The sequence below is a fragment of the Lygodium microphyllum genome, chromosome 27 (assembly GCF_053477565.2).
Source record: "Lygodium microphyllum isolate KBCC chromosome 27, Lygodium_microphyllum_v1.1.10, whole genome shotgun sequence".
Taxonomy (NCBI): Eukaryota; Viridiplantae; Streptophyta; class Polypodiopsida; order Schizaeales; family Lygodiaceae; genus Lygodium; species Lygodium microphyllum.
Genome location: NC_141161.1, coordinates 1,553,935 through 1,626,023, shown reverse-complemented (window position 1 = coordinate 1,626,023; position 72,089 = coordinate 1,553,935). Strand labels below are relative to the sequence as shown.

Sequence of the window (72,089 nt, the reverse complement as noted above, 5' to 3'; positions counted from 1 at the left end):
CCACTGTAGAAAGATGCCTCAGAGGGCCTTGCACAAAGGAAGGGGAATAGAGCATAGATAGCCCTCACTTCAACCAACCTATCACAAAAGTGGCTTTTGTAGAAGAATCCCCAACAAAGATGGCCAGTTCTGTGAAGACAACACAAGGGCCAAGTCTAGGAAGGCCATAAACTAAGAGGAGAGGGAAGCCCAAGTTAGAAACATGGAGGGCCTAAAGAACAAAGATTGATGGATGGTCAAACAATAGAGGCACCAAAGAAATGTCAACAGCAACAATGATTATGTCCTCTCTAAGTGATGGAGAACCTATAGCAAGTCACTTGTCGAAATCATAGGACTCAATGCACCACTATCAAAAATTCAAGGCTACTCAAAAGATGAGGTAAGCAAAAAGGCTCCTCCACCTAGCAAATGTGTAGAAACACTGACTCAATCGTAATAATAGGTGACAAAGTAGAGATAGATGAAGGCTCCAATATAGATCCACCCTTCACTCTTGGATAAAGGTGAGGGTATATAATCCATCACTTCTCCTTGGAGGGATATGTGGGGTATCCTCTAGCTTCCCCACAAAATCTATATCAGAGTTAGAAGAAGACTCCAACTTCTTCCTCTTCCCTTTCTTCTACTTGGCTTGTCTTGTACCTATAGATAAAGCTACATCAACATAGCCATGTGCATGGGCTTTGCAAGAAACGATCTCACTATGATGCATATCCTAGTCAAGCACCAATGGAACTTGCTTGTCCCAAGTAAGAGTCTACGGGGTATGAGAAGTGAGAAGATTGGTGTAGAACACATCATATGTCTGTGTGACAGAAGATGTGAGAGAAGTGTCACAACTAGGTCCTTCGAAGAAATGTCTATACGAAGGAATGAAATCTCATCCCGAATCTCCTCCATCCTATGGATGTGATCCCTTATCATAGGAAAATCTATGATAGAAAGTTGTCACAGCCTCAACACAAGAGACATGCGATGCCCAAATGTCTAGATCTGGAAGAGAGATGCCAATGTCCTCCAAATCTCTACAATGGTGCAGATATGTCTAACATGCACGAGCACAGAATCTATACAGCTCAATAGGAGAGAAGAGCAAGCTCACCTCATAAAGTTGCCAATTTCGTGGTCACACCATCATGAGGATCCACTATAGGTCGGGGTGGTATAGGGACAATAACAGAATCCCAAAGGTTAGAGTTGTCGAGGAGACACTCCATGTGGTACAACATAGGGTAGTTCATCCCACCCAACTTGTTAGATGCTAAGAGAAAGGGTAGAATTGACACCTACTCAAGAGATGTCATCAACGCCAATTAGGGACTAGAAGCACCAAAAGAATATAATAAGAAAGAGTAATAAGATGATGGTCAATTTGAATGATCCCAAACCATATGATCCTCCATAGCATACATGTTAGTCATACATGTTGTTTATAATTCCCGATTGGGAAATTTTCTCGAAAAATTGAAGCTTAGATATGTTGGACCATTTATTATTCATAAAGATATTGGGCAAGGTACATTTCTGCTAAAAAATTTGCAAGGCAATATCTTGAAGCCTGCGGTCAATGGTTTTTGGCTTAAAAGACTACTGCAACCTTATTATTCACCTGTTAATTTAATTTTTCCTGTTAATGTAAGGGAATCAAATTGTGAAGGTTACATGTGTGAAGGGTCACTTGTGCATGATGCTGACATGACATTTGGCACACAACAAAGTTCACTTACAGAAGACTTGGACTTCACTTTTCAAATGGAGAAGGAAGCAGGCATTCTTCGTGATTCTCCTCTTTCTCCATCATCGTGTGATGTGCGCCCTGTTCGTGCCATCATGACACATACACGTCGAAGTTCTGCCCGGAAGCTGGTTGGAAGATGATCGGCCTGGTCAACACAAGGAGGATACGTCAACGCCGATGTCGATTTCTCAACTGTCAAGCCCGAGTGCTGTGAGTACACCGTTTGTTGATTCTTCCCTGGTCCTTGACGTGGATGATACAGTTCATAGCACTTGGCCGCAGCACATTGGATTATATGTGTTTGCATGTTTGCCATGGTCTCGGTGGGTTGCCAATGTTAATGCATCCGCCCAATTGGACATGATGAAGCAAAGTCAGGGCATGATTGCAGGCCGTTTGGAATTGACTGCTGCAGTGGTTGCACGGGTATTTGCATTACCCATGAATAATCCAACTTTGTGGAAATGCAGTGATGAGCAGATGTATCAGGCCTTTGGGGAGCCTGCTGGTCCTTGGCATGTTTACATTTTGAAGAGAGTTGATGCTGTCCGAAAATTGCAGCTCCGATGGTTTATTGAGTGTTTCATGTTATTCATCAAAACTGACAGCATAGCAAGGGAGACTTACGGTGTTATTTATTATGCTGAGAATGTGGGTATGCCAAATTGGGCAGGTTTGATGTTTGACAGGCTTATGGCTGAGATTAATATCTCTAAGCCCAAGAAGGTTTTTCAGAAGTCGCATATGGGATGCTATTTGGCTGCTCTTTATGAGTATGCACAGTCCAAATTTCCTGATGTTGTTTTGGGGAATGTGTCTGACTCGAAGCCATTCTCTTCAGTGGATAATGCAATGCATGTTGATGATCAACATGTAGAGTCTGATTCTCATCAAAAGGATGCTAACAGTGATAAGGTTTTTGCCGGCCAAGAGAAGGCTATATATAGGGACTTGATGCAAGTCGGTTATGATGAAGCCTATGCTCGGAAAGTTGCCTTGGATTTTGTTCCAAAGGATTTTGTCTCTTTGGATGATGCAGCAATTCATGAAAACTAGGATAATGAAGATTTTCTTAAGTTTGTAGGTCATGGGCATGCTAAAAAGAAACCTAGAATCGGTAAGATTTGGTTGAGAAGCATGTAGGAGCCTCAGGTTCAACAGCAGACTTTTTTTGAAGACCCTTTGGTATCTGCAGCGTCTATGGATGTTAAGGAGCAGATGGATGTTGTTCAGCCCAGTTTTCCCTTTGTTCCAGATTGCTCTCGGGTGGATGAAATTGCTCTCAGTAGTGTGTCAGATGCTTGGACTGTCATGAAAAAGGTTATGTCATTTTTTGAGCAGGCTGACAAAAATAGTGCTCAAACTGCAGTTGAATGTAAACAGGTCAAGTTCCAGTTAGATTTTCAGTAGAAGCAGTATGATGCCTTGGTTAAACAGTTGAAGATTAAGCAAGATGAGTATGATGCTTTGCTAACCGAGTCTCTTGGAAAAATTGCAGCTTTACAGCAGTTAGTGGATAATAGAAAAATGTCAACTGCTTTGTTTGAGAAATGGACTCAAGAGTTGCAAGATAAGTATATGCATGAGTTGCAAAGTTTGTTGATATGCATGCTAAATTGCAGGTTGAGCATCAATTGTTTTTGGAGAGGTTTCAGCCTCTTAAACATGTTGAAGAGCAGATTTGATGTCACCCCAGTGTAGTAATGGTGCCGCCTATCCTAGTAGAGGCAGCTGAGGAGTGCAAACCTACCCTAGTAAATGTATTTTAAAAAAAGGGATAGATATTGGTTGCCTTTCCCTATTTGACTCCAAGCACAAGGTTTGCACCACATGGGGATGATTCCTGGCAAGTTTTATCATGGATAACACGCTCCTCTTTGAGATCTTTGGCTCCCACATGTGGCTCTCATACCATGTGAGAGTACACAATGGTGGAAAGACAAGAGCGAACATAAAGAGAAGGAGACAAAGAGAATGCAAGAGAGAGAAGGAACAATGTGACTGCAATGGGTGAAGGTACAAGGCTGTAACAATCAACCCCAACACGTAACTCTACGCATCAATGTGGGTGCCAAACGGTAGAAGAGGGATTAGAGAATGAGGAGGGCTAGCTTATCACAAAGGATCAATGATGGATAATTGATAATAAAAGTGGGAGATAGGCTACCTATATATAGGTGAAAAAGAGAGAAAACCCTAAATGTGGTCAAATCCCTAAAATAGCCAAAATACCCAAAAATAAATGCACTAATGTGTCCTCTACCTAAAGTGTCTAAAACACATGAAATGATATACAAAGATAATGTCAAAGCTCCTAATTTTCTCATCTGACTCAAATTGAGGCTCACTAGCAAGAGATGACCACACAAGACACACATGATTGCTAACAAGTGGAGGAAAATGAACTGCATGTGTAGGATGAAGTGCCATTATTTGTTTTATATACCCTATATTTGACCAATGAATCCAGGAAAAAGATGATATGGAGAAATCATTTGGAATGAAAATGATGCTCTTCAATTTCTCAAAGGTAATTATGCTTGCAAGATTTCCTCTAGACTTGGGGGAAATTCAAGGCCCTAATGTCAAGCTAGCTCTCATGACAACGAACTAGTTACAAGACTTACTAAGGGGACAAGTGTTGGCGTGTTGAGGAGGATAAGGTTACAAGCTTTGAGGAGGGGGTGGTTTGAGGATCCAAGCACAAATGGCTTGACCATAAAGATGTTGGTGGAGGTTGGAAAATTCAATGCAACATTGGCCTTGCACATGCACTTGATGGACAAAGGGGAGGCATTTTTCTACACACTAATATAGATACTCTTAAGAAACACCATGGATTATCATGTTTCTTAGGTCCACCTTGTCATTGTTTCTTGCTTTGCCTCCACCTTCTAATTCTCTCTCTCTCTCTTTATCAGATGCTAACATGATACAACTTATGTAAGACACCAAATATTGATTTGTTATGTTTGATTTATGATTTATAATCATGTAAATGGGTATGTATATTATAGAGTGAATGGTTAGGTTTAGACTAGATCACAACATTGAATAGTGGGGCTTTAGACAATGCAGTAAAATGTTGTCTCCTTAAATAAATAAGGTTAATATTATTATAGTGGAGAAAGAAACAATGTTAATCTTATTGTAGTGGAGAAAGAAACAATATTAATCTTGTTGTAGTGGAGAAAGAAATAAGGTTAATGTTGTCAAAACATTGGGTGGCTATTTGTTACAGTTGCTGCCATTCCATCTTTTGGAGGTGCAAAGGTCTTGAGCATAATTTTGATAAGTGTGAAGAAACAACCATGGTTATGTTTAGCTCTCTAAGAAGTAACATGGATAATAGCAAGCCAAGGTGGTTGCCATAGCGATCCCTTGAGATACATGCCACATGGACAACTAGAACTTATGCAATATGGAAGGTTTCCATTATTATCAATAGGGCAAATAGCAAGACATAGTGCCTTTGCCTATGAGTAGTAATGAGAGGAGGAGGCCAAAGAGGCGAAAGAGTGGTTGTGGGGCTAAAGGCAACAAGTCTAAGGCTAGCAATGGACATTGGATAGTGGTAGCATGTAGTGGAGCAAGACCGTGGTTTTCTAGATGGTGTAAGGGATAATAGACAATGGGATCCATAAGGAGAGATATCAACATTTGTGAGGACATGGATGGAAGTAGACCACTATAGTTAGAAATCTCCCTCAATGTGTTAAAGAACAATTACACCCTTACATGAATACTATCTTTCAACATATCCATGGATTCACAAGATATCATCGTGTGGCCCTTGCCTTGGTAGTAAATACCATAAAGAACTACTAGATACTATCTGAAGAAAGACGATGGCCTTAGATATTCTTTAAGTTAAGTTGGGGGAAAGATTAAGTGCATTACTTAGGATGCCTTTTATTACATTCTTCAGATAATTAATTGAGTTTTATTTTTATTAAAAATAAGTGGATTTAATTATTAGATTTAGTTGTGGATTTTTATTCCATTTATTTGTTGCATAATAGTCAGTAGTGCTATAAGTGTAAAATTTTTTATAATGTCCAAACTGTGTTCTAAATCCAATCTTAACTATGTTAGAAAAATCCATTTTGATTTGATGATAACCAAACTTAAGGTCAATCTTTCAAAAAAATTTGGCTCCTTAATGTTTATCTAGTAAATCATCTACTCGTGGAATTGGATATCCATTTTTAAAAGTCACTTTATTCAATGCTTTATAATCAATGCATGTATAATATATTTTGTTTTTCTTTTCCATTAAGAGCACAAGTGACCCAAAATGCGACGAACTAGGTTGGATTACATAGTTATTAGGAAGTTCATTGACTTGTCTCATTGAATTTCATTTTGGTGTAATAAACTATTTGTAGAGAGCTTTGTGAGGAGAAAAAATACCTAGAAATAGTTATATTTTATGGTCAAGTCTCCTCATGATGATGGTAATTGTAGAGGATAGTTTTTTGCAAAGAAATGTTTGTATAAATCTAGAAAGCATTTTTGTGCATAAGTAACAGTGCATGAACGAGGTGATTGGACTTCAGACGCATAAATCATGCATGTCTTTTTTTGTTTTCGAAGTGCCATTTTGGCTCAAGTGTGACTATTTCAAATTTAGTATTAGTTTTTAAATTTGTGGTCTATCCTTCATGAACAAAGGCAATGTTTGTGTGTGATAATCAATGTAACAAAGTAAAAATGTATATAAAGTACAATAGGACGAGGAATAGATGTTATCTCATCGTCTTCCCAAGGAAGGAAAAACATTTCATTGAGAGACTTTTAATGAGTAGATCAATAGGATTCTCATAAACCTAATAGACTTGTCCTCTACTACCTCCTTGATGAAGTGATAGTGCACCTCAATATGCTTTCTCTTTGCATAGAAGACCAGATTCTTGGCAATTTGAATAGCACTCATATAATCCAAATGCAATGTAGAAATAACAGTAATACCGAGGTTTGCCACAAGATGTCCTAGCCATAGGGCCTCCTTGCAAGCATCAATGGCTACAATATGCTTTGCCTTAGAAAAGGCCGTATATTTCTACATCCTAGACATCCAAGAAACAACACCTCCACAAAAAGTGAAGACATACCCAAAGCTGGACTTCCTATTATCTGCATGTCATGCATAGTAAGTCAATATAACCCACAACTATAGTATCTTGGCCATCACAGCAAATGCACATATCTATAGTGCCTTTCAAGTACCTCATAATACCCTTCATGGCATCCCAATGTCTTTGGCTAAGTGTAGCTATATAGCATGTAACAACCCCCACCGCAAATGCTATATTAGGGCAAGTGGCTATCATGGCATACATCAAAGTGTCCATACGAATGCATAAAGGATCTTGGCCATCTTGACCTTTGCTCATTTTACTGGGGACAATTGACCTGACTAACCTTCACACAAGAAGGTAGGACAACCAATAGGCTTAACATCCTGCATATGGAATTGCTCAAGCACCTTTTGTATGTATCCCTATTATGATAGGTAAAGGAGCCCCTAAGAGCAATCACATGTGATATGCATAGCAAGAATATGTGAGGCTTGCTCCATGTCCTTCATCTCAAAGCTCTTCTTGAGTTGAATTTTCAAAGCATCCAAGTCATCATGAGCTCTCCTAGCAATCAACATCCCATCAACTTAAAGTACTAAGATAATAAGGCTACCATCACGGGCCTTCTTTGTGTGTAAACATGGATCCATATCATTGCTAATATATCCTTGTAAATGTATGAAAACATCAAACTTCTGGTACCATTCCCTAGGTGCCTACTTAAGGCCATAAAGTCTCTTTCTTAACGTGCACACTTTCCAATAGAGCCTTGAAGCTATTGCATATAGATATCCTCATGCAAGTCCCCATGCAGAAAAGTTATTTTCACACCCATATGATAAAGGTCAAGATCTAACTGCAAAACCCAAGCTAAAACCAAGCACATGGTAGTCATCTTGTCTATAGAAGAAAAGACTTAATCAAAGTCAACACCATGCTCCTAGCTAAAACCCTTAGCAACTAATTTGGCCTCATATGTTGGCTTGGGGCATCTAGGGGTACTCTTAAACTTGTACATCCACTTTGCATAGCAATGCATGTTACCCACTAGGCAAAGAAATCAAATCCCATGTATGGTTTTTCTATATTGAATCAAACTTAGACTACATGGCCTTCTCCTAAGAGTGACTATTATGTCTACGCATGGTAAGGGGCCCACTAGAATCAGTCACCATAACATAGTCCATGGAGGGCTCAAACTGATCATGATGACATCTATCTCTAAAATAGACCATCTCAAAACAGGTTGTGGGGCCTATACATCCTATCCAACATCATGATCATGGGCCACTAGAATATCATCTGCAAGAAATCTAGCTAGTTGTGTTATAATAGGGGGCTCCGCTTGAAAGATCACCATGTATGCCTCAACTACTTACTCATATTGCTTATTCATATTCTCCTCATGGAAGACAACATCATTCTTCAAATGACCTTTTGAGCCTATGGATCCCGTAGGTGATAACCCATGCCACCTGTATTCATGTGTCTCACTAACTTAAGATCTAGCTTATTGTGTTTGCCCTTTGATACATTGCAAAAAGACTCACATGTAAAGACTCTAAGATGTGCATATGAGGGAGGTCTTCCAAAACATACATCCTTTGTAATCTAATAACCAATAGCATTGTATGAGAATCCATTTATAAAATGTACAATAGTAGTAATTGCTTCAATCTAAAAATGATGCGGTGAGCATGCCCGATTAAGCATAGACTCTTTCCTAAATGGTCCTATTCATGTACTCGACGATACCATTCAGGGGTGGGGTATATGGGGTGGTTATCTGATGCATAATATTCCTCTCATCATCACAAAGCCACTCAAATGCTCTATAGACATACTCATCCTTATTGTCAAACCTTAGGCATTTCAGCCAATACCCAAACTAGTTTTCAACAGGAGCAAGCCAATGCTGAAAGGTAGATAAGATATATGATTTTTACTTGATAAGATATGCCTAGATCTTATGTGAATAATCATCAATTAATGTAACAAATTACTTCATGCTAGCCAATCAATGACTAACAAGGCATGGGACCACATACATCAAAATGCGTGACTTAGAGGTCATCCATGCACCTAATGCCAAACTTCTTACGAGAACTACATGTTTTCCTACCATAAAGACAATGGTCACAAGAATCAAAGCATTTGTAATCAAGAGGTGGAAGATACTACAAACAAGTAAGCATATTCATTCCTATTAAGGACATGTACCCGAGGCGAGGATGCCATAAAGATACATGTGGTATGTCTACCACAACCAAAACATGTTCAAGAGACCCAAATACAAATAAAGGATAGAGGCTACCAGGCTTGGCACCTCGAGCAAAGACAAGACTCCCACAAGCAATCTTCCATGTGGAATCAACAAAAGATACATAATAGACTGTATCATCCAATTGTCCAGCAAGGCATTTGGTCAAAGTCGATCCATGATGTACATTATGTGGAGTAAAAGAGCTGCATGGGGAAAACTATTGCCTTACATCCCCAATTCCAATACTATCTAATGCCAAGTCATTTTCCAGTCACACAAAACCTGTCATGCTATAATAGGATTGAAACCAATCCTTATACACAGTAACATGAAAGGAAGCCCTAAATAAAGCAACCAATAGTAAGAATATGTAGACAACCAACTAAGAAGCATCGAGAGAGAAAGCTGCTAAGATGTACTCATTATCAAACTCTCAATGCACGGCATTTATCTCTTCAATCTTTACACTAGACTTACTAGGGACAATGTTGTGATCATCAAACTTTTCCTATACTTTACCCTTGCCTTTCTCTTTGTGCTTATCATTTCATATCTTATGGCAATGTGGCCAAATATGACCCTACTCCCCATAGTAATGACATCTCAGAGAGGACTTACGATCACAGGACTTACTATGAGACTGAGACCTTTGTGAGTCTCTACCATGGTAATCATTAGTGCTTTAACAATCAATGCATGAGAAGTGCATGAGGCATCCACATTCTTTTTTTTATCTCCTCTATGTTGAGTAAAGCACCCTCAACATCCTAGAGTTTCAATCCATCTTTAGGAGTGTTGACACACATGGCCAGACGAAAAGTATCCCATGACTCATGAAGTGAAACAAGTGACTTTGTTTGTCATAAAGATTCCATATCCTTTCCTATAATTGCGAAGCATTATCTTCAGGTACCACAACAGTAAAATAAACCTATTTAGGCTATGACAATATAAGAGTTAATTTATGTAGCTTATCCAACTCATCCCAATCATCTAGATCTCTGTCTTTGGGCTTGACACTCTTGGTTCTCAATGGCTCAATCTGATGCTTCTACACAAACACCTACCATATTTGCATATTCTAAAAAGAAAAATTTGTGCCATCAAAATGTCAATATTGAGATATAGCATTATCATTCAAAGAACCAACCATAACTATAGTATACCATTGCAAAATCCAAGAGAATGGGATGCTATAAGTGACAGCAAATCAACCCCAAAACTTAACCAACACAAGGGCAAAATAGGAGGGAATACCAAAGTAAAGAGCTATCCACCAATTGCAAGCAATAGATGGCCAAAGTTAAATGTTTGCTCTCCAAGACAATGCTGAAAAACAATAATTAAAACATTGTTGTAATAAATATAGTAGTATGACTAAGACCACTGTGGGAAAATAATAAGGAAATACCAAGCTCCCATTGCCAAGGATGTCTAGGTAACAACTAGGATATGTAAAAGCGACTAGCATTGACGATATATACAACTGGTACTAAAGTCTATCATAAACTCATAGGGAATTAGTAAACAATACATCCCATAGGGATAGACATCATGTATGTGAGAGATCTCATGGTCAAGTGCAAAGATTTTCCAAATACACAACTTATTGAGCAGAGAGTAATGAAGCTCAATACATAACCAAGAAGCAAGTATACATCACTGACATCTTGCTAATAGAGGTAAGTGTCGGTGTCCAAAGCATACAAATCAAATCATCCCACTAGCAAGTGTAAACTACATCCAAGGATATCCAAGAGTACATGTAGGATCATCACTATCTTAGTAAATGAAGCTCAATTGCATAGAAGATCCAAAGCTCTAGTGCAATGTATCCAAGTAAATGCAAGTATTTCAATGTGCATCCATTGAAGCGTATCCAATGAGTAAAAGAGCAATGCAAGGCTCAGTGCATCAAGTACATAGCATCTAGGTGCCCAAAGACATCAACCAATATATATGAGAGCATAAAACCCAATAAGTCTTCAAAACTCATAAAATGACAATCATTGAAGCAACTAAGCATATAAGCAAGGCTCCAAGTCATCAAATGTATCTCAAAATTGAGTCCCAAAGCATTCAGTAATCATAAGAGCATCCACGCATCAATGCTCAACATCAATACATTCAAGTGGTATACTTGAATGGCATCAAACCTCAATAGGAAATAACCTTTCCAATTAAATGCTTACTACCCAAAAAGTGGAAAATAGTAAATACCCTATCAAAATTGGGCACTCTATTGGTTGTGTTGGTCACTTCAAAGCCTCAAGAAATGATGAATCATGTCCTGTGAAACCTTGAAGCAAGCCTTAACACATGGGGTCAAGTTAGGAAGCAGTGGGAGCACAATGCATACCTTGGGAAGAAGAGGGTTGAACTGCCATGAAACCTTCAAGTTTAAGCTTTGTCACAGGTTGAAGTACATGATGAAGAAGTTGCTTGAATGGTAGGCTCTGATACCAGTTGAAAGGTATCAAGCCTAGGTGGAAGCACAAGCAAGTAGAAGTAAGAGAGATACAAGCTATGGTGGATGGAACAAGAGAGCATAAGAGAGAGACACACAAGATGTGGAAACTCCAACAATCACAATGTGTGATTGGCCTTCCCTTATTCAAGTAACTGCAAGGATAAATAATAAAGTCATAGTGATGGGCACCCATCACATGCAATGTACAAGTATGCAGTCACACTGTGTCTAGTAAATATAGGGCAATGTAGGCACATGCACCTTTATCCCCAACAACAAGGTAGATATAGTTCTCTCAACTCCTAAGCACATTCATAGAGTGGAGATGGATCTCCCCATGGAGAAAATGTGCAGAATATATTATAATTGTTATGCTATTGGGCTTTTTTAAAAGTTTATGGGCAAAGCTCCCAATGATGACGAGTTCTCCAAATGGTTTGTTAACACCTCTTAGGGTCACTGTAGTCTACTCTATTACGGGTTTGTTGGGAAATGATTTTATCAAGACTTGGTGGGTTCTCAAGTTTAGAGGAATTGGGTTTTTTCTTTCTTTGTTGGTTTTAAAGGAAATTGGTGCATAGTCTTCCTTGGTCCACTACTTTCTCACCTACAGAGGTTCTACCATCAGAGTGCCTTGTGTGGGTCACCTTCCCAAATCCGCATACAATGTTTGAAACTAAGGTTAAAGCTAATGTTGGTGCACTTGGAAAGTATGTGGCATCTTTGTCTTCTAACCTAACCCCCAGAGGTGAGAGGAGGTCATGCATTCTATGGGATAAAAGGGCTGAACCCCCTAAAGCTCTAGAAATCATTGATCAACACGGTCTCAATGTGCTTTGTGAAGTCAAGTTTTCTAGTTTTCTTGATGTGTGCTACTTGTGCAAAAAATCAGGCCACTTTGCATGGGCCTATCCACAAATATAGTGTGTTGAAGAAGTCATGTCTATGGATAATGAGGCAAAGAAGATTGACTCTGAGAGTGAGGAATCAACATGTAAAAACTTAGAGAAGAAAGAGAGTAGCTCCCTGCCTAAGAAGATTGTTTCTACTATGTCCAAAAGCCCCAATGAATGTAGCAATGAGGGGAGAAAAAATGGTGTCAAATGAATACAAAGCTTTCTCACTCATTGAGACTAACAAGAGGCATGAAGCTAAAGGTGATGCTAAGGCTAATGGAAAAGAAAACTATCCTTCTAAAGTAGGTTGGCACAAAGGGTTGAGAGAGCAAAGTTGGGTTAAGTTTCTATTAAGAAGCTAGTGAGGGGAAAATACACTTTTACTAATGTGTATGCTCCTTTGGGAAGCCTTGCAAAAACATAATTCCTCATACTCCATGGATAAGATTTAGCAAAAAATCACTATGCCACCTTGGAACATGAGAGGCTTGTGCTCAAAGGATAGATAGTTTGAGGTTGCAACATTAATCAAGAGATGTAAACTTGATGTAATTGGGATCAAAGAGACCAAACTAGGGGAGGATGACCCATTGGTTGGTTTGGTTGATGGATATTGTTATTTTAGTGGTGATGGTTAAGGAAAGTCTTAACCCTTCAATCCTACTCAAAGACAATGAAGGCTTTGTACTAGAAATAAGGGTTGAAGTGAGTGGGGAAGATCTAGATTGTATCATTGTCTATGCTCCCAACATGTCTTGTATGCGTGAACAAAAGTGGTGGTGGCTTAATGAGCAAATAATAGGATATGTTGCCAATTTTTTTTGTGATTGGAATATGACACTTGGCATGTAAGACCAGTCACATGGATTGGGTTGTATGATCGATGAGAAGGAGGCATGGGAAGCTTTGAGCATAAAACATCAGTTAGTGGATACCACGGCTATTTCTCAGGGAGATTCCCCTAAAAGTCTCACTTGGCATAATAGGCACTCTAGTGCTACATGAAGAGGTGCTAAGCTAGATCAATTTTGCTTCAATCATGGGGCAAATCGGGCCTCACTTATCTAAGATTTTTTATCTTTGCTAATATTCTAGCCTTTGATCACATTCTTGTGATGATATCATGCATGATCATGTTGTTGATAAATATGCAATCACACTCCTATGATAGCCTCTTTATATGGAGTAGTAATACAAGGAACATGCAACAGCCTGGAGGAAGAACTACCTTGTATCCCATAGGCATAGTGAGGAAAAGTGGTACCATCCTACAACTATAAAAGAATGTACTTGACAATCATTTGTATATGAATGCTGTTGTACTTTGTACTTCCAGTCTTGTCCATGTCTACTCAAGATTGTGTTTATGAGTCCAAGCTAACCTATCTTGGAACCTAATTTACTTGAGTAATACTCTAAGTCATCATGCTTCTTATCCATGAATTCCAACCACCATAGCTAAACCTTGCTCAAGGATCCATGTTTCCCAACACATATGTAGTGGGAGCACTACAAAAGGTCCTTCACCCTTAAAGCTTAATACAAGTTTCCTTCAGCATAAGAGGTATTTGGATGGCATTAACAAGACTTGGGACAAAAAAAGCTTACTAATGCCCACCTAGTCTCCAATTGGGAGGCATGCATGAAGAGGGTGATTGCATACCGTAAGAGGTATGGAACAAACAAGGCTCAGCTTGGGAGATGCCAACTACATGTAGCTGAACAATGTAGAGCTTTTATTGCCAGTGCTCTTCTCCTTAAGGTTGATGATGTTGTTCTTCTTTGTGTGTTGCAAAACGTTGAGAATTTCATGAGGGAAAGGGAGCTCCGTGAATTGTGACTACCAAGGTATTGTTGAGGGCTAAAAATTTGGTGTTAAAGTGAGTTCTCCTATCAATTGGTTGCTGGGACAAGTGTGTAGGAGATTCATGTTGGCTTTTGAATCATTTTAGGGCAATCGACACAATGTCAATTGTAGCAAATGAGGGTGTTATCAAGCTTATCCCTACAGGGGTTTAGAGATGATGTTTAGGCCACCTCTTGTGCTTTCGAATGGCCAATACATCTGGCGCAGCTATTCACCAATGACAACTCCAGTTTGGTGATTGCTGAGGATGGCTCAATCCATAACTTGCTACAAATCTACAATGAGTTTGCAATGCTTTTGGGATTTAAAATAAGTAAGCCTAAGCTAGAACTATTGTATCTTTCATTGGGAGATAACCCTACATGGGTCTCTAGTTTAGAGTTCAACGAGGTTCCCAAGGGAAGGCCCATCAAGTATTTGGGATTCCCTATTGGTGTTGGTATCACACTAACACAATGTTATGATCAATTAATGCAAAAGATGTCTAAAAAGATCAAAATGAGAATGGGAGTAGCTATGGGGATTGCATGTTGGCTCATTTTGCTTAAGAAGATCCTTTCTCTAGTTATGATATTTGCTGCTACAGTGTTGCCCTTCAGTGCTTTTCAATGGTATAAGCTAGAGAGAATATTCAGAACTTGTATAAAGTTTTGGTGAATCCAAAGTATGGGCTGCTTTAGCGTCAGACTAAGTCACCTCACTTGTCTCACTAAAGGAGGCTTGGGACTTGAGTCCTTAAGGGAAAAAGCCATCAGGCCTGCCTTCTCTAGTTTAAAGATAATGTTTACTCGTCAACCCTAGACAAGAATGATGGCCTTTTAGATAGTCAATGCAAAGGCTTATGGTAAATCATGGAATGGAGCTAGAGGGTAGGACTTTGTGTTTGGGGGCCTATCTACTATCAAAATTTAAGAATCTTGGATGACTCAATAGTTGGTGAGAGCATGGTTGGAGGGTCACCCGTAGCTTGGTCTGGGGTGGAGCTAAAAGAGGGAGGAGTGACCCATTGCTATCCCTTAGTATTTGGTTGAATGGATATGAAAATCAAGATGCCATCATTCCTGTTGTTGAGAACACTTCTTTATCACATAGTATCTGTATGAAAGAGATAGCCTATTGGAGTGGCATCTAGGATGTTGATGTCAACAAGTACAAATCACCTAAAGTCATTGACAATCAGTTCAATCGAACTGATGAGAAGTCTAGGTGGCTACAACAAGTACTTTCTAGGAAGAAGACAGACTAGCCAACATCATGCAATATGGAAATAATGTCATTAGTTAAGTACTAGACTAACTAAGAGTGAAAGTTAGGTACTGCTATGAGGAAATGGCAGATTTTACAGTTTCTAATGCCCGGTGTGGCTCTTGATTGTTGCTAAGGCCTAGAAGAGAAGGTCCAAGGGCCTGTATGTTCACTTGGAAAAAAAGACAAAAAAAAAGCGTCGTATGCTACTCCATCCAATAGATTGAAATTATTGCTGTGGAGGTTGATTACAACAAAGCTAGCTACTAAAGATAAGCTATGCGAATTCATGAGCATTTATCCTTAGTGTCCATCACGTGGGAAGGAGCATGAAGGAATAAAACATCTGTTTTGGAATTGTACAGAAGTCAAAGCACTATGGAACAGAGTTATGGGCAAGATGAAAGAGGCAAACTTGCATCATGAAGTGAACTGGAAAGAAGGAAACGCTTTTGGGTGACAAGGGTAATATGAATGAGGTTTCTTTCAAAGCTTGGATGGTGCTCAAAGTTGTGATTGTTCACATGGTGTGGGCATTTAGGAATGATGTAGTGTGTACGGTAAGTTAAAGTGGGGGTAAAGGCAAGCTTATTGGGCATTCCAAATAAGTTTCTGGAGTCGCACATGCTATGTTAGCGAAAATGTCAATTAAAGATGAGGCCTTAAAGTTGATAAGCAAGTTTCTCTTGAAGCTAGCCGAAGTGTAGCATCATTGCATTGTAGTGCTTTATCTTGTAGGGGAGATGCACATGCATTTCTTTAATATATTTCATGCACACATTTTTTTAAAAAAAGAGGAAAATAAAAAAAATTAGTATCCATAAGGGTGCCTCACACTAGTCTAATAATGTGTCAAAAATAATATGTATTTGGAGTTTGATTTTGGACCAAAAAGGAGGAAAAAGGAAATATGTATATATTAGAGTTTTATTTTAATCGTGGAACAAAAAAGGAGTAAACGATTGTGCCAACTGTCCAGACTTGAGCTTTGGCCATGAGCCTGCTTCATCGCCTGTCGACGAGGCACCTGCGGTCGTCAGCATCGAATGCTGGGAGCCCTTGGAGGATCCTCAGAAGGGAGCTGGCAGCTGGCGCAGACGATGGCAGCAGCGATTCTTCTTCAGGCATGTTAAATTCTTGGATGAACAAGCTCAAAGGCGTCTTCCAGGGCAAGACTTCCCCAGAGGAACCTGCGAGCTTCAATCTCTTGAGTAATTTCTCAGTCTGCTGTAGCATCTCATACTTACTCGATTATTACTGCCTAGCGCAGTGTTCATGGAAAAACATGCTTGTTATTGTCAAGTGTAGTGTTCAAGAAATGACTTTTTTTTTTGTAGCAGATCTTTAACATAAGATGTTGGAGGGATTTTTGAATCAAATCACATGTATTTGCCATTTCTATAACTAACATTTCGGTGAATTTAACGGATTTTAACTTCTCTAGATTTCGAAGGTGTTTTTGGGATACTCACAATTCACCTTACATCAAACCTTGGTTTTCCATGAACATTGGCCTAGTGCTTACAGAAGATTTCTCTTGAATTCAACCTTGGGTTGCTCCAAACATCCTTATACATTCACCCTTTAAATGGATTATATAACTTGTGCTCCATTTTGGAAGTTCAAAAACGTAAATGGTGGCGTAGGGCTTATATTGTGATTCATGAAGATGTGTTAGTGTTTGTAGAGAAATCAATTGGAGTCTACAAATGCAACTAGCACATAGTAAACTCAAAGAAGAAAATGATAATAATGAATACTAAATGAATGAATGAATGAATGAAAGAAATGAAGTACAAATGAAGGAGCTCAAGGAGTGGAGACCAATACATAGTGAACTCAGTTAAGAATCAATGCAAAAGGAAAAGAAGAAGAAACTGGTCAATAAATGGATGCTAAATGAATGAATGAATGAAAGGAATGAAGTGCAAATGATGGAGATCAGGGAGCTAATATTGCTTCTCTCTTTTAGGAGTAGACTAAGGGAGAGTGTTGTTGTTTGAGAATGAATCCGAATCCAAAGTGCAACAAACTGCTAATGACGGAGTCAAAATCTTATGTAGAGAGCTCAAAATGGCATGGAGATGGGGTTGCTCTCTCAGGCTATTTGGACTCGGATGGCTACATTGATACCCATAGATCCACAACAAGCTATGCCTTCTCCCTCAGATCTAGTACCATTTCTTGGAGCAATAAGAAGTAGCCTACAGTTGCCCTTTCTTTGATGGAGGTAGTGTACCTTGCATTGTGCTCCACTTTTCAGGAGGTAGTATAGCTTTGATGCATGTTAGCATTTTTATAGGAAGCACTTGGTCTTTTGCGTTGGTAGCTTTGGCTCTTATAAAGAACCCATTGTTTCATGCTAGCATGAAATGCATCCAGGTTAAGTATCATGATGTTCAAGAGTGCATCTTGGCGGGTGGTCTACTTCCCCATGGACAATGCTGTAGACATTCTCATGGGGTCCTTCCATTGCATCGATAGCCTTGGCTCTCATAAAGAATCCATTGTTTTATGCTAGCATGAAACACATCTAGGTCAAGTATCATGATGTTTGAGAGTGCATCTTGGCAGGTGAGTTGGAGCCGGTCTACTTTCCCATGAAGGACAATGTTGTAGACATTCTCATGGGGTCCTTCCATTGCCTTCTATGCTCCAATTTGGCCTTTAGCCACTCCCACAATCTAAGAAGGGGTGTTAGCATTCTTTGTGCCTTTCTATGTTAGCTGCTGGTTGTTAGCTATTGGTTGTGAGCTCTATTGAGATGGGGGATGCTATTCACGTACATGTGTTTTCACACTTGTTTGTTGTGGCGATCAGCTCATACTGTAGGCGACTGCATTTTCTTTATTATTTTATGTAATTGTTGATATTTTTTGCACTCCACAATAATCAACTGGTTTTTGGGTTATTTGGCCATATATAGCTTGCTCCTTAGTTGGCTGGTCATTATCACTAGTAGGTTTCTAGCGCACTCCAACATTTGGGTTACTTCTCCGTCTTTTGGTGCTGCCATTTGTCATTAACTTGATTAGGTGCTCTCATTGACGCCTTGGGCTGTGTGCAGGAACTGATCTGTCCTCCTTTCTATTCACAACTTTACTCAATTATTTGAATTCAGTATACGCATGAGATATTATGTATATATAAATAAATATTCCAATGTGGCAGAGTATACAAAATTTTTTGGCCTTCCAAGATATTATGGCACTGTAGCACTCATTACAAACCTTGCATCATTAATCTAGTAAACTATGGCGGAGTCCCCTTGCCGTGTCGAAGCCGAATGATAAAGTTCATGTCTTTATCTGTGATTGTGACACACTTTGCATGGATGGCTGCAAGCTGTGTATTATCGAACAAGTCGATGAGAAACCCCTATGTTTAAAAAAATAAAACGAAAGTCCTTTAAAAAAAAGATAGCCTAGTGTGTGTCCATTTGCCTTTGTAGGACTTAGTAGGCCATTGGCTAGCCGATGAGCACCCTTTGTTTGATGCTCTGTCCTCTATGGGATGAATGCTTGGGCTCCCTTGGTAAGATATCCATCACCTTTGTAGTCTTGGTAGGTCACTCGGTGGTAGTTGACATGCACCCTTTGCCCGATTTCCTGGTTGTTTTGGGGGGAGATGGCTTGGGGAAAAGAAACGAAAAAGGGCCTGGGCTTGTTTGTCATTCCTTTTTTATTCCAGTTTTGGGCCTGAGAGGGATGTTGAGCTAAATTATCATTAACTTTAATTGAGCTGCCCCAAAACTCAAGTTAGTTAATGAATTTTAACTATTCTTTTAAAATGGGAGCGTTTGAGAGAGTTTCAATGTCCCACATGTAAACCCTAATTTGGGAGGCCCCAAACTTTTTATAAATAGACAACTTGCCCTCCCATTCGGTCAATCTCGTTTTTGCAGTTTGTAAGTGCTAGAGCTTCGCTGCCCACATCCCGTTCGTGGAGGACATCTCAGCCAATGTTGTCCCAACCTGTCGATCATCCATTGGCGCTTGTTTCTCAGTCTCTCCATGCAGATTTGGACTGTTTTAGCCATCAATTTCTGGTGTCTAGCCTTAACGACTATTGCTGCATACTCTCCCTATTGTCACTAGCTACGTGGCAGCATCTACTGCATTTGGACCTGCTCATGTGGCAATGCCCATTGCAATTGTAGCAATTGTTGCGTTTTGGTCTACCAGGTGTCGTGTAGCCTACCACGTCATCACCAGCTGTTGCATTTGCAATTTTATCTCTCGTCTTTGCTTAATTTGAGATCCGGTATCTATTGTCACGTTTGTTGCTGCCAGACATCTTGGAGGTTGCCTTGTTGTATTTCGGGATCCATTGGAGTATGACACTCTCTAGTACTTTTGCTTAGTCTTGGAGACACGAGAGTTCGGGGTACAATATTCATTCATTGCATAGCATGTGCCTTGAAGGTGCTTGGTTTGGGGGATGAATCCCCATAACTTGTGCATCTCCACTGCTCGGTTGTGCAAAAGTAGAGGGCCTAAAGGACTAAGATGTGCTGATGTTTGAGGGCCTCCTTTGTGTGTTGTATGGTGCTACTGATAGAGGTGCGAACGATGGTGTGAATGAAGGTGCAGTGGAAGGAAAGGGTGAGATGTGTGGGATTCGGAATTGTGTTGTAGATGGAGTTGAAGTGAATGTAGTGGATAGACTTTGTGTGTTTGTAGAAAATTGAAATGTAATAAAGGATTTTATGAAGATGAAGCCCCATAATCAAACTTACTAGAAGAAGGAACATTGGAAGAATATTTACTTGATTTTTTCTTATAATCACCTCTTCTTGTGTTAACATACAACCTCCTCTTCAGGACTTAGTCTAGTGTCAACAAACTAACATTTATCTTTTGTATGACTTAATCGAGAATCCTACTTGAGAGTAGGAGCAAGGAAGGAATAGAATTTTCAACTTATTTAACTTTCATTGATGAACATGGAGTAGGATGCAAGAATGGTATGCAATCGGTTTTTTTGTCTCCAATTGGGGGCCCCATCCCACTAGGTGGTTCTGATGGTCCTACAAGATCTTTAGATTGTGCACATTTTCTAAAGGGATTTGGTCATAGTTACCTTCAAAAAGTTCTTGGGCCTTGATACATGAGAATCAAGCTGTATTTGACTTGAGAGATTTGATATGGTCGGTAAGTAGTTAGTTGTCTCTACCTGTGTTAGACTCTTTGGGAGCTAGTTGTGAATACCACCCCTATTCGGTCCTTGGCATACATTGACTTGGATATTGAATTGGTGAAGTGTTTGAAGTCATCTTCCCTCCTATGTTCTTACTTCTTCCAATGTCGAGCTTTTAGATCAAGGCTTAGGCATCTTCAATGAGTACCTTGCTTTGATACCAGGTAAAGAAATAGTTGGGCAAGAAAATAAACACAGTGTGTACAATAAAACAAAATGACAAATAGTAGAACTCAAAGATGAAGGGCAAATTAGAATTAAAGAGAAAGAATTCCGAAAACACACTATGCAAAGTGAATACAATAACCTTGTGTTAGTAGACACATTTGTCATGCACTATCATCTCTTGCCTATGAGCCTTAGTCTGAGTTAGATGGGGGCATTAGGGGCTTTGACATGTTTGTCATGTGTTTTGATGGAGGAGGCAGCTCTATTTAGAGCATGTATTTTTGCTTCCTTGAGCGTCGGAGTGTTCACACTGTGTTTAGCTAGTGTTCAGCTTCTGCATTGCTCAAGCACCTTGTTCCAGTACGATCAGCCTCAATCAAACTACCTAGGATCTTTTGATTTCATTTTTGAGCCCCAGACATGCTGGTTGGCCAGTTTTGATCTGGCTGATTGCATATTTTACCATTTTTAGAGTAGTCGGACAGATCTAGGGGTGGTTGGCTATATATAGCCCCCTCCACTAGTTGGTCATATCATTATCTTCCTTTTGCAAGTTGGTGCACACTTGGAGTGTGACATTATTCTCCATCATTCATAGGGGCTGCTTTCTGCACACTCTGTCTTTGTCACCGTCATTGTCTTCAGTGCTGTCATCTTTTTCCAGCCTGATCTGGTGCCCACAATGATGCTTTGGGCTGCGTGCAGGCTGTTTGAATGGATAATTTAACCAAGTACAGATGTTATGTACCTGTACAGCCATTAGCTAACTGAAATGTCAGCAGCTTTTGCAGATAGCATCAAGAAAGCACGGCATCTTGGAAATATCAGTCAGCTGTTTAAAGTTCCACTGGGGGGTGAGGGAAAAATTCTACAAACTTTAGAGAAAAGTGAGAATATATTGCGATCTCTTGCAAAGCATGATCCAACAGGGGAAGTATGTGTGTGTAATTTTGAAGTCAAAATGTTTACAGTTGCAGGAAGCTGAAAAGCTTTAACATAATCATGCTGGCTGGTAAATTTTTCAGCACTTGAGTTTCAAACAAAAAGAAGATGTAGCATCAGAATGCGGCTGCACTCTGGTAGATGTGAACAATGTGATTGGAAAATATGAAATGACAAAAGAGGGACATGCTAAGTTTAAAGAAGCGAAGGAGAAAGGAGTAACTCTACCCAAGTCATGGGAAGAGGCATGGCCATCTGCTGCTTCTGGTTATGAAGAATGTCAATCTTGAGCTCTGTGTCTTTTCTGACTCAGGGTGTTTGGCATGCAGATGCAAGAGTTCCTGGGTATCATTCCATGTCCAGGCGGTCCACGCAGTTCAAGCAAAAGTCCGGATATTGGAAGAAATTCTCCTTGTAGATGTGGATCTGGAAAAAAGTATAAAAGGTCAGTAAAAGGATGGTAATGAGTTTGTGGTTGAAGTTTTCGAAGGAGTTTGCCACAAGTGACTTTTTGAATGGTTGTATCAAGTAAAATCCATGTGTCTTTGTTTTCTTTGGAAATACATTTCTTTTTAGACAAGCGAAATGGAGACTATATCATGAGAAAATCTGTAATAACAAGGGCAGTATCAAATCTCAGCATTCTGGACAGGTAGAAGATGGAGCCACTCAAAACATCCTGGTTGAATATGTAAGGCCTCAAGGGATAAGAATGTGATGACTCAAGCTCCCAATCACCATTAGACCATGGAATGTTGACTGTCCTTGCCAGCGTTAGTCATTAGATGATTGGTCAAATACAAGATCCACCACCTCCTAGTGTATCAAACACAAGGGCTACCATTACTGCCATGAGTTATCCACCATCAGGTCTACACTCTCCACACTCTGGTTTTCATGAGATGTCTCCATGGTCTCGGAGTTGTTGCGATGGGAGTTCTTGACTTTTGTCTAGAATCAGAAATCTCCACCATAAGGGACATTGTCCAAGTGGCACCTTGTTACACGCACATTCTCATCATGTAGCATTACTCTTTGCATCTCTTTGTGAGCGACTTCGCTCTCTAATATAAATAATGAATAAATACAATGCTTAATGCAGCAAACACACTATGCAGGGTGAATATTGAACCTCGAACTCTCATGTCGTAGGAACCGGGGTAGAGAGGATGAGTAGAAGAGTGTGTTGTACTCTGACGGATCTCGAACCGTAGCAAGCAGCCTTCACGAATATCTGGCAGCAGCAAACACAGCTCTGTGATGGTCAGATCAGTGACAGATGGGCAGGCAGTGCAGTAGACAGTAAAATGCAGTAGTTGTTGCTGATGATGTGGCAGACAGTCAATGCATCTAATCGGCAAAATGCAGCAGCTAGGATGACTTGGCAGCACAGGCAATGATGCAGACTGCAAAATGCAGCCTCCAGTTGGTCATATAACACAAAACGCAGTAGATATGACACGTGGTAGTAGGTGATAGGTTCTAACAGGTGAAGATAGCAATCATCAGCCAGACAACAGCACGAGCATGCTAAAAACCAGTCGCCAAGAGCAACAGAGAGCTGGATAGTAGGTGCTTGATGATGGGCAGTAGCTCGAATTGAGTTATCCTCTGGGAACAAGGTGTGGATAGTAGAAAAATGAGATTAAGGCTGAGAGGTGGTCAGCTTGTCTATTTAGAGATGGATGGGTCCTCCCAAATTAGGGTTTGGCTCATGGGACCCAGATACTCTCTAGGTACACATTTCTATTAATGAAAGTTTGGTAATTTAATTAATGAAGCATGTTTTGGGGTTGTTTTAAATGGCTAATCAGTATATAATGCATTTTTAGCTCAAAATTGCCCACCACTCAGGCTTAACCTCGTTTTTCGAACTCGTAGGTGCATTATCTCTGCTATCCACACCCTGCACATTTCAATTCGAGTTGTTGCCCAGTCCATCATCGAGCACCTGATGTCCAATCTCCTCTTGCTCTTGGCGAGTGGTTTTCAGCTTGTTGGTACTGCTGTCCAGTTGGTGATTGCTGTCTACACCTATCAGATTCTACCATCTTTTGCCATGTGTCATATTTGTTGCGTTTGTGAGAGTGCATCGAAAGAAGGAACTCGAACACAGAGGAAGAGAGAGAGACAATTTGCAATAGAAGAAGAAAAGAAACCTGCATTGAACAAGGAACAAATGCTGAATACTGAAGGAGGACTGATCAGTCTCTACACACAGCCCACAGCGTCAATGAGGGCATCAGCTCAAGATGATGATGATGATGGCAGCATCGGAGGTGGAGGAAGATGACGGAGGCCGGGTGTGCATGTGTTGAAGAAGAAGAAAACTGAATGAGATCATTGACTGCCAAGTGGGAAATGACTATAAATAGCCAAAATATTCCAAAAATTAGCCGACCTGAAATATGGGGCCAAGATATGGCCGACCGGCATTTAATGTTGTTAAAAATGCCAAAAATGCTCAGAAAAATCCCAGAAAGGGTAGACAATGTCTGGCAAGTGACGTAGGCTAAAAAATGCAAAAACTTCTTGGGAAATGCACATAAAATCTGGAGTGGAGGAGAAAATGCACTGAAATGCAATAATCTGAGTGCTCTAGAATGAGCTACCTCCTCCATTAAAACAAGTGATAGAAAGGTTAGAGCTCCTAAAGTCCTCATTTTGACTCAGATTGAGGCTCGCAAGCAGGAGATGATAAGACATGAGAAACATGACTGCTAACACCCCCTCTCAGGTGGCAAGAGGAATGCCAATATCGATGAAGTTCATCGATAAAAACTGTTGATGAAGAGCTCCTCACGATCCTAGAAAACCCCCTCTGAAACACTAGGGGCTAGGGAATCCACAGCTGCATCACCAAAATCGTCCCCCTCTAAAAGGAAGGGGGGATACGAGGGACCCATTGGAGGAGAGGGTGGGGGATGGGAAGAAACTTGTGGAAAAGATGGTGCACAGGTGGGAACGGGTATAGCAATAGACGATTGCCTCGGAGGACCCTACATAAGAGAAGGGAATGGAGCCTATAAAGCTTGCTCTCTTGCCAACCTGTCATGATAACAACCCCTGTAGAAGAATCCTCAGTACAAATAACCTGCTCGATCAAGACAACCCGGGTAACAAGCCTAGTGAGGCCATAAACTGAGAGGAGTAGAAAGCCCAAATCCAGAACATAAAGGGCCTGTGAAAGGGAGCTCGATGCGTGGTCAGAAATAAAAGCAAAGTGCCAACACCACAAATTGGCACTAAAATAATGTCACTAACAATGACAGAACCCTCAAAAGGGCATAGATCCTGCAACAAATCACCTCACATAGTGATATGACTAGAATAGGGTTGCCCCTGTACGTAGTATGGATTGATTTATATGGTACGGTCCATACGGTACGGTATGGTATACATTCTTATGATTTAGTATGAAAAAATAAACACTTTTTGTCCACTCTCCTTCAAGCCTACAACTTTCTTTTTATTTTTTTTCATTTCTTTTTTTTTCTTCTTTCTTTCTTATTTTTCTCTCCCCCAAACCTCTCTCTCTTTCTCTCTCAAGCTTCTTACACCCTCTTTTTCTCTCCAACCTCTCATCTCTTTCTCTTCCTCTTTCTTATTTCATGATGGAGATTCTAAGAGATGGACCACTCTAGCTAGATATCACACACACACACACACACAACCCCCCTCCCCCCCGTTACGAACCTTCATGGGACTTCATGGTAAAACCTGTCATAAGGAACAAAAAGGCACAGCGGAATGACACACAAGATATACCAATAAGGAATCTTTGTATTCATGATATCAAAAGGTACAACATTGAGGCACGTCTTAGGATTACACCCTCGTGACGCGGCACATATGAGGGTTCACCACTAAGCATAGGGAATCACACGTAAAGTGGAAACCAAGCTGAGCTTAGAGTCACAACTACTCCCTATATAGGTGTTTCTGGCTCTTAAGCCATGGTATAGCTACAAAGCCCATATCCTTACACCATAGTAGCAATGGAACGAGAAGGGGAACGGGAACGCAGGGTCCTAAGGGAACGAGAACGAAGCCCCAAGGGGAACGGGAACATAAGGGGAACGACTTGTACTATATATATGATTTATATATTTTAAACTATTCATTTATCCACCACGCCAACGTCGACCGCCTCATTGCGCTCTGGCAGTACTGCTACCCTGACAGCTAGCTTAGCGCCAACACCCTCTTTGAAAAACACATGCACAATTTGCAAAACATGATAGTCTTTTTCATAGATGAAAGGATGGTTACATTGAAACGGCACATAACTTATAAGATCCAATATAGATGATAATTTAGGATTATAGTACATGAAAGAGTCAAGAAGCATCAAGTAACAAGTATAGTTGACAAAATATGGCAACTTGGAATTTGAAAGTCTCTCAAAGTAACCATTGGATCATACATGGTTGCACTAGCAGCAAGACTATCCAAAAGACTATCATCCACATTGTCTAAGAGAGCCATATCATCATCAAAATCAGCATTTGCAAGTTCCAAAGCATCTTGATCATCGGCCATATGTGTAGGCATAGGTGTCTCCCCATCCTCATCATCAGAGGACTCTTCTTCATCAAGAGCTATAAACTTTTCTGCCTTGAGGGAAGCCACATCTGCAAGTAAGCGCAAGTTTGCACTGACAAATATCGAGTCATTCACTTGTTTTGTCCCAAACCTATTCCGCTTTTTAGATGCAACATGCCCAAATACACCCCATAGTTGCTCAATGGAGAGGAGCTTGCACCTTGAGACAAAATCCGCACTGCCAATGTCTGAAGCTCAGGTGTACGTGCCCCATAATCTTCCCACCACAAGGCAGCCCCAATCTTAAACCGATCTATTTGTGCATCAGCTGACCCAAACCTTCCTAACTTGTTTCTATAAAACCAAGTTGATCTTTCACCAATCTTCTCTTAGTATCAATGGGAACCAACCTAGAAAGCACTATGTCCCAACCCTGCATTACCTCTTCATCCTTCTCTTGACCACACCCTTGGAACTCTGGATCTAATACATATGTTGCTGCATGCGTAGGTGAGTGATAAGCATTCCATCTTGCCTAACTTAAATCTTGGACTTCTTGATACTTTGCATCATCCATACCAAGTTGTCCTAACTTCTCAATCATGCGATCTGCCCCCTCATAGACCTTTCCAATGCATGGCTCTCATCCATATGCAATTTGCATCAAGTGCATGATTGGCTTCATGACAATATTGATGCTTTTTAATTCATTCCAAAATGCATGGTCTTGTATGATGTTCTTCACTGCTATACCAGCCCTTGATCTAGGAGTAGCCCATCCCATCCACTCATTACTTACCACCAATTGCTTCAAGGGTAAGCTTACCTTCTCAAGTCTCTTTGTCATAAGAAAGTTATAGCCAAAGTGCGTCTCAGAGTACTTTAAGAGATCTTTTTTAGGTAATCTCCTGCGGAACTCACTAAGAATGAATTGGTGGCTTTGGATGAAACTGATTATATCCTTGCCCTTTTGGACGAAGGGATCAATCCATGACAAGCTACCAATGTCTTTCATCAAATTGCTCAAACAATGAGCAAAGCATGGGCTGAATGTGATGTGCGGATATCTCTCCTCAAGTCTCATACCTGCTGCCCTATTTGTTGCCTCACCATCAACAATAAACTGGATTACATTTTCAGCCCCAACTTTTTCAACACCTTCCGCCCATTCCTCCACAAGCTGATCTGCACTTTTTCCTGTACTTGAGGCATCATGTGAGGAAATGAATTGCATCTTTCCTCGGGAATAAGCAACCATCCCATCGATGGACCGTTTTCGAGTATCACTCCACCCATTTGCTATCAAAGAGACACCATTCTTCACCCAACATTCTTGCACAGTTGCCAAAGCACATTCAATTGCATCCTTTTCCTTTTGCAACAAAGTGGTACGCAGTGTCTCATATGATGGAGGCTTATAGGTTGGACCATACTTGGCAATCTCTTGGACCATCTCAAGGAAGTAGGGAGATCTTATAACATTGAATGCAACATGATCATGGTAGAAAAACCTTGCCACAGCTGCATCCATCCTATCCTTTTTACGAGGATCCCAAGATGTTCCCGAGGTTTGTTGCTTGCTGCATTTTCCATGATGGGATTGTGAGGATGCAAAAGTTCCAAGTCCCCCATACATGGCTCCATCACCCATGACTATATCATCAGCTTGTCCATGAAAAAAAGATGCATCAATTGCTTGCTTTTTCCTTGCACATGCTTTGTCTTCTTCACTTGGGTACTTTGCCAAGAGCTGCCTTCACATTTTGGGTGTTGCATAAGACCCCGACATTGGGCTCCTATAGCTCCAGCATTGTCATTCTTCTTTGCTTCTGTCCTATGGCCACCATAGCCAGCCTGGACATACCTCTGATATAGGCCTGAGATCTCCCTCTACAGTTCAAATTAGCTTATGACCTCTTCTTGGAAGATGTTCCTCAACATTAGGCGCAACTCCCTATCACATTAATTGATGACATTATTGCTCTCTGGCCCCGGCATTGGAGAAATCGACTGCACCGTCCTGATCTGCGCCCGATCTGATTTCGTCACTCTGACTGCCCTGCGCGCGACGCAATCATGACGAGTGCTATAGGGCTTTGACAGCCCATGAAGTTGTTAGCAGAGTATTTGTCAGCTCATGTGTGAGTCTGAGCTTGATCTGGGCTGGGCATTTTGATTAGGTATTTTAGGTTTTTTTCTGGTGTGGCATTTTATGCCATTGGGGCATTTTTATGCACCAGTCGGCCAGCATTAATGCTGTCCGACCAGCATTATTGCTCCCCACTTTTTCAGCCTATTTATACTCAGTGGCTCCTCCTCAGTCAGTCACTTCATTTCACCATCTGCAGACTCTGTGGAGAGAGGAGCCAGTGCCAGTGCCCACGCAGCCAGTGACTCACTGTTGTATGCGACTGTCTCGTGTTCAGATATATGGATTCCATTTCCCGTGCATACATCTGAGTTCTCATCTGTATCGTGTTTTTTTCTTTTCTCTTTTTGTCTTGTGTTTCAGCAGTTTATTTCAGCACATGTTTATGCTTCCACCGCTGCTCCACTTCTGACATGGTATCAGTTTTTAGGATGTGTGTTTCTGCTATGTTTTATTGCTGATTTCAGGACTGTTTTGTACCCCTGCTGATCAAACGACTGCTGTCGCAGCGAGGCCACTTGTTTTGGGGCTGTTTTCAGCCTGCGTTTTTTGCAGTTTTGCCATCGCCTGCTGCCTACGCACCCTCTGCTGCCTGCGTTTTTCATCTGCAGCTGCTGGCGACAGTTTTCTACTTGTTTTTCTCCAGTTTACAGCCTGCGTTTTGCTGATTCAGCATCTCTCGTGGCTGGGTGACTGTTACTTCAGGCCGTTTTTGCTGTTTTTGGCAGTTTTTGACTGATTTTTTAACTTTCTGCAGCAGATTTTGTCTTCTATTGATCAGATTTTGGGTTATATTGCATGTGAACTCTCATTTTCTATAGTCTGTGCTTGTGTTTTGGCTGTGTTTTCTCTCTACATTCCATCTCTTCTCTACTTCTCTTCTTATCCTCTCCATATGGCTCCTCCGTGTACTTCCACTGATGATAAGTTACATGGACCTGATTATCTCACATGGAGTGCTGTCATAAAAGCTTGGTTTGTGCAGAAGCGGCTATGGTACATCGTCTGTGGAGCTATTGCTCGACCTCTCCGTCCTTTTCCTCTTCCTGAAGACTTTGATGAGGACAACCCTGAGGAAGCGGTGCTCACATGGGACTCGGACGATGCCCGTGCTTACTCGGCGTTGCTTTGGTGTATTTCTAAAGCGGTCTTACGGGCGGTTACCTCCTGTAGGACATCTCCTGAAGTATGGCAGAAGTTGCAGCAGATGTATGAGGCACCTTCCACCATGCGGGCCGTCACACTTTATGGCCAGATCCAGCAGATGAAGTTTGAGCCGAAAGATACTATTCAGTCTTTTCTTCTTCGTGTTACGCAGGTACAGGACCAACTTCGGCACATGCAATCTGCTCTTTCCGAGGTGCATCTTGTCGGGACGGTCCTCTACAAGCTCCCTCCGGAGTTTGATGGAGTGGCCAATGCTTTGCGGGCGCAGACATCATCGACTCCTGTCAGTTTTACACATATGACCTCGATGCTTCTTGAGCATGAGGCATCCTTGAGATTACAGGGGCGGCTTCCGGCACATTATGGAGGTGAGGCTTATGTAGCTTCAGAGAGGGGTAGCAGGCAGAAGAAGTCGAAGGCCCAGTGTTACCACTGTGGCAAGAAGGGACATTTGCGGAAGGACTGCAAGAAGTTAGCGGCTTCCAGGAAGAAGGAGCAGAAGACGAAGCGGGATGCTGACTCTACCGATGAGTCCTCTCCTTCATCAGACTCCGACTCCGATCCTCCGACCAAGGTGAAGTCTAAGGCGCGGAAGGGATCCTCTTCTTTGGATCGTGGGAAGGGCTTGGTGGCCCCTTCCTCGGCTGCTTTCTAGTGGTGGTGATGAGGTCATCCCTCACGACTCTCTTGTGCCAGAGAGGGCGTGTGAGCGGGTGTTCAGATGGGGCACCTGCACCTCATCTATACTTTTATACAGGTGCACAGGTTCCAGAGAGGGACATCCCTGACGCATCGACTTCAGTCTGGCGGAATCAAATCCTGGCGCTGGGATTGACATCCAGGTTCATGATGAGCTGGTCATCTGACAGAGAGTGGGAGGCTTTCGTCTGGAGCTCACATGAGGGGACACTTTGGCGGTCTGGCCGAAGGCGGGGAATCCATGGTCACCTATGTTCAGAGGCATTTTTGACAGGATGGTCTTGTATGCTCCTGCGAGACATTGGTGATGGACACAGAGACATGCTATGCTCTTCTCTATTTTCAGGTGTTTGGTACGATCGACATCGACATCAGGTTCTCTCCGAGGCACCTTGGTGGTGGCTTGATCACCCACTGCTTGGGTATCCTGTTAGCCTGCTCTTCTTCAGTCTCAGTCTGTCATCTCCTGGTTGTGAGCTCCTGTCAGAGTCTGACAGGAGACAGAGGAGCTCTGTCAGGACAGTTTTGTGGCTGCTCTAGGCAGCATACAGTCCTGGGTTTGTTCCAGCCCAAACTGGGCTGTTTTTTGCCCTGACTGCCCATTTTTCTGGACAGTCGGACCAGTTCTGGTCAGTCGGACCAGTTCTGGTCAGTCGGACCAGATCTGGCCATAGTCGGCCAGATCTGGCTGGTCGGCCAGTTTGCTGGCTGGGGGCTATTTATAGCAGCCCCCCCAGTCAGTCCAGTATTCACTCTCTGCAGGTACAACACTGCTCCCTCCGTCTCCGTCTCCGGCATTGGTACTGCCTCTGCTTCCAGTCTGTCCTGGTTCCCTCACTGACGCTCCGGGCTGCGTGCAGGGACTGTTCTGTCCATTCCAGTGTATTCAGCATTCATCTCAGTCAGTGCAGACTTTCTTCCTTCATTCTCTGCTTCCTCTCTCCTCTCCTCTGTGTTCGTGTTCTTCTTTTGCTGCGCACTCTCACATGGTATCATCGCCTGATTGAGAGCACGGAGGACGAGAGAAATACCTTACTGCTGCTGCCCACAGTTCCACAACAGCCAGGCGACTGCATCAGGAGACTGTTCAGCCTGCGTTTGCTGTCCACGCTGACTGCAGAGGCTGCCACGTCATCCAGCGACGCAGCAACCCTGCGTTTGCAGCCAGGCGGCCTCTCCTGCTGCTGGGCGACCTTCCTACAGGCTGCGTTTTGCTGCTCTGCAGGTCGCTTCCACCCCAGGCTGCTCCTTTCCTGCTGGCGACCTTTGGCCGGGCTATTTCCTGGTGCTGGTGGTCTCTTTTCTGGTGTTCGACATCAGATCTATTTGCGTTTTGCAGATCCAGGTGTTTGTAGGCACTCTCTGCCTGCGTCTTGGTGGTTGGTGACCACATTGCTGGTCCTATTTCGTCAGCGGCACAACTTTCTTTGGTATTTTGCAGATTGGAAGATGTCTTACCAGTTTTCAGGCTTTGCAGACTCAGAGGATGAGCTTCTTTCTCATCATTCCTCTGAGCGGAGGCGGGACTATCGTGAAGTTCGACATCGGGAAGACCCTCCTCGCACTCGTCCTTCTTCAGTCCATGCATCTCAGAGGGTTCCATCTACCGCGAAGGTTTCTTTAGTGAAGACTGCTTCAGATGTGCGGATGCCTTCCTTGATTCCCTCTATACAGGTGCCGATTCTCCCTTCCTTTCCGAAGGAAGACAAGTTGGATGGTTCCAACTACTCCCTATGGTCATGCAAGGTGGCTTGCATCCTTGATACCTTTGATCTGTGGGAGCTTGTTTCTTCGCCCATCGACCGACCCCCCGTGGATTCGTCCGATGGCACTTCTATGGACCGTGCAGCCTTATGGGATAGGCTCAACTCTCGAGCCCGTTCCTTTCTTTTTATGAGTCTACATGATTCTGTTCTTGTACATGTTCACAGGTTAAAGACCGCGGCGGAAGTGTGGACGAAGCTTGCGTCTTTGTATCAGCACAAGACATTTGCCCACAAGATTTCCCTGGAGAAGAAGTTGCGGATGCTCAGTCTTGATGGTTCTTCTTCCATGAAGGAGCACATCACGAAGATGGAGGATATGCGAGGCGAGCTGGCCTCTCTTGGTCGTCTGATATCGTCTGAGGATATGGCGATGATTCTGTTGACTCAGCTGCCATCACCCCGTTATGATGTCTTCTACACCAGCCTCATCACTTCGAGGACCCGTGAGACTCTCCTATGGGAGGAACTTTCCCCGCTTGTCTTGGAGCATGACGAGCGACTAAAAGAGGTGGGAGCCAGTGGCTCCACCAAGGCATTTACGGCTGGCACAGGTGGTGGCAAGAAGAAGAAACAAAAGAAGGAGAAGGCCAAGAAGGAGGAGGACAAGAAGGATGCGAAGGAGAAGAAGCCCAAGTGTCCCCATTGTGGGAAGGACACTCATCCCGAGGAGAAGTGTTGGCAGAAGTATCCCCATTTGAAGCCTAAGGAGAAGGACTCGAAGGCGGCCCCAGCCACAACAGAATCTGCGTTTGTGCATCTCTTTGTTGAGGAAGACACTGCCCTAGCTTCTACCACACAGGAGAAGCCTTGGCTCGTCGACAGTGGAGCATCTTCACATATGACCTTCCGTCAGGATTGGCTTGAGGATCTTCGTTCCAGAGGGGGTACAGTCACCATTGGTGACAATTCTTCAGTTCCTGTTCATGGAGTGGAGACTTTACCTATGTTTTCTGACAGGCGGTCTTCCTCCGCCAAAGTTCTCTATGTGCCTGATTTGGGTTTTAACCTATTATCTGTGCATGGTCTTACTCAGTTAGGTACCCGAGTCATTTTTACTCAGGATGCAGTCACAGTGGAGGATGCTTCTACAGGTGATGCTCTCTGGACAGGTACACAGGAGGGTGGGCTTTATACGCTCACAGCCTTGGCTGCGCGGACTTCCCATGAGCTTGGGCTGCTCTGGCATGCTCGGTATGGTCATTTGAACCTTGATTCTCTTCGCCGGGCTTCCAGGAGGAAGATGGTGGAGGGACTTCCTGATTTCCCTCCTCTTCACACTTTGTGTCCTAGCTGCTTGAGGGGCAAGCAGCACCGGCAGCCTCACCCGCAGGTTGCTTCTAGGCGGGCTACTTCTCCGCTTAAGTTGGTTCATACCGACCTTTGCGGACCTATGGGCACGGCCTCCCTTGGGAAGGCCAAGTATTTGATGCTGATTGTGGACGACTTTAGTCGATATGTCTGGCCTTATTTCTTGGAGTACAAGAGCGAGGCGTACTCCCGTTTCTGTGAGTGGCAGGTGTTTGTGGAGACCCAAACAACTTCCAAGGTTCGTGGTGTTCGAGCTGATCACGGTGGAGAGTTCACTTCTCACCTTTTCTCTCAGTTTTGCAGGGATCATGGTATTCGGGTGGAGTATTCCCATCCGAACACACCATCAGAGAATGGTGTGGTGGAGCGTGCGAATCGGACCATGATTGAGATGGCCCGTTCTATGCTGGAGCATAGGAGTCTTCCTCATTTCCTTTGGGGTGAGGCGGTGGCTACAGCGGTGCATATACGCAACCGCTCTCCGACTTCGGCGTTACAGGACATGACTCCATATGAGGCTTTCTTTGGGAAGAAGCCTTCCGTGTCCCATTTTCGCATCTTTGGGTGCGATGCTTTTGTCCATGTGGACAAGAAGAAGAGGAAGACGAAGTTCGACTCTAAGTCGAGAAAGCTTATCTTCGTTGGTTATAGTACGACCACGAAGGGATATCGGCTCTACGACCCGACGACGCGGCAGGTTGAGGTGAGCAGGGATGTGATCTTTGATGAGGCTTCGGCCTCTGAGGATCCGATTGATGGTTCTATTTCAAATGTTTCTTCATCTTCGACGGACCCCCCCCCCCCCCCCCCCACCTTCTCTCCCTTCACTTCCTTCCAGGATTCCCCTTAGCACCCCCCCTATTCCTCCTCCTTTGGCTTCCCTTTCCCCTTTGGTGGATGTGCCTTCGTCTTCTACGAGCTCTTCTACCGCCACTTCGGGATCTTCACGGGATATACAGCCTTCTTCAGATGCGGAGGATCTACCTTCACTCGGTGAGGGGGAGTCCCTCTCCGATTTGGGTGCTTTACAGGTTCCGGAGACCCCCCGGTCTCCCTCACAGCAGCAGGAGTCTTTCAGGATTCCTTTATGGTATCGCCGGCTCATGCAGGATTCAGGTGTTACTCACTTTTCTGCTTCTTCTACAGGTCCACGTCGATCAGCCCGTTTACAGGCCCAACGGGACAGTTCACTATGTGTGAACTATGCTCTTATGTCACAGATTCTTCAGGATTCCGAGCCTTCCACTGTGGAGGAGGCTCTTGCACAGGATATTTGGAGACAGGCTATGCAGGCCGAGCTCGACTCCATCGAGCGAAACCATACGTGGGAGCTTGTACCGCGTCCCGCGAAACGGAAGGTGATTGGTGTGAAATGGGTCTTTAAGACCAAATATCTTGCAGATGGCTCCTTGGACAAGCATAAAGCTAGACTTGTTGCCAAGGGTTTTGCCCAACGTGCAGGGTTGGATTACTTTGAGACTTTTGCTCCTACAGCTAGGATGTCCACCATCCGAGTGCTTTTGGCTCTTGCTGCTCACCACCGTTGGCCTGTCTACCAGATGGACGTCAAGTCTGCTTTTCTGAATGGCGTTCTTGAGGAGGAGATTTATGTTTCACAGCCTCCTGGTTTTCTTGTGCAGGGGAAGGAGGATCATGTCTACAGGCTGCGGAAGGCTCTTTATGGCCTAAAGCAGGCTCCTCGTGCTTGGTACCAGCGGATTGACCGCTTCTTTCTACAGAGTGGCTTTGCGCGCTCCGCTTATGATCCCAACCTCTACTTACGGTTTGTGGATTCTCTTTCGGTGTTCCTCATCTTGTATGTGGATGATCTTATCATTACATGGAGCGACACTCAGCAGGTGGAGCATACACGGTCCATTCTACAGCAGGAGTTTGACATGACGGATCTAGGGATCCTTCACTTCTTTCTCGGTCTGGAGATCTATCAGATGGCACAGGGCATTTTTATCTCGCAGCACAGGTACATCTTCGAGCTTCTTTCGGAGTTTGATATGGCTGAGTGTCGGCCTATCTCATGCCCTATGGACCCTGAGTCCAAGCTTTTGACAGCTGGAGTTCCTCTTACCGATCCCACCCGTTACAGGTGCCTTGTCGGCTCTCTTATCTGGCTGCTTCACACTCGGCCGGATATCTCTTTTGTGGTGGCTTTATTGTCTTCCTTTATGCAGACTCCTACCCAGGATCACTGGCAAGCGGCCTTGCGGGTTCTTCGCTATTTGCAGGGGACTCGATCCTTTGGGATCATGTATGGAGATGGGATTACCCTTTCTGGATGGAGTGATTCTGATTGGGCAGGTGATGTGGATTCGCGACGATCCACTACAGGTTATGCTTTCACCCTTGGATCTGGTGCTGTCTCTTGGAGCAGCAAGAAGCAGCCTACTGTGGTACTTTCTTCTACAGAGGCTGAGTATCGGGCCCTATGTTCGACCGCTATGGAGGCAGTTTGGCTCCGTCGCTTACTCGCGAAGCTTGGCTTTTCCCAGACCGGACCTACGGAGCTGCGCGTGGATAACCAAAGTGCTCTTGCTCTGGCCAAGAACCCGGTGTTTCATGCTCATACGAAGCACATTGAGGTTCAGTATCACTATGTTCGCGAGCGGATCGTGGATTCGGAGCTGGTGGTGGTCTATTGTCCTACGGCGGCCAATGCAGCTGATCTCTTTACGAAGCCGTTGCCTCAGGCTTCTTTGCTTCATCACATGCGGTTCTTGGGTCTTCAGACTCTCCCAGGAGTTGAGAGGGGGTGTTAGCCTGCTCTTCTTCAGTCTCAGTCTGTCATCTCCTGGTTGTGAGCTCCTGTCAGAGTCTGACAGGAGACAGAGGAGCTCTGTCAGGACAGTTTTGTGGCTGCTCTAGGCAGCATACAGTCCTGGGTTTGTTCCAGCCCAAACTGGGCTGTTTTTTGCCCTGACTGCCCATTTTTCTGGGCAGTCGGACCAGTTCTGGTCAGTCGGACCAGATCTGGCCATAGTCGGCCAGATCTGGCTGGTCGGCCAGTTTGCTGGCTGGAGGCTATTTATAGCAGCCCCCCCAGTCAGTCCAGTATTCACTCTCTGCAGGTACAACACTGCTCCCTCCGTCTCCGTCTCTGGCATTGGTGCTGCCTCTGCTTCCAGTCTGTCCTGGTTCCCTCACTGACGCTCCGGGCTGCGTGCAGGGATTGTTCTGTCCATTCCAGTGTATTCAGCATTCATCTCAGTCAGTGCAGACTTTCTTCCTTCATTCTCTGCTTCCTCTCTCCTCTCCTCTGTGTTCGTGTTCTTCTTTCGCTGCGCACTCTCACATATCCATGGTTCTACTTGGTGGTTCTATGTTGTATAGTTTCTGATCCCTTTTCATTGTACTATTGTATTGTATCAGATCACTCATGATCTGAGAGAGGGTGTTAGCAGAGTATTTGTCAGCTCATGTGTGAGTCTGAGCTTGATCTGGGCTGGGCATTTTTATTAGGTATTTTAGGTTTTTTTCTGGTGTGGCATTTCATGCCATTGGGGCATTTTTATGCACCAGTCGGCCAGCATTAATGCTGTCCGACCAGCATTATTGCTCCCCACTTTTTCAGCCTATTTATACTCAGTGGCTCCTCCTCAGTCAGTCACTTCATTTGACCATCTGCAGACTCTGTGGAGAGAGGAGCCAGTGCTAGTGCCCACGCAGCCAGTGACTCACTGTTGTATGCGACTGTCTCGTGTTCACATATATGGATTCCATTTCCTGTGCATACATCTGAGTTCTCATCTGTATCGTGTTTTTTTCTTCTCTCTTTTTGTCTTGTGTTTCAGCAGTTTATTTCAGCACATGTTTATGCTTCCACCGCTGCTCCACTTCTGACAGAAGTAAGCTATCTTTCTATAAAAAAAGTTTTGAAAATCATCAAGTACAGCTCCTGCAATCTGCAAAAACCAGGCTCCTGTCTCAGAAACCCTAATTCCACCATAGCCAAAATCTCCCAAGCTCATTTTTCTTTCATTTTCTCACTCCTGCTACTAAACCAAGCTAAAGCCTACTAAATTTGAAGTTTCCAGCATCAAATCAAGGAGGGGAAGATTTGAATTTTGAAGATCTTGAAGAATTTTGCAGATTTGGAAGACTCAAGGAAGAAGATACAAACATAGTGTCCGTTGACACTCATCTAGTGCTCTTAGCACTTGTGTCTTGTGACAACCAACTCTTCTGCTGCTGAAATCTGAGAAATTGGTGCTGATTTGCTGCCTCAGCCATCCAACATGGGAAAAGACTCTCTAAATGCTCGGTTCAAGGGAGTCGGGTCTCACACCTGGCAAACCCGCATCAAGCTCATCTTGATGAAGAAGGGTCTCTGGGCCATCACAAATGGCAAAGAGAAGAAACCTTGAGATGCGGACGTTGCAGTTACTTGGCAGAAGAATGATGACAAGGCACAAGCCATCATTAAATTGGAATTGGATGACAGCTACATCCATCATGTGGATGCCTGTGACACGTCCCATGACACTTGGGACAAATTGGATATCTTATTTGGTGCACAGTTAATATCGTCTAAGTATGGTCTATTAATTGAATTTTTTCGACTTGATATGAAGCCTCATACATCCTCGGCATCCCATCTGAACTACATGGAAAGCCTGCTTACTCAACTTGCAGGGATAAAGCTAAAAATGGATGAAGATGTTTGTATTGGTGTCTTGTTAAAAAGTCTGCCTCTTGCCTATGATAATGTATCAACCACTCTAACCAATATGCCTGATCCACAACTTGTTGATATTAAAGCCTCTCTGCTAGAGGAAGAAAAGAAACTTAAAAGCAAAGAAGAGCCTAGCACTTCAAAGGATGAACAAATGTTATATGTAAACAACAGATACAAAGGTAAAAAGGAACCGCTCTTGTGTGACTTCTGCAAAAGGCCCGGACACACTGAGAAGTTCTGTCATGCTAGAAAGAGGTCCCAAAAGGCCTATCTTGCAGCTGTGAAAGAAGAAGAAGACCATGGACCAAAAGAAGAAGATGAAGATGAAGATGAAGACTACCAGGATCGGAAGGACAAGCCTCATCAGTCCTTCTACTCTCATTACTCTGATAGTCTGTTTTAAAAAGCCTTGTATTTCCTTGCCCTAATGCTTTCTGCCATAAGCTTTGTAAACTCCTCATGTAACTTGGCATTACAGTCCCTGTACACTTTGTGAGGCCCCTGTTACAGCCTCTGGATGACCATCATGTTTTGGTGTCCACACTTAGCCTTTTCTGCGACAGCCTCTGGTGTCTACCATGTTTGTGGTGTGCCCACACTTTGCAGGTGGTTCTCATTACAGCCTCTACACACTTTGTGCCTTTCTAGTTGTGATTGAGGAGGGGTGTTGAGATTCAGCAACTCACTAACAGCCTCTTTGTATGGAGCTTCAGGGCCAAGGACATGCAGGCTTACCTATCCCATATGCACAGTGGTGCTTACTGCAGTTTCCTACTTTCCTATAAAGCATTGTACTTGCTTCCTTTTCTTAATGCAATGATAGTACTGTTTTCTTATCAATCAAGTGTCTGTGTCATTGTCAGTCCTACACAAGATTGTGTTTATGAGTTCAAGTCTCAATCTTGAAACCTAATTCACTTGTGTAATAGTTGTCTACAATGTCATGTCAACATGAGTAGTATCTTTATCTTCCATCCTCCATAGCTTCCGCCTTTGCCATGCTCTAGATCCCGCATCTTTGACACCTTGTCCCACCAACTAGGCTAAGATTGCTTATTGCCCGAATGCTTTGATCTCGAGGAAGCCATGACTTCTACAAATTCAGGAATCAAAAGCATTAGTCGACCCTCCATGAGGCTCAGCCTGTTTTAAGAGAGAGAAAGAGACTACTGTGAAAACAAAGCTGTTTTGGAGAGAGATTTCAAAATGTTGCATACAAATGTCTGGGAGATTTCAAAAGTCCCAGTGAAGCTAACATTTATGCTATGTTGAACTAAAAATTGAGTAGGTACAAAATGATATCTGGACTAGATACAATCTAGAGGTACTCCCAGTGCGGTGTGGAACTGCTCCTGGGGTGTTCATCCTAAGATGTCCCGCATGGATCGGTCTAGCATGGAGAGGCTAAAGCGGCGGCGCAGGGCCCTCCGGTAGCGGCGTAGTATCCCTTGTATCTTCGATCGGTGTCTTCTGCGGGGACGGGGGCCGGCGGGGCGTGGGCGCCAGGCTTTACCTCTCGTTGTGGCTATTTCTAAGGCGGCCCTCGAGGGCCGGGAGGCCGGTTGGGCTGGTGGGGGCTCGGTGGTGGGGAGGGTAGCTGGTATTTAGAGAGAGAGAGAGAGAGAGAGAGAGAGAGAGAGAGAGAGAGAGAGAGAGAGAGAGAGAGAGAGAGAGTTGTAATTAGTAAAAGAAAAGGCTGGTAGCTGTAAATAGTAAAATTTGAGGCTTTAATCTTGTTGTGAGAGAGAGAGAGAGAGAAAGAAAGAAAGAAAGAAAGAAAGTTATATTAATGTCTACAACAGGCCAAAATGTTGCATACAAATGTCTGGGAGATTTCAAAAGTCTCAGTGAAGCTAACATTTATGCTATGTTGAACTAAATTGAGTAGGTACAAAATGATATCTGGACTAGATACAATCTAGAGGTACTCCCGGTGCGGTGTGGAACTGCTCCTGGGGTGTTCATCCTAAGATGTCCCGCATGGGTCGGTCTAGCATGGAGAGGCTAAAGCGGCGGGGCAGGGCCCTCCGATGGCGGCGTAGTATCCCTTGTATCTTCGACCAGTGTGTCTTCTGCGGGGACGGGGGACCGGCAGGGCGTGGTCGCCGGGCTTTGCCTCTTGCTGTGGCTATTTCTAAGGTGGTTCCCAGGGGCCGGGAGGCCGGTTGGGCTGGTGGGGCCTCGGTGGTGGGGAGGATAGCTAGTATTTGGTAGAAGTTGTTGAGTGTGCGTTGGTTGGTGGCTCCTTGTCTTTGCTCCGTGGTTCATAGGAGGTGGTCTTTGTGGCGTCGTATTTCCAGTAGAAAGAGCCCCAGGCATCTTTGGTCTTTGAATTCCATCACCTTGGAGAGTGGTCCGAATCCTTCGCTGAATAGGCAGTGGAAGCGTCCCCGGATTTCGTAGTACACTGGGCATCTACAGATATAGTGTTCCTCGGTCTCTGGCTCGAGATGGCAGAGCTGACAGATTCGGTCTTCTAGGGGGGGGGGGGTTGGTCCCGTATCTGCCCGTTTCGACAGGTAGTTGGTGTGAGGACGTGCGGATCTGTCCGATGGCACTTTTGACCCCGTGAGACAGGTGTGTGTCCATGTAGCTTGGGCAGGTAATGAAGCCATCCGGGGAGATATGCAGGAAGTGTTCTCGGTAGAAAGCCTTCTTGGTTCCTGGTTCCGATGTGGGGGTCACCCATGTCTTGGCGGTGTCTGTCTGGATGATATCCATTCTGGTGATGCGATTTACCTTCTCTCGGCTGAGCTCCAGGTATGGGCAATCTAGGCTGTATTGTAGTGGGGGGAGGTGGTCCATGTGCAGGCCATGGAGCCATAGCCAGGTCTCTATTTGGGCATACCAGCACTTAATGTCCCCTTGTGTTGCTAGCTGTTTGGATGACTTCAGGGCGAGTCTGGGGTATTGGTGCCGGGGCAGGTCCCATATTCGGCGCAAGAAGGTCACGGTCTGGAAGAGGGCCTCAGCCACGAGGGGCGGTGCCCCCAGCTCTGCGCGGATGATCTCGTGTGGTACGGAGGGCTTGCTTCGGATCATCCATGAGATCATAAGTATTAGGGGTCTCTCCATCTGGTCCGATCCCTCATAGGTGGCCTCCTCCTTAGGCAGTGGCTGATCCTGTGGGGCCCTCCGCGTGTGGTAGAGGTTGGACCCCCATATGGGAGCCCCGTACAGGAGGGTTGGTGTGACCAAGGTGTCAAAAAGCCAGAGCTTTGTCCGGGATTCTTGGAACTGTATGCGGGCACATTGGTTCTCCATTGACCCGAGGGCTGCATAGCCTCGGGTTAGTCTATCTTCCGCGGCTTTTCTTAGGGTAAATCTCGGTCCAGAGAATGTAATCTGGACCACGTCCACGATTTCTCCACCGTATGTGAAGGGGGGTACCGACCGTCGGAGCCATTGGGTTGACGTGTTGAACACCATGACCTTGGTTTTCCCCAGGTTCACAGTTAGGTCTTTGTCTTGGCAGAAGGCCTGTAGTGCGTCCAGTTGGCACTGCAGCCCTTCGGGTGTGCTGGAGATGAGGACTATGTCGTCCGCATATAGTAAGATAGGTATCAGTGTCCCTCCTAGGCTCGATCCCTCCTCGCCCAATCTATCTATGTACTCTGAGATCTCATCGATGTAGAGGCCAAATAGGGTGGGCGAGAGTGGGCATCCCTGCTTGACTCCGATGGTGTTGGTGATCTCCTTTGACAGCCCTCCCGGTGCCCGAACTCGGCCCGTTACCGATTCGTATAGTGCCAGTATCCCCCATCGTATTTCGGTTGGTACCTCCAGTTCCTGTAGTCTCTGCGTGAGCCTCGCTCGTGGAACTGTATCAAAGGCCTTGCGGAAGTCCACAAAGCAGCAGTACACCCGTCTTCCGTGTGCTCTGCCCTCCTCTATGATGGCTCTCAGTGTGAGGATATGGTCAAGGGTGCAGAACCCCCTCCTAAACCCTGCTTGTCCTGCTGCTCGGTGTTGGTGTTGCTCTGCCCACTTGCTCAGCTCGTGGTCCAGTATGGATCCATAGAGCTTGGCTAGTACATGGCCAACCATGACTGTTCGGTAGTTCGTGGGGACCATGGGGTCTCCGGCCTTCAGGATAGGTATTATGGTGTTGGCTGACCAACTGGCTGGGAAGCCTTTGCATAGGGCTCTGTTGAACATGTGTGCTAGGAGAGGTGCTAGTGTGTCTCTAGCATGGGTCAAATGCTCTGCTACCAAGCCTTCGTGGTCTTGGGCACGGCCAAGAGAGAGAGAGAGAGAGAGAGAGAGAGCTGTATAAACAAAGCTAAGATAGAGAGAGAGAGAGAGCTGTAATTATTCTGAAATGGGAGGGGGGGAGAGAGAGATAGCTGTAATCGTACAGCCAGGAGGCTTTTCAGGATCCCTTGTGGATACCGTGATTTATGGGGACAGCTTTTGATGGTGCTCCAGAGCAAACAACCCTTTCCTGCCCTTGCTTCGGATCGTCCCTAGCAGGATTGGAACCTTGTAGGCCGGCTGAATTTGGAAAAGACCTCAGCTAACCAGGTGTATCATCTTCTGATTAAAGATCATCAATGGCTGGTTACTAAAGCTAATACTGTATGGGGATTGCGTAAATCTCAGTCATGGTGGAAGGTAATTGTGATGGAGGGCTGGTTGAACAAGACACCTTTCAAATGCACGGTCTTTCTTTGGAGGGTGATGATTGGTGGTCTTCCTCTTGCTTCAGCCCTTTCCAAGCGTCGAATCTCCAACTGCAATTGTTTCTTTTGCACCACCAGTGTGGAATCGGCTCGTCATCGATTTATTTCTTGCCCTTTCGCTAAGAAAATATGGTCACTCTTATCAGCGGTTTGGCGAGCAGTGGTTGGTTTCTCGCTGTTTTTTATGCGGCCCAAATACCCCACACCGGCACAGTCGCATATGAAGATCTTGTTTCACTTTCTTAGATACTGGGCCTGTTGGCACAATTGGACCATTCGGAATGCTTTTCTTTTTGATCCAGCCTCTAATGTTCAGGGACATATTGCTAGGCTTAAAGGTCTCTTGCATTGGCAGATAGATCTCATTCGGCACTCTGACTTACTCCCTCGGGAGGACTTACTTCCGTGGCATATGGCAATTTCCTCTGCGTCTTTGCCATGACTTTTGTAACTCTTTTGTCGTTTAGTACTTTATAAATATAACATCCATTACGAAAAAAAAAAGAGAGAGAGCTGTAATTATTCTGAAATATGTGAGAGAGAGAGAGAGAGAGAGAGAGAGAGAGAGAGGAGACTGCAGTCCAGCGGGCAATTTTCTCTTACCTAGAGGTTGAAACGAATGCATGCGAGTCGCAGCACACAGCGTCTTGCTCCTGACAATTCAATAGTTTGCACGCCAATCGCCACAATCCGGACACCTTGTGGTCACTTTCGGCAGTCACAATGCCTTACCCCCCAAGGCTCAGAGTCGCGCAGCGGTAGCTATAGAGCGGAAAGGAATCAACAGAAGAACATCAAACCATAGAGAGTACTAGAGAGAAGAAAGTATGCTATATTGCAGAATGCTCAATGCCGAATGCCTTCTTATCTCAAGGAGAGACATATTTATAGGATTACAAGGGGGGTAATAAGTGCTTGTTGTGTTGGCTTCCACTATCTCTGAGTGGGTATCAAACTTTTACTTTTTGTACAAGGTCAGATGCATGCACATCAAATAAAGGACCTAGTGGCAAGAGTGTATAATGGCTACAGTGTTACAATAGTACAAAGTAGGCAAAGTGTCAAGATGGTTGGTGGGGAGAGCTGGACAATAAGTTTGCAAGGACATTGTCTTTGCCAGGTACATGTTCGAAGTGGATGTCTAGCTCATCGAAAAAGAGGGACCACCGAAGGAGTCTTTTATTCCCAATTTCTATAGGTGCTTTTTTTGTAAGGTACCCATGCACATGTTGCAAATCAGTGTATACAATGAAATATTCGAATTCCACAAATAAGAAAAAAGTTTTTATTGCTTTCATAATGGCCAATATCTCTCGTTGATAGGAGGGAAAATTCTTTTGTGTGGCCGAAAAGACTCCTGTCGCATATCTGCATATTTGGAGATGTTCGATTTGAGTCGGTGGAGTTCATGGGGAGGTATTTTCACAAAGAATAGCATCCCAACGAAGATTAGAGGCATTGGTGTAGATCACCAGGGGATGTCCGGAGGGCAAATGGAGAGGTGGCAGCTTTTGAATGATGGCTTTGATCTGCTGTAGAGTTGTAGTGTGAATATCTTTTCATTGGAAATGATTTTTCCTCAATAGGGGGTAAAGATCTTGGGTATACAAGGCTAGGTTGGGTGTAGAGGAGTTAATCCAGTTCAGGCATCCTAAGAGCTGTTGTAACATTTTTACATTGGGGAGTTGGTGTGGAAAATTTAAAATATTTTTTAATACACGATCTTGAAGTTCTGCCATGCCATGATGGATATTAAGACCTAAGAAATCAACTAGAGTTACAAACACAATGGGTTTTGTAGGAGAAAGAACCATGCCAGCCTGTTCAACAACGAGCATGAATTGAGTGAGATGATCTAAGTGTTCTTTAATAGTCTCAGAAAACACTAAAATATCATCTATGTACACCAGACAAAATGGGAATTTGGAGAACATCAAACCTGTCCAACCTTGAAAATAGGTAGGAGCGATTTTGATGCCAAAGGGGAGAACCGTCCACTGGTAATGGCCATGAGGCACACAAAAAGCTGTTTTGTTTCGATCAGAGAGTTCAATCGGTAATTGCCAGAAACCAGCTTTTAGATCAAACTCACTAAACACCTTTGCTTTCTTAATTCCTCTTGACTAAGAGGTCTCGAGAGGAATCAGGTGTCCATGTTCGACCACGTATTTGTTCAGAGGCTTGTAGTTGATTACCAACCTCTTTTTGCCTCCCTTTTGTTCAGAATGTTTGTTTACATAAAATGCTTGGCACACCCATTCTAAGGTGGTAGGTTCAATTAGCTTCTTTTGGAGGAGGTCTGCAATTTCAGTTTTGCACAGAGCTAAATCATCCTCCTTCATTCCTTTATGCACTGCTTTGGTAGGTACAGCATTCTCTGTTAGGGGTAGTCCAATGGCAAAACCTTGTCTTTTTTCTTGGAACATTAATGGGTCGTCATGCATGAATTGACGGAGTTTAACAGTCAATTCTTGAATCTCCTTTTGATATTTTGTGATTTCTTGTTGAAGCCAGTCTTCAGTTTGTTGGATTTTTTGTAGAGCTGAAGAGGGAGTTAGAGAATAGATACTGTGTCCAAATTTAGCCAGGAGTGGAACATGTGTTGTTTGGTCTTTATAAGAGAAAAGAATTTGATCTTGCTAGAATGTATAGGGAGTGAGATGTTGAAGGATATCTGTCCTGATGAGAAGATCATATCTCATATGGCGCATAAGCTGAATTTCAATTGGTAGCTTGATGTCACCCAGATATAGAAAAGCTTTTATAATTTTGGTCAGGGTCAGCCTTTTGTTGTTGGATAGTTCCACTATGATAGGACTACTATCTTGGATGAGAGTTGGATCAAAGAGTTCATAGGGAGCAAGAGTCAAACTAGATCCAATGTTGATAAGAGCATCAAGGAAAAATTGGAATCTTCCTGAAGAGTGATGTTTGACACTTACAGTGGGAATTGGTCCACCTCCTTCAAGATGATTGAGAATATGGGCATGCACAAAATGTTTGGAACTGGTTGCCCTGATAGGGTTAATAGGATTCACTTCCATAGTTGGAGAAGATAGAGAAGTAGTAACTTCTCGGAGTACTTCAGTCGTAGCCTGTGCAATATGCTTCTGTGCTCGAACCGATACTTGCATTACATACATACCACCATGTTTTCCTCACTAGCACAGACGGAGGTTTAGGATAGCTTTTTGTTGTATTATGTTGGATTTGACTATCCCTTCTCCCCCATGGGCACAAATACTTGAAGTGAAACAACAATAATCCAAAAAGAGAAAAGTCCAAAGCAGTTTCATCACCTTTGCAAGTCATGGTAGGTCATTGGGTAACCAATGAGCACCCTTTCTTCTATGCCTTGGCTTCTCTTGGGTGACCCTTTGGACTCTTGAGATAATATAACCATGGTCTCTCTAGTCTTGGTACTGTTGGGCAGCTGATGTGCACCCTTTGTTTGATGCCCTAGCTACTTTGGGATGGGATGCCTCACGATATTATGGATTGAGCTGTGCTTTTCATTCCCTCTTGGGTTTTGGTTATCGGGCTTGAGGGGGGATGTTGAGCTAGAAAACATATTACAGACTTTAAAACATTCCATTAGCTCTTTAAAACACCCCGAAAGCATGCAATTGCCAAACTTTTCTTTAAAATACCAAAGTTTCCTAGAGTGTTTGTCCCCGTAAGCCAAACCCTAAAATTGGGAGAGTCCACATCTATAAATAGAAGGCTGCTCACCACTCAGCCTTTATCCTTTTCTGCAGATTGTTTGTGCTGTGTCTACTGCTGTCTACACCCTCCTCAAGCGGATACCTCAGTTTTTGCTGCTATCTACCAACTAGGTGCTTGCATTCAGCATCCTCCACTGCTGCCACTACTGTTTGCGACCAGCAGGCAGCCATCAGTTTGTCAACTACTGCAAACCTTGCATTTGCTGCTAGACTGTTGTCGTAAAGCTGCCATGCCATCAGCCAGCTATCCCCATCATCCCAAACTGCTGTGTTTTCAGCTTGCAGCTGCTGCCCTCCATCCAGAGTGTCTTCAGGAGAAGTTTGGTGTTTGTTTGTTGCTACATAAACTAACTGATTAGTTGTGGATATCTTCAGCCCTGCATTTTTGGGACAAAGCAGCCTGCATTGTATTTCTCAGCCATTTATAACAGCTAGTCACTGTTTGGAGGCTGGTTGCTGTGATTCAAGATCCATTCAGACTATGATACACTCTAGCTCATCTTTTCCCCGATCCATTCTTAGACAAGGGAGTTTGAAGTTTTGTATTCACCCTTGCATAGTGTGATTATTGCATTGAGCATTGTATTCATTCTTCAATGTTCATTGTCTCTAAGTTACTCTTCACCTTTGTGTTCTTCCATTATCACTTTGTGTTTTGTCATACACTTAGTGTTTATCTTTGGTGCTCGAGTATTTCTTTATAGGAGGAATGATTCCAAGAGGTAGCATGGAAGGAAGGAGGGGGGATTGATGGGTAGGAGGGTTACTGGAAGAAGCAAGTGAAGAGGTAGCATGGAAGGAAGGAGGGGGGACTGATGGCGGAGGAGGGTTATTGGAAGAAGAATCACTTGCAAAAGAATCACCATCAATGGGGGGATCCGAGTTTGCAACCTTGTCAAAGGTCACATCCCTATCACTTTGATCTTATTTTCTTTGGGTCATAGAGCCACCAGCCATGGCTATCTATGAGCCATGGCTTCTCCGATGTGGAAGAAGTGATTGCGACATCCTTGACCTCAAATAGATGGACAAAGATTGACTTTGTAGTTGCTAGTATAGCCTTCCAATCCTCAGCACCAATTTTGGTGCTTGGCTTCAAATGAGGGTACTCTTCCCAACACTTCCTTAGGATGAGTACCCTTCCCATAGTAGGGGCATTTCGGCTTTGGCTTCTTCTTAGCCTTCTTGTCTTCAAGCTGCTTGTTCTTGGCCTTCTTGTTGTCCTTGTTTCTCGATCCCAAACTTGTATTATAAGCCTCAATAGAGCCGGATCTTGTGACAACAATTGCCTTGAGTCACTCTTTGTGCTTCAAAACAAGCGGTGCTAACTTCTCCCATAGAATAGTGTCTTGAACTTTGGAAGTAAGTAAACTAGTGTATAAGACATCATACTTTGGAGATGGGAGATGAGGGATGAGAATCATTGCCATGTCCTTTGATGAGAATGGCCATTTGGAGCCTTGTAGTAGGAGCCCTCTCTGAGACATATAGAGAATAGAGAAGCAAGGGGGGGGATGAGGTCGCTCCGATCTTTTGGACCTGTTAGAGTGAGGATCTTTGGATGATCATGGTTGTGATCTTTGATCTTTTGTTGCTCTTTATGACGTTTGGATCGGTAGGAATGTCTATCTTAGAAGAATGGTTTGACTCCTCATTGGTGTCATCAAATGCATTGAGCTGGAAGAAATCTGCAAGCACACGAGCAACTGTTGTGTTTTGATGTTGGGCTGCTTGAATGGAGGAGGAATCAACTACACCTTGTTGAGCTAAAAAATGCATTATATATTTATTAGCTCTTTATTAGAACCCCTAAACTCAATTATTACCAAAAGAATGGTGCATGTTCCTAGAGAGTGTTTATGTTCCATAAGCCAAAACAAATTTGGGAGGATCCAAACTAAAATAAATAGATAGGCTACCCACCACTCGGCCATATTCCCGTTTTGTAGATTGCTGGCACTTGTCTTTGTTGTTGACACCCCATTCATAGAGGATATCTTCGTTTGAGCAGCTCTCTACTTGTGTCCACATCTAGCGCCTGCTGTACAACCTCTCTCCGCTGTTGAGCCTGCCACGGCATCAACTATGGCCTGCATTTTGCAGTTTACTACTGTTGCCCCCATGTGATCATCTTTGGCTATTTGTGTAGATTCGCTGTTGTTCTGCTTGGCATTTTGGCATTCGTCAGAGTACAACACATGCTCCAGCTCATACTCTCTGACCCGGTCCTAGAGACACACGAGTTCGAGGCTCATTATTCACCTTTGCATAGCTTAGTTTCAAAGCTCTTTGCCTTGAGTTGCGACACAAGTGGTTGGTCTTCAATATTTGGGCATGAATCTTGAGGTGGTTGTGGAAACCCTAATTTTGCTATAAATTGGGGTTTTAGCAGCAATTTCTGCAATCACTCTTCACCTCAAAGTGGAGATTGCTGAGAATGCATGAGGGATTGTCAGAGGATGAGAGAGGAAGATGTAGAGAGAGAAAATCAGCTGAAAGGATTCCATCGAGTTCATAGAGGACATTTAAAAAATTTGTTTGCTAGGATCTCATTGCTACTTTGTTGTGGCCATGCTATTTTGGGTTGTCTAATTTCTACATGTAGAAATCTGTCCTCCAAGTATGGTGAGTGCTTCCCATTCTCAACAATCCCTCTCTCCATTCTTTCATTCTTTGTGCTCTTATTACAATGCACTAGCATGTGCAGGGGCTGATTTTTTACTATGCTCTTTATCAGCCCACACAAATTGTTCTCACTAGTCTCTGCATATTTTTTTGGTACCTTAGCCACAGATATGTTCAGTTCTTTTCTTAACATTCATACCATACTTTTGAGTGCATTATTATAATTATTGTAGTTTAGATGAAAGGTGTGTTGTGCATAGATTTGAAGCTTGGTAGACTACAAATGACCTCAAAATGGATGGTTAGTACAATATGGGCTTCTTATTTTAACAAATTCTCATTTTAACCACTTATGTTTTAGATGAATCTTGCTTTTAGAAAGCAAACAGCAAGAGAAAATTCAAAACAATATAATGATGTAAAATGATTAAACACAGTCAATTAGATGAAGGGTTGCCTATTGTTAGTTGTGGTTTTTACTATTGTTTCTTGTTTGCCTATCACTTGCGTATGAGAAATTGATGTAATGAGGTCTCCATTACATACCATCTTGTGCAGGTGTTGTGGGAGGGGAAGTTGAGAAACAAGGACAACATGTGATGCTATAATTTGTTCCCTTCATTAGTTCCTTCTCCTCGAGCATCAGTTTCTTAGATAGGCAATGTGTAGTCCTAGGTTGATCCAACTAATTTTTGCACCTAAAAACTGAAATGTGTTGAAGGGTTTGGACTTGCAATATACCCAATTTGAAAAGTTTTATGGTCACTACAAAGGCTTATTGTCACAAAAAAAGGAGTGAACATTGTATGTTTTGATTACTTGAAGCTTTGCCTCATATGAATGAACATAACGAAGAGAGAGAAATAATAAAAGAAAAAGTAATCTTTGTTGTTAATAGACTTTGCATCTTGAAGTTCCATAGTCAAGCTTGTTTGCATCATTGAGCAATAAGGTATTCCTTGGAGCAATTTTGTATGATGGGATTTGAAAGGACTTTATTTGTGAAGTCATGTGGAGAAAATATGCTAGAAAGAACCTCTAGCCAAGAGCTAGAAACAATGCCTCTAGCCTTGTGTTGATTTTGGATCCAACAAAGAGTGATGAATCTATCACGAGGACTTCAGATGACTAAGCTTTTATATCATCATAAAATAATGAGTGGTTTCTAGAACTTGAAATAGCTCAATTGAAATTAGTTGATAAGGAAATGAGACAACCAATTTCAACACAAAAGTATTTAAGTTGAAGACTCTTGCTTTTCATAGAGGTTGGAATCAACTTTTACTTACTGCACCTAAGATCAAATTAACTTCCACTAGTAATCTTCAAGCAAAACAACCACCCTATATACTCAACATTGTATATGGATTTAGCCTCAATGACCATTGTATGAGAGTAAGGAGAGCATGAGAAGACACGTTTACTTGCCTTATTAGTGTATCACTCATCTTCAAGCAATACATAATCACAAAGAGTATGCCCAATCACTTTTACTACCATTACATTGTTTGTCTTTACGATCTAATTTTGAGTTCACTCCAATCAAATGGTTCTCTTTGTACATGTATTGATTGAAGATGAGTGATACAATGATAAGGAAGATGAATCAAGCTTTTTCACAGTCCCTCACTCTTTGTACTAACACAATGATCATTGAGGCAAACTTTGAATACTAGATAGGATTCCTTGAAGGATGAGGTAAGGGTCAACCAGTGAGATGATGGGGATAAGCTTCATTGTCGAGAGGGGAACAACTCAGATCACCAAATAAGGCCCCTAAATGACTGTTCAGTGGTGAAGGAGGTAAGAGTGTAGAGACAACATTGAGGTTAGCTCAATATATAACAATGAATCTTAAGAGGATTGTTGTCTTTCTTGACAATTGCAAGTAAGCCAAAGTTGATTCAATATTAGATATGCTAAAATATGGGCGATCCCTAATGAGGATGAATATCATAAGTAGGAGAAAACTTCATAGAATTCGTAAACTTATTTTTTAAATGATAGGAAACTTTGATATTGTTGCATCAATGAATTTTAATGAGTTAGATCTGAATTTATGAGCTTTGTAAACGCGTGTTATTGTAGGGAGTTGAAGTGCTAGTTGTTATCTCAAGTTCTTGGATCTCAACATGAAGTTTTTGTAGAGTGGAGCTCACAAAATATGCATACGCTCCAACCCTTTATATGATTCAATGCTTTGATTGTAATGATTAAGTGAAGCAAAAATAATATTAGTAATTTTAAACATTCAATTTTTGTGATTCTTATCTCTCTCCTTTAATTATCTCCATGTCTATCCTAAACTAGCCATAGTGGGTTTCAAGCATGCATGCTCAATTTAATGGATAGTGCAACTCAATTTGATGTGAGCAATCATCACAAGTCTTATTTTACAAAATGATGGGGATTTGTGCTCCCAAGAATAAGAAAGGTTTCATATTTGAAAATGGAGCCAAAATGTTGTACAACAAAAGTTGAACAATGAGAACCCAATGGATCCCTTAGTTCCCTTTGGAGCTATTGATTATTTCTTGGTTTTTCTATCTCTCACCTATAGTGTATGCATCCCACTCTATCTATCTCTACCATTGAACTCTATCTACTCTATGTAGGTGAGAAAGAAGGCAAGGAAAATGAAGGGAAGCAATGCTTATCATTACTTTCTTTCCTAGCACTAAATCCAAAAGTTTTGGGAAGAAGCTCATAGTGGCATTTGATTCTTACAAATACTTTTTCAATGTTTTGTCAAGCTATCACTTTCAATTCATTGTCCAAGCCAGAAGGGAAGAGGAGACAAGAAAGGGAAGCTTAAGAGTTTGGGGGGGGAGATATCCTCTTACTCTATCAAGATCACTCCATGACTTGTACACGCTCATTCTCAAGCTCAAGTTATGGTGGAGGATAGAGAAGAAGATAGAGAGCAAAAGAAAAGAAAGAAATATTAATGTCTCAAGCTCAAGTTATGGTGGAGGATAGAGAAAAAGATAGAGAGCAAAAGAAAAGAAAGAAATATTAATGTCTCCTAAAGCCTATGAGGCATATCCATCAGCAAGATAACATCCTCATGGTATCAAGAAAATGAAAATTGAAAAATCCTATCTAATGTGCAATGAGTGTGTGACTCTTCATTTAGGTAGGCGAGCCATTACTATATACAAATATGTCCACCTAGGGACATGAGACTATATATCTATGAGGTACAACACTGCATGTAGATCTAAGTCCATGCCATGAGAATGGGTGGATGGAAGATGCACATGCATGTCCTAAATCCGTGTACTAGAAGTTTGGCAAAGCAAGTATGATGTCCTTTAGTTGCATTGTTTTCAACCTTTGTATGTTTACATGACCAATGCGTTTATTCTAGATTTCCACATCTCTAACTACTCCATTATCATGGGCAAACATGGTTGCCTTTAGCTTAGGAATAGAAGCATCCAAAGTAAACAACTTGCCATCTCTTTTGCCTTTAGCAATTAGCTTGTAGCCATTTCCATACTCTTCAATAAAGAAGCTATCTCAGTTGAATCTAGCTTGTAGATTTTTCTCTACCATTTGTCCTCAATAGACTAGTTTCTTAGTGATAGATGATACATGTAACACATCATATAAACTATTTTTCCTACCATGTAACAATACCACACATGTATCCTTAATATCATGTTGTGTACTTTGGGGGGGGGGGGGGCGGAGGGAGGGGGGTCACTCATAAATATATGTATATATAACGTGAGTTCAAAATAAGGGGTTTTTAAAACACCATTTTTATACATTTTTTACATATAGAAGGGTGTTATATAAAGGGGTTACTTACCGATTGAATAGAAAATGGTTGTGTTTTATTCAATAAAAATTCACAGATTAGGATATTTATAAATAGGCCATGAACGCACGTTATATAGAGGATATATATATAGTGAACCCCCCGAGGTTGTGTATCATCATTATTGCATATAGTCGTGAGAGCATGTTGCCATTTCATCAAACCACCCATCATGTAGAGTCATATGATTGGATGCACCTAAGTCTATATACCATTGTTCATTAGATGTGCCTTGTTTAGACATATTCTGAGAAACATGTTGCATAACAAACATTGTTGGATATTTCACTTACGCCTCACTTACACCTATGCTCATATAAGAGTATTGGTGATCAATAGGATATTGAGGCACTTTTTACTCTCGGTAGGAGAGGTTTTTTCCCCTAGACTTATGGTATTATTTCGTATGTGCTTATGATACACACTTATGGGCACTTATCGTGTTCGAGTGTGAACACCCCCTACAACCCTAAGGTTTGAGGGTTGTACCTTGTACTTTTAGCCTACATTCTTCCAGTCTATTTTTAGAGTGGGTGTCGGGCTTCACTCTCATACTCTCTACTGATTTCTGTGATGAGTTTCGATTCTGCCTTTGTCTCACATTTGGTATCACAGCTTTGGCTATATTCAGTTGAGGCTCTCTTCAGCTCAGCTCTGTTCAGCATTCGGGAGTCTCTACTTAGGTCCAGCCTCAACCTTCAGAAGGAGACACCGTGCTTCTCTGCTTTGCACAACAGCGCCTTATTCTCAACAGCTCGACCTGCTTCTCCCCATGCCAGTTGCACGCCACGCGGGTTGCCACGCCAATCCAGTTTGAAGCGCCAGTAGAACATCCCGCGAGTCCCATCTGAAGTGTCAGTTCCTGCCAGTCCAGTCCAAAGCGCCTCCTGACTTCCATTTGCTGAGCGCTGCGCTGCTTGCCTATGCCCAACGCCACTCGTCTGTGTGCAACACCGACTCTGCAGCTCCACGCGTGAGAACCGCCCGTCAGTGCCTGCCCATCGTTAGAGTGTCGCCCGCTTATACTGAGCGTTATCTGCCCATCGACTGACGTATCTGTGCTACCAGTCACCAGCGTTGTGCCTTGCGATGCCCCTGCTCTCGCCTCGTTAGCTCCTTCGGCTCCCGCCACATCAACCTCAGGTGCTTGACGCCTCCTGTCCGCCCTTGTGCAATGTCCACCTGCAGCTTCGCCGCCCGTCAACACTACGCTGACCACTCCCTCGACTCTGACATCGCCTGCAATGTCTAGTCCGCCATCTCCACGTCATGTACTTTTTTTTTAAAAAAAATAATCTTTTTATACCATAATAAATTTTTGGAAGAGGGGCTCCTAGGCAAGCAGGCACAAACTTCCACATGATATATGTCTAGGACATAGTGATGCAAATTTCTAGACACATTCATAAATTTTTTTAGGGCTTTTATGTTTTTTGAGGACATTGGTACATGTATTGCAGTTACAGTCATTGATAGACTGTTTTGAACAAATCTGAGGCAAGAAGTTTTGGGGATTTTGTTGATATAGTGTTGCTGAACATTGATTGCATCTTGGATTGTGTGCATTAAAGATAGTTTTGACAGAGTGCACCTCTGTATACTAATTGCAAAAAGTTATTTTCTAATTTTTTTGGAATTTTCAGATTTTCAGTTTGGTCCCGCTTCAACATTGCTCTTTTGCTTCTTTTGGTAATTGATTATCATGGCAAATCAAGGAGGAGATGTCTTCACATATATATCCAAGAAGGACAGACTGGATGGAAATAACTATTCACTTTGGTATTTCATGATGAAGAATGTACTTGTGGTGAAAAATCTTTGGGATTATGTCAGTGGAGAAGAAGCTAGACTTAGAGTTGTGGCTCCAGCTACTCCTCCTCCAGGAGGATGTGCACCACGGGCACCTTAACCTGCTCCACTTTAGCCACTTCCATAAAGATCTGCAACTCAAAAAGCACGGGATACACAGGATGCACAGGCTTTGTCACTGATTGCATTGGCAGTTCAACAGTCAATCATCCCCCACATTTGTTCAACAGCTTCTTCACGTGAAACTTGGCTAACTTTGGAGTATATATTTGCAGGTAAGAATGAGACTCGCATCTCTTTCTTAAAGAAAGAGCTAGAGACATTGAAAATGGATGAAGGTGATTCTATTCAAGATCACTTGAACAAAATTCAGGACTTTCGTGAGCAACTCATGAATGTTGATGAGTACTATTCGGATGGACATATGATATCTACCACTTTCAACTCATTATCTCCTTCATACTTAGCTTTTCATACGGCCTTAAACCTCACCATGCGGATTGCCGCACAGCCAATCACTTTTCTTCAGTTAGTCAGTTTGCTTCTAGAGGAGGAGCAAGCAAGAAGAAATAGTGGTGTGGATGTCATAGCCTCTGAGTAGGCTTTCATGGCTAGATAGAAGGGCAAAGGCAGCCAACTAAAGAATGCTCCGCAGAGTTCTGGGACTTCTGGTACATCACAGGCAAGTAAAAAACAAGGGGGCACGCAAGCCAAAAATGGCAAATGCCATTATTGTGAGAAGTCAGGCTACTGCATTACTTAGTGCAGAAAGCACATTGCCAAGGAGGAGTCAGGAATGTCTATTTCTGATGCTCCTTCCACTGCTAATGAGTCCGCATCCTTTATTGTAGGCAGGGACTATTGCTTTTACACATGCAGTTATGACACTTCTTGGGCTGATTAAGCATTTAGCTCTACTAAGGATGCAAGCACTTAGTTTTTTGACATTAGTGCTTCTAGACATATTACATCTCGTAGAGATTTATTTGCTTCTGTTGATGCAGCTTCAGTTGGCAAGTCTGTATAGTGTGCCAACAATGCATCATACCCTATTAGAGGTATTGGGGAGATTGTGCTCACAGCCACCACTGATGGCTCTATTCTCCGTCTATAGGATGCTTTGTTTGTGCTAGGCATAAAGAAGAATCTGCTCCCTATTTCTTCTCTGGTACGTTGTGGATTACATGTCACATTTGATGATGACATATGCATGGTGAGAGACAAAGAACACATGACTTTGGTCTTCATAGGCACTTTATGTCATGGGTTATACGAGTTGGATACTCTTTCAGCTGATTAGACATTGTACTTGGCATCCACTCTTACTCCTGCTATGATATAGACAGAGTTATAGCATGCTAGGGTGGGGCATGTGAACTTTGGTAGCTTGATGCTCTTACAATGTACATAGATGCCCAAGATATATTTGAAGGGATGCTGCCCATTACATTTGGTGATTTAGCTAGAGTTTTAGTAAGTGAACTCAATGTTCAGCTAATTGCTTCTTTGGAAATTGTAGAAAATCAACCATTGGTTGATCTGAATATTTAGCAAAGTGTAGAAACTGAAATTCAACAAGAGCTTATGCACAGTCAGGAGGCAAGACAAATGCCTAGATATTATTTACAGACTATGAAAGATAGTCGTTTGGATGCACCCATGGCTGGTCGTACTCGAAGGCAAGCTCGTATGCATGATACTGCACATACCATGGAGTTTGTTATGGCAGCAAGCATCCTAGATGATGAGGAGCCTGAATGTTTTGAGGATGCACAATAGAGTGTGCATTGGATGGCAGCAATGCAAGCTAAATTGGATTCTATCACTAAGAATCAAACGTGGGATTTAGTGTCTTTGCCATTTGGGAAGAAGGCCCTTGGAACAAAATGGGTCTACAAGCTGAAACGGGGTGCAGATGGATCCATTGACAAATATAAGTCAAGGCTTGTAGCTAAAGGCTATGCACAAAAGAAAGGCATGGACTATGAGGAGACATTTGCTCCTACTTCTCGCATGACGACCATCGGGTCTATGGTTGCTTTGGCCGCTCATTATGGATGGACTATGCATCATTTGGATATTAAATTGCATTTCTACATGGGGGACTTCATGATGAAGTATATGTACAGCAACCCACTGGTTTTGTAGTTGAGGGATCAGAATGCTTGATTTGTAAGCTGAAAAAAGCTTTATATGGTTTGAAACAAGTTCCTAGAGCTTGCTATACAAAGATAGATGCTTTCTTGCTTAGCCAAGGGTTCATAAACATTTCATCTGAGTCTACCCTTTACGTATGTAAAGAGGGGGGATCCATGCTGATCATTTGTCTATATGTTGATGATCTCTTGCTTACAGGGACACATGCTGATCAGATTTCAACATTTAAACAAAATTTATAGCAAACTTTTGACATGTCAAACTTGGGGTCTTCACATTATTACTTGGGCATTCAGTTCATACATGATGCTAGAGGTATTGGTTTATCACAATCAAGATACATTGGTAAACTTCTTGAGAAGTTTGGCTTATAGATTGCAAGCTAGTGTGTACACCAATGGAACCTGGACTAAAGCTGTCATTACATGATGACAATGATTTGTTTGATATACACACATATGCTCCAATAGTTGGATGTCTTATTTACCTATGCAACACTAGGCCGAACATACAATTTGCAGTTTCAACCTTGAGTAGATATATGCATCAGCTACACATGTCACATTGGCAAGTTGTTAAGCGTGTCTTGTGTTACTTGCAGGGTACTAGATCTCTTGGATTGCTTTATGCCAAGGGGGGACCACTGCAGTTACATGCTTACAATGATTTTGATTGGGTTGGTGATTATGATTCACGTCACTCCACTAGTGGCAATTTTTTCTTTCTTGGCTGGTCTTGTATATCTTGGCTTAGCAAGAAACAATCCACTGTTGCCACATCGTCATGTGAAGCTGAATACAAGGCAGCTTTCACTACCACAGTTGAATGCATATGGATTAGACGCTTGCTAGTTGATCTGGATGTATTTGTTACGGAGCCTACTCCTTTGTTCACTCACAGTCAGATTGCCATTGCAATGGGACGGAACCTAGTGTTTCATGCACATATGAAACACAGTGAGATACATTATCACTTTGTTAGAGAGAGGTTACATGCAGGTGACATCAGACTTGTCTATTGTCCTACCACTAGTAATGTGGCAAACATCTTCACCAAAGCTCTTCCTCCTGACAAATTTGAAGCATTTCACAATGCTTTAAATTTGATCTCCTTTGGTGGCGGATGATCCTTGTACTATTGATCACTCTTCACTCGAAGGGGGTTTGTTGGGTATTTTACTTACGCCTACGCTCACATAGGAGTATCGGTGATCAGTAGGACACTAGAGCACTTTTTACTCTCGATAGGAGAGGTTTTCCCCCCTAGACTTATGGTATTATTTTATATGTTCTTATAACACACACTTACATACACTTATCGTGTTCGGGTGTGAACACCCCCTACAACCTTAAGGTTTAAGGGTTGTACCTTGTACTTTTAGGCTATACTCTTTCAATCTATTTTTGCATTGGGTGTCGTGCTTCACTCTTATACTGTCTACTGAATTCTGTGTTGAGATTTAATCATGTCTTCGTCTCACAAACATCCTATCTATTTGATCATCATGAGTGTTACTAGAAGATGCATGGTTGCCATGTTATCTGCCTTTTGCTTTCATGTCATCTTTCTTTTTATGACAATCCTTTGCTATGTGTCCATACTTTCCACAGTAATGACAATATTTTTCTATGTTAAAATGATGTCAACAACCACCTCTGTCTCTAGGTGATCTTCCCTTGCCTCTAAAGGTTCCAAATCCTCGCTAGCCTTGTGCATTTTGTTAATGTTGTCCATAGGTATCTTGAGTGTCACCACGACCTCGAAAAGCTCCATGAGCTATGCCACCTCTAGCTTACTGACTTGAGTAGAATATAATATCTCTACTTTGAGAGGTACTCGAACCTATATTCAAGCCAAGCTTGACTTCTTCATGCAACAACAAAGCAAGTAACTCATCCCAATCTAGGGGGTTTGTTCTTGTATAGATCAATGTGTCAAAGGCTTTGTATTCCTTTTTCAAACCATTCAAGGTGATTGCAATCATATCATCATTATCAACTTTGGAACTAATTGATGCAAGTTGATCTGCAATGGTTTTAATTCTCGAGTTGTATAAGCTTGAATGCTCCTACCATTTCTGGTCATATGATTGAATTGTTGTTTTAGCCAAATCTTCTGTGCATGAGTAACATTAACATAATTATTCATGAGAATTCCAAGTATCTTTGGGGGTTTCATGGTTATTAATTTGCATAGCCGTTGCATCTGTTGAGATGCATAACAAGAACCAATGCAAAACTTTGGTAGCTATTTTCGACCACTACCTATGAGCTCTCACTTGCTCTACAGTCAAAATTCTTTGTGGGAGTCTTTGTTTAGCTTTATCTCTTGTGCAAAGATCCTAGTAGCCTCTTCCAATCAAGAAGTTTTGCATCTTGAACTTCCATAGAGAAAAGTTCTTGCTGCCAAGCTTCTCTCCCACAATCTGAATGATATTGTTGGTACTATTGCATTTGCCATCCCTTCAGCTATAAGTATTAATTATGGTATGCAACCTATCAATGTGTGACTCCACGTTGTCCAAAATGTATTTTCATTGATTAAAAAGCTTGCATAACATTCAAGCAACATATTTACATTTGTAGGTACCTTGCATTCAGTTTAATCCTACTCAATCCAAACATGTGTAGTAGACATCAATTCATCATTGGAAAGCCAAAAAACTTTCAATCAAGTAGCATAGATATGCCACTGCTCAGACATGATAGTTTTAGTCCTAGAGTGAATGACAGTAAAATCTTTGCAATAACCATTGACATTTGAGCTCAAAAGCATGTTAGACATCTCCAAACGTTTGTCATACTGTCTGGGGATGGTAACACTTTATGTAGATATCATTGATTGCATAGTAGACACGAATACAAGTCTTCCAATCAATGACATAAAAATAGTTAGTGAGACAAAAAAAGTAAAATCTCTTTTAAGGTTGAAGTATTTTTAGCTTAGAACCAGCTCAAAAATATCTTAAGCAAGTGCCATGACCTCTGGAAGTCAATACATAGACATATAACCATCAATGATTGTACACTCTTCAGGTGGTCGTGAGAGAAATATTGCAAACAAGATGTGACCAGCCACCTCTTTGCTATAACTACTTATAACTCAATCCAGAATTGAGTGTTTAGTGTTGAATCAGCCCATTAACCATTCTGCTGACATGTGGCATCATCCAAGCATAAATAGATACCAAACATAAGCTTTAGTGAGCTCCAAATGTCAAGTACAAGCTGTCACAAATTTAAGACATCATTGTGCTTGTGTATTCAATTAGTGAGATTGATCTTTAGACCCTTTGAATGGCATCCAAATAAATGAATATATTACCAAACTCAATGCTAAGTATCCTTATAGTCTTTAGGCATAGTAGATGAGCACCAAAGCTGAGTATTTTATGTAGAGACACATGCACAATTTTAGCATGTTCATGTTGGTCTAGAAATGATGTTAACCTATTGTTCACTTATACATATTGTGCACTCAATAGTGCTAATAATCTCCACTCAATGGCCAAGGTTGTTCCTAAGCAAGGAGTGCAGCAATTACAAAAGCCTTGCTGGCCATTTTCAATAGATTGCATCACGAGAAAAACGGCCGCAAATCTAGTCAAATCACACTCATTTGTTGCTATTAATGCTGGCCATGATTAGAACTTCTCCAAGCTCCAATGGATGTTGATGAATTCACTTTGCAAGCCTTGATAGGCTCTATCAAGTGCAAACACCAAAACTCATGGATACATCCCACATCAAGCATAGGCTATGGCTACCAATATTGAAGGGAAATCTTCTTTACATGTTGCAGGTCACAATCACTCTCTAGCTTCCAACTCCTTCAAGACTGACTCCTGTGCACAGCGAAGCCGAGCTCTCCAGCTTTGATACCATGTCAAAAGAGAAGGGAAGAGACAAACAAAAGCATAGAGGCATTAAAATTGAGAGCAATGTACTCTCACATTGTTTTATTATTCCATTATTCTCATTAAGTGTAAGACACATAGTCTAAATCACACATAACTAAAGGAACTAGGCCATTAACTGAGCGTACTACCAAACTGTGGTTGAGTCTAACTGACTCAGTTATTGCCACACACATAACACAATAGCTATACAAGATAAAATCGATGTTAATGATCTTGATTTTCAACACTTCTTGTATAAAAAGGCCATTGGTTTGATAGAGCAAATGAAGAAATTGATTTTGATGGATAGGATAATAGGATCATACTAGAAGCATTTTATGAAAAGATAGGATTTGGGGAATATATACCAAAGTAGGTTCAGACGAAAAAATATTAAAATTTTTGAAATGGAAAGAGATATAATAATGAGAGAAAATTCTTGTTCTATCATGGAATAATTCATCTAAACTTTAGTGGGCTACATGCTAGTGGAAACTCATAGAAAAATATATTTTGTGCTCACTAGGTTGGCAAATCGCCACTTTGATCACAATCTTTGATGCATCAATGTGTATGTGTAATGTTACCTTTTAATCTAGTAGGGCTTATAGGACATGTGCAATATATAAAGACTTTTTGAGGGATTTATGTGCCTATTGGAATTTGTCCTATTAGATATGCTCAATGTCCCACCCTTATAAGGTGCCATTGATGATCCATGGTGCTCTAAGTTGCAAGTCCCCCATGATGAGGAGAAGCCATGTGTGAGCAAAGACATTGGTTGGGTCTTGAATTACATGTCAAATGAGGTCTATGATTGAATGACAAAAAGGGGTGACCTTTGTGGATCTAGCATTTGGGTTAGATAGAGTAGTTATGCTTATAGTAACTTGAGGCACAATGCATCGAGTTACCCCCCTGGCCCAATGGTAAAGGATTTCCTAATTGACTAGGAAAGGTTCATAATATGGTCGAATAGGCCGACTAGACTACATTTCCATGCTATAAAAGGAAGACCCCTCCAAAGCCATCATCAATCTATTTTTCACTTAGCTAGAGTTCTTCCAACTACCCTTAAGCTCTTTCTATTTGGATTGCCATCTAAGCTTCATAATGAAAGTGCATGGGTGGACAGAGCCATCTTTGTATTAGTTTGTTAGATTAAAGTATTTTTTGTTCTTCTCATATTTTTTGTGTGTTCTCTACTGCTTGTGCAAATTTTATTAGTTGTGCCATGTAATTTCTACATGGTATCAGAGCATAGGGGCCTTTAAGTAGTGAAGAGTATATGAGAGGTAAGGGTCTCAATAGCAAAGAGGAGAATCATCATCTACTACATCATGTAGTAGTGTTGGTACATCAGGTGGTGGTGTTGTTGTACTAACAATTCAAACAGTGAGGATTCATCCATTAACCTTCAACGAAGGTGAATTAGATGGTACAAACTTCACTTTGTGGAAGTTTAAAATTACAACTATCCTTGACTATGATGAGCTTTTGGAGATGGTGTTAGGGACTCATCCTGAACCACAACTCATCCTAAACCCATCAAGTTTGAGTGTTATGATTTTTCCAAATGCAAATCTTCTATGATCTTGGAAATGAAGGAACATAGATGCATTGTTGTCTTAGTTACAAGCTATTTTGACAGTGTTTTGACCTTGATTCAGCATACAACCAGGCATTAGAGGCTTGGAATGTACTGAGAAGTCAATATGAAACACAAAATTGAACAAGGATTTAGAACTTGGAGAATCAACTAGAAGTAGAGAAGTTTTCTAAAGGAGAGACAGATGAATCATTCATCGCTTTGAATTAAGAATCTGTGGAAAACACAATATTAGTGAGTTTGGGAATCTCCTAATTCTCATTTTTTGAATACTAAAAAGGTGGCACCCAGATAACATGCCCATAAGTTTCTCAAAACCATATGGTGTGACCTATAATTGGAAAACACTTTAAAAATAGAATCTATTGAGCTATAGAGTGCTGGATTTAGAGTTATAATGTTCAAGTTATGTCAAATTCAAAGATTTGACCACGTGTCCCAAACTTATGGAAAATTCCCATATTCCCCAATATGGTTTTAGAACCAGATGGCTAGATTTGGGATACAAAAGACTAGTGAGGAGCTAACTTAGAGGTGCCTTTGGATTTGTCTACCACAACCGATGGATTGTAACACTAAGGTGAAACTCCAAGCTTTGATGTTTGAGGAATTTTGTGTACCATTAATGGAGGAGGAGTTGTGACTTAAAGCTCCAAAGAGGATAGGAGTAGTGGAGATGTTGCATTCTCTACTAATGTGAAAGAGAAAGATGGTTCCTCTATCAACGGTGATAAGAAGAAGAAGGTGGTAAGAAAAAGTTTCAAAGAGAGTGCTTCTACTACAACAAGAAAGGACATGCAATTACAAATTGTTGTGTCAAGAAGGTAGATGAAAAGAATGGCACCATGAAGACTAAAGGGAAGGAGACAACCAATATGGTTGAAGTAGAGTTGGAGTTATTCATGGCGACCATTGAGGAAGAGTGTTCCTCATTGCAAAATATATCTATCACTGACTCATGGGTATTGGATAGTGGTGCCTCCTTCCATCACATGACCACCATCACATGAGCAACAAGAAAGATCTATCTAGTTCTATGAAGTCTCTGCAAGAATCCATCATTGTGATAGGTGGAAATGATGCAAAATGCCCTATTGAGGATATATATATTGTTTGCTTTGTTACTGCAAATGGTAAACTCAATAAATATATATATATTGTATATTCTAGAGATTAAGAGAAACCTGCTATCAATTGCTTCTATAATTGATCTTGGCCATGAGGTGAGGTTCACTAAGATAGGTGTAGAAATTATCAATAGTGATGGCAAAGTTGTCAGAAAAGAAGAAAGAAGGAACAACCTATATAAGCTAAGTGCTCTTACAACCACCACTGGTGTGGGCACAAATAAACTTTGGCATGATAGATTTGGTCACATTGGTTTTGTAGTGTTAAAGAAGATACATAAGCAAGGTATGGGATTTTTAAGAAGAAAGCAAGAATAGAGCAAAGGCTTCTCTAGAGTTGGTACATGTTGACTTGTGCAGTAAAATGCATTCACAAGCCTTTTCACAAGCCTTGGAATGGTCTTCTAATTTAATGTTAATCATTGATGACTAGAGTAGGAAGATGTGGGTGTACTTCCTTTGTGATAAATCTCAAGCTTTTACTAAATTTAAATAATGGCTAAAATTTGTTGAGAATGAAACATGGTAAAATGTAAAGAAGTTTAGAACAGATGGTGCTGGTGAGTTCAACTCAAAGGAGTTTGAAGACTTTTGCAAGAGCAAAGGGATTAAGTGTCAATTGATGACACCTCATATACCTCAACAGAATGGCATTGTTGAATGTCAAAATATCACTATTGTGGAAATGGCAAGGTGTATGGTTAAGGACAAGGAATTGCTTAACTAGTTTGGGGATAGAAGCTGTTAATATTAATACCATAATCTAGATTCTCAATCAGAGTCACACAAAGGATCTCAAGGGAAAAACTCATCATAAAGCTTATTCTTGTAAGAAACAATCTATCTCATATTCTAGAACTTTTGGATGTGAATGTTATGCACATGTTCCAAAGGATTAGAGTAATACGTTAAATCCAAAAAGCACAAAATGTATCTTCTTGGGTTATAGTGATGAGCAAATGACAAATTGTATGACCAAGAGGTAAAGAAAATCATAGCAAGCCGTGATGTGGTGTTCAAGGTGCAACCACATATAGTGGAGGAGGAGAATATAAGTCCTTCCACTTTATCATCCAACGAAGAAGTAGTCCATTATGAACCTATCCCAAGAGTTATCCCTACCCTCAAGGAATAGGAAATATCATCTTTGGATGATTAGGAAAAAGTTCACCAACCTACAATCACACCACCGAAGAAGCCATTGCCATGATGGGTAAAGTAGCTCTATGATCGTAATAATCCTATATCTACCACAATTGAGGAAAAGGCACATGGACCAAGGAGGTCTCTAAGAATAGAGGAGCAAATAAGGGTTTTTTTGCACATAGTCAATATAGCCTTGATGGCTGAGATTATGGAGAAGTAAAGGAGCAAAAAAACTTAGAAGAAACACTTTTTGATCTAGCATGGAGAATAGCTATGCAAGTTAAGTATGATTGCATAATGAAGAATGATACTTGGGGGCTAGTGGATTAGCTAGAAAAGAGGAAGATTATTGGCACCAAGTGGGTATGGAAGATAAAGTACAAGGCTGATGGTAGCTTAGAAAAGTACAAAGCCAAATTAGTTGCACAAGGATTTTCACATGTTGAAGGATTTGATTTTCAAGAATCTTTTGCTCCAACTGCTAGCATGACCACTATTCACACAATACTTGTAGTGGTTGCTCATAAGAAGTTGCTAGTTTACCAGATGCATGTTAAATCAATATTCTTAAAACATGGCTTAGTCAATCGAGGTTTGAGGCCCCCATTTTGAGAACAACGTTTATAAGTTGAAGGCATTGTATGGGGGGATGAACAAACCCCTGGCTACTAGGGGAACTTAGGGGGGCTAGTGCCCCCCCTAATGAGGGTCTGAGGAGGGAAGTGCCCTCGGTCTGATGATAAAGGAAATATTCCTTGGCCAACTAGGTAAAGATCATAATATGGTTGGGAAGGTCAACTAGGCTACCTTCCTAGGCTATAAAAGGAATATCTCCAAAGCCATCATCAATACATCTTTCACATGGAGTTCTTTCAGCTATCCTTAAGCTCATCATTTATCATCTATCTAGATTGCAATCTAAGCTTCACAATGGAAGCACACAAGTGGGCAAAGCCATCTTTGTATAAGTTTGTTTGAGATTAAAGTAGTTTCTGTTCTTCTCATATTTGCTATGTGTTCTCTACTCCTTGCCCAGATTCTGCTTGCTTTGCCATGTAATTTTTACACCTCCATCCATTTTCAACTTATCAATAGCTTATAGAAAAGTATTGCAATGGTTGCATAATTCAATACAAAGCATCCATAGTAATGGGTATGGTTGAGGAAGCATTGAACACCTTCATGATTTTTGGGTGGTGATAGCTCCAAACCAGCTTAGATCTTTATTGTGTCTATGGAAATATTATTCTTGGATACTGCATGGTTCAAGATAATTCCATGTTTTACCTAGAATTGGTATTTGAGTGGATTCAACCAAAGTTGGCATTTCCTGCAATGTCCTATCTCATAAATTAACATTGCCTTGAGAAGCTTGTTCAATTCATATAGAGATGTGCATATTTGGGGTTGATTGGGTAAGGTCCTTATTTTCTGGGATCAATGTGGGGTTTATTAGAATCGTGTGTACAAGTGCATGTAGCGATACTCCCTTGAGGTTGTTGTAAGTCCAAGTGAATATGTCTTGGAATTATGTGACTAGCTCGACGAGCTTCCTCTTGTTTTTTTTTGCAAGGTCATCAGCTATGTACACTAGCTAGGGGATTTTCCTTTTCTTAGTAAGATTTATCGTCTTTTTCTTGTAGGCCATTCGATTTCCTCACTAGAGTTTCCCTATCTCTTTGTGCCAATCATTATAATAACATAATATTCAATTTTGAACTAAGTGGCTTACTTAAGAAGATCTTTTGGTTTCTTTTCGTTATCCTTGTCAGAGTCTTGGTTCTTTTGAGCATTGTTTAGTGTTCATCTTTTAAGCCATATTGATAGATTCTTCTTTGTTCATTTAACTTTCCTAGGTTGGGGAACCTCAAGATTAGTATGCATTCTATTATCTAATTATAAACTTGTTTCCTTTGAGTCTTGAATGAATAGAGTTCTCAGCAGTGCCCTTAGCTTCCTCTATTGCAAGGACTTCGAGAGTTGTTACAAGGTCTATGGGCTTAATAAATTGGTTGGTGATACTAACTCCAACATCTATATCTGTAATGCTTCTTTGTAGGGAGTCACTAAAAGCCTCCACTAGGATGATGACATGATGCTCAGCTACTTTCCAAGATGTGTTAAATCTAAGTGCTCTTAGACCTGAAATTGGTGCTTCAATGGAGGAGTTGTTTCTTTATAACATGTAAAGTCGTGGCTTTGAAGATTTGGTCATTTCCTCTACCAAGTTTTTGAACACCTAGGGTTGGGATTGTTCCTTAGAAGCATTCCGAGTGGCATTGTTACATTGGTTGAGGTTGGTGTTGCAATGAAGCTATGTTCCACCTTGTCATATTAGAGATGGTCACTTGTTGCATGGTGGCCTTGTCACATTATGCTCATGTCACACTTGGCCCTTTGATCTTGCTCTTTGGGTTGAGCCTCTTGTACCCATTTCTTGATCTTCTCAATTATTTTAAGTTGGAGTTCAATGTTTGGGTACTCTTCTACTTTATAGTGACCAGCTCCTATATTTGAGGTTTTCTGTCTGCAGTTCTTGCACTTGATTCACATTATTGGTTGACACTGTGGTGAGTCCCTTACTTTGTCGCATTACATTAGTTCACTTACTCAAATCGACTTTCTTCTTTCCAAATAAGATGTCTAGTACATAAACATCCCACAACAATATTTTTGACTTTTGATCTTGCTCATGAACCACTTTCTTTAGTTTGCCTCTTAGTGGTCCCTTGTCCTTGTGCCCTTAGTTTGGTCATGGTGGTTGCCTAGGTCCTAAGGGTGTGAACACCTAACTACAACAACATGATCGTGGAACACTGTGCATCCTAGTGCCAATGATTGTGTATGTGGATCCATGTATGTCCTATTGGGTACACAAGTGATCCAATTATGCTTGCATGCCAAACAAACAAGATTTACCCTAATTGTAACTATAGGTGCTAGTGTGTCTATGATATGTGTGCATCAAGTGTATGACACTCAAGTGATTAATTATGGCAGTGGCTTGGGTTTGTGTGTTGGACCAACACTTGATTGCATGTTTGAGAGTGTTCTAACAATGACAGTTTAAGGCCTAAAAGTTATTTTATGTAGCCTAGGGTTTATGACCTAATGTGGTTGAATGATTGTGTATGTGGATCCATGTATGTCCTATTGGGTACACAAGTGATCCAATTATGCTTGCATGCCCAACAAACAAGATTTACCCTAATTGTAACTATAGGTGCTAGTGTGTCTATGATATGTGTGCATCAAGTGTATGACACTCAAGTGATTAATTATGGCAGTGGCTTGGGTTTGTGTGTTGGACCAACACTTGATTGCATGTTTGAGAGTGTTCTAACAATGACAGTTTAAGGCCTAAAAGTTATTTTATGTAGCCTAGGGTTTATGACCTAATGTGGTTGTGCAACCTAGTCCTATGTGTATGACCTCAAGTGTCCTACACTCAAGGATGTGGTAGGGGAAAATGAGTGTTCTTAGTACTTAAGCAATAATGTGGGAAAATGAGTGTGCTCAATATTTAAGCGATCATGTGGATTCAAAGGTAACCCTAACTCTTAGTACTCAAGTGTGCTAGCCTTGAGTGATGTAATCTCCCTTTTTATGCTTGTTGAGTGCGTTTGACACTCAAGGATGGTGAGAGGGTGGTATATACAACACTCAAGTGTACTAGCATTGGGTAATGGGATTGCAACATAGGGTTACATTTGAGTATTCCAACACTCGAGTTTTATGAATGAACCTTCCCAATCCTCATGTACTCAAGCACTCTAGAACACAAGCGTGGTGTGAATGCAATTGTTCTTACTCTAGTGTACTAAGGGTTTGAGGGGATTCAAGTAGTTTGTCGATTAATTGATTGCAGTCGAGTGCTCTAGTACCTAAGCAGTCTCACAATTGCAAGCTCAACCCAAAACACTTGAGGTTGTTGAATCCACATGACCCAGCTTGCAATTGTGCAATCAAGTGAGCTGAACATCTTATGGACAATGGATATGCACACCACTTAAGTGTGCCTTGAGTATTAGAGATGTGGTCACTCGAGTGATTCAAGTGCTCAAGTGATTGGGTGGTGAGCCCTATTTGACTTGGGTGATGATGTCACTTTGTAGCTAGCATTTGAGTATTGTGCTCTCAAGTGATTGAGTGTGTGCTCACTTGAGTTATCAAGCACTTGTGTTTGCATATTGTGAAGGGATCCATGGTATGCAAGTCATCGAGTTGCTTCTTCATAGTCAGTGGATGGATTTAAGTGATGTGCTCAAGCAAGCATGGATGGACTTGGTTGAGTCAAAGATCTCAAGTGAGAATAGATGGATTTGATGGCACATGTGGGTGAGTGCTAACCTTGAACCTTTTCATACTTAACTTTAATTGCAAAGGGGGAGAGATCAAAGAAGCACATACCATTCTTGAGTGCAATATACCACATAGAGCACAAAGTTTACTTGTGGACAAATGATTTGAGACACCTCCATCTCATTGCCTTCTATGTCTCTTGCACCTGTGGTACTTATTGCCTTCTTGGATGAGGTTACTTATTTCTATTGAAGGTTAGCAATTTGATCGATCTCCTAGATACATTTGTAGGACCACCCTTCACAGTGTGTAGGAAGGTAGACATACCCCCAAGCAAGGCACAATCAGTTATAGTTACAATAGAAGACTCATCTTGAAGACCTATGACTATTGATGGCCTACACTCCCTTACACCTTTTATTTCTACTCTAACATTTCTTTATCTTCATCATTATCCATACTATCAACTATCATTCTGTAGAGCACTAGCACTAGCAATTCCATCATTATCTGCAACACTTTTTCTTAGCATCATTGAAAATCAAAATTTCTCCAATAGGACTATATCATTCTGTAGAGCACTAGCATTAGCAATTCCATTATTATCTGCAACACTTTTTCTTAGCATCATTGAAAATCAAAATTTCTCCAATAGGACTATATCATTAACCACCCTACTATTCCACATATTTAGTGCAAGCTATGTTGAGATGACAAACTCAATCTGTGTGAAAATTGATGAGGATTTCTTGTTAAATTGGTACATACATCTACACTTAGCACATCAATATTCGTTATGATCCTCACATGGCCATTGACCTATCACTTATCATATCTAGTTAGTTATACCTACTTACAATTACCATAGTTATAGTGCTAGTTGATTAGTATGGTGAGCTATGGACTTAGTAGACCACTTTCCTTTATGTTATATCTTATCTATACTTTATGTACATTGCATTGTGAGAGGAAGAAATAATAAAAATCACTAAGAAAATATTTTGGCCTCCATTTCTCTTATTATGTTTATTGCGTGAGCTTCCTCTAGTGTATATTGTGTACATTAGGTGCAATAGCTTAACCAAGTCCCCACATCATGTGATTCATGATATAGTATTGGAGTGGTACCATTGGTAGATGATATTTTTAAAAGTAGAAGTGAAGAAGGAGCAAGGATTCAAGCGAGCAAGCAATTTGTAAGAGGTGCTTTCATTCTTTCTCCTTGGATATTGCTTGTGGAGGCACTATAAGTAAGACATAACAAAAATCCATCTTTTGGCACAATGGCCTAATATGACCCTACTTTCCACAGTAATGGCATGTAAGAGAGGCTTGACGACCACTATGTGTCATTTGCTCTAAGATGTGCATATCACATATTTCAAAAAATTTAAGTTCTAAGATATTTGTCAAGAAGCAAACATAATGTATATTTATAAACAAGTTGCATATTGTATATATTATTGAGTAGTCAATGAAAAAGATTGCCTAGTTTAATTGCTATATATGTATTATGAAGGATTGCAAAAGTTTTGCTTGCGACGAAAATGTAAATAACGAAATTTGCCCCCGTCGTCGCAAAAAGTGTCGTTATTAGCGATGCTATAGAACAGTTGGTATTAGCGTCATTATCAGCATCGCTATTTGCGTTGGTATTTACGATGCTGATATCGACACAAATAACGATGTTGATAACGACGCTTTGCGACGCAAATAACGCCAATAACGATGCGTATAGGTAATTTTACGATGCTAATAGTAACGGTAATAGGAAAAAAAAAATTGTGGCAGGGTAGCTTGCACTGTGTGCTTTATTTGGGCCATACAAAATAGTTTTTGCACTGTGTACAATGCTTGTGTAAACAAAACCAAAGTGTACTTAAATCATAACACTGATACATGAAATAAATACATGATCGCATAAGGAAAGCGATTGGTACAATCATGGCAAGATATTAGTACTACATAGAAAAGGTCTACACATATCAGGCGACCAAAAAAGAAGGGTGTGTGAGCTCCAGGGATCCAAGGGGGCGAGCTATACATCCTCGCCATCCCAAAGCTCATCCCACCGCAAAGGAGCATCAAACAAACTCTACAAAAAAAGAAATAACTACACATCAGTCCACCATACAATAATGCATTCTAATTAAACATGGTAACTACGAACAAGAAATATGAGTGACTTACAGGGCCGTCACATCTATACAATCAGCTGATCAATGCAGTGAGACCATGCCTCTCTACATATTGAGTCTCAAGGCTGATCGGATCACGATTTGTAATGGAGTGCTGTAAAGAAAATAAAATACTAACTGTTAGAAACATGATTGTCAGTACAAAGGATATTACAAAAAAATAAGAAAGCAAAACAAAAGAAAAACTTACAACAAAGTCCTCCAAATATGTAATGTGGCCGCTACTCACAAGATGATGGACCACTCTGGCCTCTAGTCGTGCCCTCGCCACCTTGCGCTATTGACTCCAACATCTTGGAGAATCTGTAGTCTTCTCCCTCAATTGGCGCCAGTCGTCCGCGTCTAGCCACTTGGGCTTTGCAGCCCCACTCTTGAGTGCCTTGCGTGCGTTCGATCGTCTGTGTGACATATATGCACGCATGCAATCCATCATCCAACTCGTAGAAACTCTATCTGTTGTGGCTGGAACCGGAAACTCCTCATACAAGGATTCTGCTATGTAGTCCTTGCTCCCCTCCGATATAGTTTTCCAATGATCTAAGACGTTGTGCCGAAAAACTTGTTGGCACAACTCTCTCATGTGAGCCATCACCCTCCTCCCCTCATCATTTATGATGATGGCTTTTGATCTATCATCGACAAGATAGGCATATCCCTCTAGGGTATGCCTAAGATGGATCCTCTCCCACCTGCGACCACACTCCTGGGCATATCCAGGAGACCCTTGTATATCTGGTGTACCGACCGGGGTAGTATATAGGGGTCTCCTAGATATGCCCAAGAGTGTTT

At 41.9% G+C, this 72,089-nt stretch overlaps 1 protein-coding gene and 1 pseudogene across 2 annotated transcripts; one reads left to right on the top strand and one right to left on the bottom strand.

Moving 5' to 3' along the window:
- The first annotated feature begins 16,516 nt into the window (after window positions 1–16,516).
- Window positions 16,517–50,109, top strand: LOC148012002 (SEC-C motif protein). 2 transcript variants are annotated; one of them, XM_087669626.1, is made up of 5 exons: window positions 16,517–16,774; window positions 21,722–21,864; window positions 21,956–22,117; window positions 22,202–22,317; window positions 49,787–50,109. In XM_087669626.1, exons 1-5 carry the CDS (start codon window positions 16,558–16,560, stop codon window positions 49,806–49,808), a joined length of 660 nt encoding a protein of 219 aa, XP_087525752.1. In that variant the 5' UTR covers window positions 16,517–16,557; the 3' UTR covers window positions 49,809–50,109. The 2 variants fall into 2 exon arrangements, with proteins under 2 accessions (XP_087525752.1, XP_087525751.1); XM_087669625.1 differs by having other exon boundaries at window positions 21,713–21,864; window positions 49,787–50,108.
- Window positions 26,223–28,182, bottom strand: LOC148012003 (uncharacterized; annotated as a pseudogene).
- Window positions 50,110–72,089: the final 21,980 nt, after the last annotated feature.

Excerpts from the sequence above, each read along its gene's own strand:
- LOC148012002 (XM_087669625.1), top strand. The coding sequence starts at position 16,558 with ATGAGCCTGCTTCATCGCCTGTCGACGAGGCACCTGCGGTCGTCAGCA. Across the intron at positions 21,865-21,955 it reads AGCATGATCCAACAGGGGAA|CACTTGAGTTTCAAACAAAA; the intron begins GTATGTGTGTGT and ends TAAATTTTTCAG. Across the intron at positions 22,318-49,786 it reads TCTGGAAAAAAGTATAAAAG|GTGTTGTGGGAGGGGAAGTT; the intron begins GTCAGTAAAAGG and ends CATCTTGTGCAG.